At 37.8% G+C, this 52,863-nt stretch overlaps 2 protein-coding genes across 2 annotated transcripts in view; one reads left to right on the top strand and one right to left on the bottom strand.

The window, feature by feature from the left end:
* Nucleotides 1-4,059: 4,059 nt before the first annotated feature.
* On the bottom strand, nucleotides 4,060-38,888 carry LOC121942360 (hexokinase-1-like). Its single transcript, XM_042485545.1, is given in 20 exon segments — nucleotides 4,060-5,294; nucleotides 6,233-6,466; nucleotides 7,913-8,068; nucleotides 8,802-8,985; nucleotides 9,205-9,304; nucleotides 13,053-13,148; nucleotides 13,328-13,447; nucleotides 14,464-14,612; nucleotides 16,030-16,334; nucleotides 17,653-17,886; nucleotides 18,726-18,881; nucleotides 21,072-21,255; nucleotides 22,371-22,470; nucleotides 22,703-22,798; nucleotides 23,211-23,270; nucleotides 23,272-23,331; nucleotides 25,779-25,927; nucleotides 33,636-33,735; nucleotides 33,737-33,799; nucleotides 38,463-38,888. Coding segments are annotated over 20 exon segments (2,760 nt in total). The 5' UTR covers nucleotides 38,526-38,888; the 3' UTR covers nucleotides 4,060-5,143.
* A 10,605-nt stretch (nucleotides 38,889-49,493) lies between these two features.
* Nucleotides 49,494-52,863, top strand: part of myom2a (myomesin 2a) — a 41,310-nt gene continuing 37,940 nt past the window's right edge. The window contains 2 exon segments of the mRNA XM_042485544.1: nucleotides 49,494-49,560; nucleotides 51,143-51,280. Of these exon segments, the coding sequence (XP_042341478.1) occupies nucleotides 51,165-51,280 (116 nt within the window). The 5' untranslated portion in view covers nucleotides 49,494-49,560; nucleotides 51,143-51,164.

The raw sequence follows: 52,863 nt of genomic DNA, 5'->3' as shown, positions 1-52,863 counted from the left end.
TATTATGATTTAATTAATTTAAATGTAATATTGTAATTAATATATATTATATTTTATATGATTATATTCAATATTGTATATTTATTTATTTTACTTTTTTTAATTATATTTCCTTTTGATTAAAAAATGACCAATAAATCTACCCTCTACCTTCTTCTTCTATAAAATATGTCATAAAGACGTGAAAAAACATCTTGTTGAAACAACAAACTTTACATATTTTGACCTGGCACTAATAACCTTTTATTTTATTTTTTTTTTTTTCGCCTGGCAGTACTAAACTTTTATACTGGTCTGACCAACTGGAAAATTGCGATGGCCATTTTTTCACCACTTGCATACATTTTTAATTTTGCACAAATAATCAACTTAATAATTCACATTAAATGCTGCTGACAATCACTGTCTGCATTCACTGATTGTTGTCATTTTCCAGCCAAGTCCCACAGCTGCGGCTGAAGGTGACAGAGGTGACAACTAAACAGCAGCTAACGCGTCGTCAAATTAAGTCGCGTGCATCATCTGGAACACCTGTTCTGGACAAATGACAGCACGTGCCGTGCGCGAGTCCCAACAGCTCCTCGGGTCAGTTTATTATTTGGCTATTCCTGCTCAGCGGGTGGCCGGTAACGCAACACCAAACGATCATTTCGACTCTTAAATTGTGCTAAATAAGACAAACGAAGAATGGGGTAGTTAAAGGTAAAACAAATGTAAACACATATTTAGTTATTTTTTTAGCAGCAGCGTCGGTAAACAGGATACAGACGTTAGCTCAGCAACAAGCGACCACCAGGTTAACGGTGACGAGCTAACGTTAGCCAGCGTTAGCTGTTGACATTAGCCGCTCGAGCTCCCGCACGGAAATCTGCACCAAATGTCCAGATTTCGACATGCAAACCGAGCGCCGCCGTCGACTAAAACACCGACGACAATTGTTAAATATGAAACGGAAACTGGCAGCGTGCCTGGCGTAACATAAAAGCAGCTAACCTGAGCTCGCCCCCACGCTTCAAAATACAATGCTAACCTAGCTCGGTTACTAGCCAGCTAGCGCCAATTTCTCAAGACACAACTAGTTAAGTTAGCATGCTAACGGGGCTAACACCCTTTTTTCCCCCTGAACAGAGCGTGTTATCGTGACACTCGTGATAGTTGACTCGTGTCATCGCGTGCAGGTTAATCGTGACTACATACCTGCAATGTGCGGTGACAGCTCGGCGCTTTTTTAGTTTCAGGCAGATGGATGCAGCAGGAAGCCCTCAGTATAACGCACCCAACCTGGTGAGAGCTGGAAACAAACACACATGCACACAAACACACACTCACAGACTCACACATGCATACACAGATAGGCACAAAAAGGGATGTGGAGGGTTTTTTTTTTTTTCTTTTTCTTCCCACTGCTTAGCTCCAGCTAAACCGTCCACAATGTACACGCAGTGCTTTCTCAACATAAATACATGCGGGCTTACAGTCACACCCTTAAAAAAAAAAAAAAAAAAAAAGTAGGACAAATGCCTGCACATAAACACGCAACACAACCGTGAATGCACACAAATGCATGCAAACACACCTGTACACACCCACATATACACACAGAGAGAACATACTGTAACAAAAGGACCATACAAGCAAAACAAATTTAATCAATTTAATCTATTAATTTTATTTTAATATCTTTGGAGTGGAGTCTGCTCATACCTTTAACACAAAGGATTAAAAAAAAATTCAGTGCATTGATACAATATGATAAAGACAATATTCAACAATGAAACTGTTGTTGACAGATTTATTAGTGGGCAGATGTGCAAATGTTTGCACTCAAGGTGTCTAAATATGTATTTAATTAAAGGCTAAACGAGCATTAGTACAGCCTGTTGTCCTCTCTCTGCGGCAGCCTTGTTCCGGGTGGATAAACTTCAGTGACAGTGGCAGCAGGTCTGATGAACTCTGCACAGCGAGATACCAGGATCAGCTTCAAGGACAGAGATGTGAGTACAATGCAGCACTGCGAAGGAGGAGGAATGGTTGAGACTTACAGTAAATACTGAGTAAATCAGTCAGTCACGGCCCCTTTTCTGTGCAAATAAAATGTCTAACTTGATGTATAATAATTGTTTTTGCCTGACATAAAAACACAGATGGGCATTTTTTATTGTTTTTAGAAATCTAAAGAATAAATGAGCGATTTATTGATAATAAAAACACCTGCAGCTGATGGAGAGACCAAAAAAAAGATCGGCTTTTTATACTAGAAATGGTAACATTAATTTTGTCATGTAGTTGTATTTGAGGTTATTTCAATATCAAAACAAATCGCTGTCAATGTGTAGGATTTAGGGGCATCTATTTGCAGAAATGTTATATAATATTCTTAACTACTTAAACTCATGTCAGCTATACACTGCTCAAATTTATTGAAACTAATTTTAAATTCAATTTGAGATCCCAGACTTTCCAAAGATACTTTAAAGGACCTGGAAAATTGTTAATTTTCACAAAAATGTAAAATGTTTATATGATTTATTTTGAAAAGAAATGTTTTTAAGAGGTTAAAACTATGGAAAAAAATAATAATTTTAGCATTTTCTGGTGCAAACCAACTTGTTTACAATTTTGTAAAACCAAAGTACTTGTTTACAGCCAGACTTTCCTTTTTAACAAGTTATTTAGTCCAAAAATATTATGTTACAAAATATTTTGGGACTAAATAACTTTTCAAAAATGATATTTTACCTGTATATAAATAGCTGTTATTTTGACTTTGGTTCTGCAAAAATGAAAATAAGTGGGTTTGTTCTGAAAAAAAGTAAAAGAATTAAATGTTTAAATAGTTTTAATCTGTCAAACCTTTGACTTCACAATAAATCTTAGGTTTTAAAAACTTTTCTCTAACTGTTTGGTGGAAATTCTCAATTTTTCAGCTTTGGAAAATTTGGGATTTTTAGAATTTAAATGAGGTTAAATGCATTTTCGCAACATTAAGCTGAAACAGAGGAGCCAGTGGTTGGTCCAGCAGAGTTTGATAGGTTAACAATGTTTTTGTTACCTTTTTGTTAGAATGAGCCACAAAACGTCCCAAAACGGACAAACCAAACAGAACGGGGGTTCCCATTAACCTTTAATTGCTTAAACTGAAATATAAAATATGTCTAACAGAAACCAGTCAATTTCTGAAAAAAAAACAAAAAATGCAAAAAAAACTGCAATGGAAAAACTCTTTTTGGCTTTTTTAGGTCAAATGATGCTGTGACTGCGCTTGTCGGTAGAAATTGGCTCATTGGGCACGATGCAGCAGAAGCTACAAGAGGTGTTACAGCATCACAAAATTCTTCAAAAGTTTAGGAAATCATCCGGAAGTTTTGAATCCACAATTCCTCTGTGAAATCGTGGACTATCAGCTCCCAGAAATCCCTCATATGTGGCCGCTCCCACGTATAATGAGCTCGCCTTTCCATTATGGCTCCATAATAATCCATAATAATCCATAATTTCTATTTGCGCGGCGGCTGCAATAGAAATAAAGCTGCAAATGTTTTGAACATCCATCACCATGCTTCTTGAAATGTTATCGCCAGAGGAGAAGTGTCTGACGCCACAATAATTGACCAAGCAGCGGTATTTTTATAACTTTAAGGTGAGAACCAGTTGGCCAACTAGTTAAATTCTGCAACCTCACCTCTCGATGTTGCTATATCCCAAACACTGGACCTTTAACAAACAGTCACAAGGGTCAGATTATTGTAATTTATCTGATTATTAATATTTCATAAAAACAAACCGTCCATTGATGAAAAAGAACCCTTCATTGTATCTTTTAATTGTTTTTCCAGATGAGATATTGTGGAATTTTATGAGAAACAATTTGGTTGGTCTTGCATTGGTATTAATGCTGAAAACAGCATGCACACACACGCTAAGCGTCACTCAAACTAATTTGCATAGCGTTTTCTGCACTTAACATGTGTCTGCCTGTTATCGACTCCGCCATCTTGCAGTACGGGTTTAAGCACGCCTCTGCTGCTGCTTGACAGTTTAAGAAAGAGACACCAGGAATTACTCCACAACAAAATATAATTTAATGAAGTCACTTATCACTGTGGCGATCACAAATCTGTATTGATGTAAAAAAAGAAAAAAAAAAAGAAAATGATCCAGTACTCTCCTTTGTCTTAATGTAAGGCATGCAGTCTCCACAGAGCTTTTGGACATTGAAAGCTACAGGTCGTTACAGAAGGACACACTGACACTCAGCCACAAATACACACAAAAGCGCTCGTAGTATCCACTCCTTTCTTGGGGCCCAATAAACATTTATTCTTTGCACATACAATGAGTAGAAGTGGGATTCATCACAACACCAAAAGTATAATAGTTCACAAATAGCAACGGGACACGCTAACACTTCCACTTGGGCCTTTTCTACCCTCCCAGACCTGGAGGGGTAAAGGGTGCGGTGCTGCTGGAATACTTCAATATGTGAGTTTACATTGATAATTACACAAAAAGTGGTTAGTAGCCAAGCACATAGTGTGAGCATGTTGCACATAAATGAGGATGATTTGAACAGCCGTGACTCTTGCATTCAACCCTCTGCAGCGAGCCCTTTTGGAACTGGTTTTCTGAACCAGCGGAGCCTGTAAAAATGAGTTTCATCATTCAGCGAGAAGGACGTCCTTCATTTGGAAGTTACATTGAAATGCTGCTGTTGTAACTCTCATATAAAAAGTGCTGACATTTTTTTTTTGTGTGTGTCTATGGTGCAAAATCCTATGACCTCTGGGATTCAAAGTGGCCTCAGCTATATAAATACTATTATATATTTGCCTCCATATAAAAATAAAAATTAGCAATACACAAATATTGCACACCTAAAGTTTAGATTTATCAGATTACTGACAAGCTATTGAGGAAAAATGTACAAACATGGAAATAATAAACCCTCTGGTGCAGTATAAATAAATACTTAGATATTTAATTCCCTAGTCGTCACGCAGCGCGACTCTCTGGCTGTAGGGGGGCCAGGTGGGGCGGAGGTGGAGTCACGGCTGCCAAGGGGAGATGGAGTCGGGCAGTGTGGTGGGTGAAGGTCAAAGGTGGAGCAGCAGGTAGTTCTTCAGGTCAAACAGGGCGGAGCTCCTCACTGCTGCTGCGCGTCCAGCTCTCTCTGTTTGCAGCCCACGGCGGTGATGAGGGCGGCCCCCTTGCCGCTGCCGTCCTCAGATAGCAGGAAGTTGACGTCACATTTAGGGGCGAGTTCCTTCACGGTCTGCTGGAAGATCCGAGAGAAGCTGAGGGAGGAGAACGACAGGAAACTGTGGTTAGGAGGCAATTTACTGCTCAACTCAAATACATGAGAGATGCCTGCTAGTACAGATTTAGCTCTCAGTTACTGCACGTTTCGGTACCAATACTACCAAATTATTTAGTATAGCAGAAAAATTTAGTATGTCAAATGCAGTATCAGGGTCAGATTTTGCATTATGCAAGCCAGCGTGCTTTTCTGGCTATTCTGACCCACAATCCAGTTTTGGTTTTATTGTATAAAGCAGAGGTTGAAAGATTATTGGGGCCGATATTTAGCCGATTATCTTTATCTGCATTTCATTTTAACTATTGTTGATAAAATCAGTTTATTAAAAGGTGAAAAAAAGACATTTTAGTTTACTTTGTAAAACCTCCATGATGAAATTCCCTTGACTCCGTTAAAAATAGTGAAAATAACGTCTGCAAATATCTTGTTTTGTCAAACTAACTGTGCAAAACCGAGGGAAAAAAGCAGAAAATCTTCATATTTAATGCACCATCAATTTGTCACATGCTGGTGAAATATACAAGCGGCAGGTAGATTTACTTCATTCAACAGCCAAAAACCTTCCAAACAATAATAATCTTCAATGAAAATATTCACTAACCATTTTGTGAGTGGACAGAAAAGTTAATTTTGCACCATCTATGGCCGTTGAGACTGGTAATCCCGCGTAAAGCCTTCATTGTCCTGAGATTTTAGAGGATCCATTTGTGTAGGCTGTCATTGTTTTTAGTTTTTAGTATAGAAATATCTTGAAAAATGTTTTGGAAATAAGTTTCCTGTCACTGTAATACACAGAAATAAATGAAACAACCTTTGCAGCTGGATGAAATTCAATATTTACTGTAGTGTTGCTAAATGAATGAACCTCTTTTCCCCAAAAAACGCCTCCCATTATGTTCTTATCCCGCATCTTACTGTGGGTGCAGCTTGTAGAGCGTGCCGTCCACGCCCACGGTGATGTCCAGGTGGTCCAGTCCTCTGTTCTCACGGATCTTGTCCACCACGGCAGCCATCCCGGCTCCGCAGATCTGAGCCGCGCGGCGGGACACCGTGCCACACACCTCCTTGACGATAATACTGTCATCACAGGTGCTGTCGAGCCCCAGCTGCTGCAGGATCGCCCTGACCTGCAGCAGCGCCAGACGATCGCTGTGGAGCGGGAGGGGCGGAGGGAGGAGAGCAGGTCAGAGGTCAGCCAACAGCAGGAGAGTCACCGGATACCTCACAGCTGTTCCCAGAGGCTAAGGTAGGCTTAAACTGTGTATAAACTCAAATTGTCACATTGCTTCCCCCTCCTCCTCCTGTTGTACCTGGGAGTGCTATCCCCTTAAATGCTACTTTGTTTGTGAACAATGCTGCTTAAACATGTGCTTTACCTGCTTATCCTTTCCATCATGGGAAAGGTTTTTGTATGTTTTAGACCGTATATGAACAAATAGAAATCATATAAGGATTAATAAGGTTTTTCTACCTCTAGGCGAGCAACAGTTTAACCACATGAAGCAGTGCTTTTAAAATCAGCATAAACCTGTTTGACATAGATAATCCATCACAATGAACGTCTGCTACAGATACTACTTTAGTGTTTAGGTTAGTATTGTGTGGTTATACAGGTTTAAATGCACTCGGCTGCATTGCCTTATCACACGAGCACGATGTGACGTTAAAAAAATTAAAGCAGACGTGTTTTTTCCTGAAAACTATTAACTACTTTATCTGGTTGTATGGGAATTCATATGTGGGAGAAAACAGTAGGCAGGTTTCCATTAACCCTCAAACTGTGCATTATAATTACAAATACAAAATCTGTCAAATTATCTGTCGACTTTCATATACCTCATACACTTGCTATCGCATAACCTGCACTACTTTTATTCCACTTGTAATGTTAACAGCTTTTTATTTATTGCATTTTTAAAAGAATTTCTTGTCTCTTAGGTCATTGTCGTTATGTATAGTTTTTTGCCTAGCTGCCTGCGGGCCTCACAAATTGTCCCTCAGGGATGAATAAAGTTTTTTTTAATTGAATTGAAATTTAATAAAATATGGCTAATGGAAACACGTCAACTTTGAAAAAAAATGGAAACACTGCTTTTGGCTTCTCTAGGTCACATGATGCTATGGCTACAGTATGTGTTAGTCAGTAACAACTGGCTCCCTCATGATGCTGCAGGAGCTACAAGAGCTGTTATTGCATCATATAACTAAGAGAAAGTTTTGAATCCACAATTCCTCTGTGAAATCGTGGACTATCACCTCCCAGAAATCCCTCATAATATACATCCCTGCTGCTATCAGAGCAGAGTCGCATCTCTTAACCAATAATTTCTCCCTGTGTGATGCTGAAAAATAATTCAAACTGGTTTTCGGTGGCTGAGATTGCAGCATACTATTATCTGGCATTAAATTTCTGTTTAGTTAAATTAAAATCTCAAAATCATTTGCTTACCTGCTGAAATAAGAACTTTATACCACTAAATGGCCAAACAAAAAAGTATTTTATAGTGGATTTCATCTTTTAAAATAAACAGTAGTTTCTAAGAGACACAGTAGAGCTTCTGCATTTGGATTTGAGGTGTTAAGTGACTCACTCACCTCTCTATCTGCGACAGGAACTTTGTCTCGAAGATGCCCCTGGTCTTCAGCGTCTCCGAGATTTGTCCCCGGAAGAGGAAGCCGCGCTTGGTCAGATCAATCAAAATCTGCCTGACGATCTCTCCAAGGTACATACCACTGCACATCTTCTCATATCTGACACGTACAGGAAAGAGGGAAGTCTTAGTGAGCAGCAAGATGGCAAAACACCAAACTAACACAACAGCATCTTTCCAGCTCTGCGTTAAACTAGCACTGAAAATATTATGGTTTTGTTCAGAATGCAGACGGATCAGATTTGTTTGTCAAATCAGATGTTTAAGGCAGACTGTCAGCGTCGCTTTGGTAAAGACGTGCGTCAGTAAATACATAATTATGCTGAGGACACAGCTTCACAATATGGAAGACTGAGAAATGCAGGTCCATCATTTCGCCCTTCGAGTCAAGTCATGATGCAAAACTCCTCCACCGCTCCAGATAAATTTATATTAAGATCCGTTTATTTCAGCATCTGCACATGGACTGTTGTTCCTCCTGCTGTCCTCTAGCGGTCTACTAGGAGCAGTATAAAGTTTGCTGTGTGTGTCCGTCAATCCAGATTGGACATTGTTGTTATGTGTCCCGTCGCGTGTGACGCAAAAGATAAAATGAAATCTGATTCATGCAACAAAAGCATTCACAGTGAGATGAATCTGTAGAAATCAGATTACAATTGTATTTCAAACCGCCTGCATATATGACTTTGACTATTTGTTTTGCAAAAATTGCTTTTTTTTGTCTGAACTTTTTAAAATTAATCTGGAGACAAAGTGGATCTGCCTGTTAAACAGATTTGAGTAACTGTCTAAACAAGACCTTAGTTATACTTGGACACTGGAGGCGTCTTCACCTTTGTTTGCCTTCGTTAAGCGAGTTCTCGTCCACCGCCTGGTCGTAAATCGTCCTGATGTCATCCAGGCAGCCGTTGTCTCCAAACGCCCCCCACTCCATGTTGACACACATGCGGCCCTCGGTTCCCTCGACTATCTCGATGTTCTTCGCCTCTTCCATGTAACAGGCGTTACTGCCGGTCCCTGAGAGCACACACAGCCACAGCACGCCAAACTCAAAACCCCTCAACGGTACATCATTTTGCAAGACTTTCTGTTTTTAAACACACAAATCCAGACATTTATGAGTGTTTCCTATGTGTAACAAAAACGTGAGGATACATATTCATCCTCTCTTCAACTTTTCAGAACAAATTTCTAGATTAAAATTTCCTTTTAAAAAGATTTGGTGTTTTAACTCACCTGCGATCAGCCCCACCTCACAGGAGGGTTCCTCGTACGCACAGGTCATCATCGTCCCCACCGTGTCGTTCACTATGGCAACCACGTCCAACTCGAACTCCTGTGAAAACAAACAGCGAGAAACATTAAATCAGAGATAGAAGTACGATGAAACTTCATATCTGTTGCTGACAATTCATCACACAACTCTCGCACAATTCAAAATTCATGCTTTGTGTTATAATCCGATACGTCAATTAGACTTCAGATTACGTTATTTTTTTTAATTATTAGAATGGTAAAGCTAGATGTTTTTTTCAATTTTTTATCTTTGGTGCAAAATGTCTGATGCTTCCTTTAACAAAACTTACTGAAACGTTTATACATAAAATAATTTGTGTTTGTGGATTTTGAACATTAGGCCCCGCTGTGATATTACACACACTCGTATTGCTCTGCACGCAAAATGCGCTTTTCAAAATCAGGCTATGAAAAATACTTTACATTAATATTATTTTCTACTTTGATTGAGGTTTTTTTTTTAACCAACATCAGTCCTAATCATAAATATCAAACATTCATTGATCTTCAGAACTTTAACCCTTTAAATGTCAGGTTTTTGTCATGATGCCATTATGTTTTTAGATGAAAATAAAACATTATGCTTTGATGGCTGTGGGATCAAAAATGTCAGTTTGATGTGTTTCAATGGAGCATTTTTTAACTTAACAGTCTGAATGTAACTATTTACTTTCAACAGTGTATTTTAGACTTATTGTAGGAGCTGAGCTGGAAATTCACACATTAAACAAAAATACACAATCTTGCCAAAATCGATGCAATATGCATGAACACAGCCAAAATTCTGAAAAAAATAGAAGAATGAAAAGCGCGTAAACTGCGCCAAACAGTCTCTAAGGGTTAAAGAGATGTTTAATCCACGTTTTATATCAAGCGATTGTGTCTGAATGGTTGTGTCGACAGAAGGATTCGTATCAGGCCTGGTGACTTTTCAAACACCACACTGAACACAATGCAGATCACTCACACTCCTGCACAGATTACACAATAAAACACACAAGCTGCTTCAGACTGCTGCAAAATCCAGGAGCTCCGCCAAGCAAACAAAAACACAGAGCATCCTCTTTGTCATCACAGAGCTAATTCGGAGATTAAATAAGACACACGGTATCTGACGGCAGGTTTTTCCAGGTGTTACGACATGCTGTCACAGCAGTAACCACACACGGCTCCAGTCCCGCGCTGCTTTACCTGTCCGGTAATCATTTACAGTCACTTAATACTTACTGGATCCTCCATCTAAAAGGGCGAAATCGATATAAGAAACTCAAAAGTGATGATGACTCGACAAAAAATACAAAACAGATGCGATGACCAGAACTAAAAAATGTGGTAATTGATAATGAGTGATTAGCCAGCTGTGATTTATTTGTTAGGCCATGATAGATGTGGTTAACCCTTTGAAGCCTGACTCAAAATCACTTTTCTTATGCTGCATTCACACGTCTTTCACATCTATTTAAACCTTTGAATTTGAGTTGACTGGCTTGACTTTTTTTAAAAAAACATGTGGAACAAATGCAAGGAGCAATTTGGCAGGAAATTTGCTGCAAATTACAAAAAAATGAAGATTTTTGGGGCACCTGGTAGCTCAGTGAATAGAGTGGGTGCCTTCTGTACAAAGGCAATGTCCTTACCAGAGTGGCTGCTGGTTAGCGGCCAACTCGTGGCCCTCTGCTGCATGTTATCCCTCTATCTCTCCCCCTTTCATGCTAACACTCTGTCATGTCAAAGACCAGAAAAGAAATTAGTAGATTATGATTTTTTAAAAAACAATCTTTATAATCTTGGAAAAATTTTTTCTAGTGTACTACTATACACTAGACTATATTTAAAATTAGCATAATTTTTAGATTTTTTTTAATACAATTTTAATTTTTTTAGACTACTCCTTTTCCTTTTTTGTTTGATTGGATTTTTTACTTTTATTTTATTTTACTTTATTTTTCCTTTTGTTTGTTTATTTGGATTTTGGGGGTTTTATTTATATTGTTGTTTATTCTAATTTTCAGGTATTTTTTAATGTACTTTTTACTAAATTCTTGCAACTTTCTCTTTAAGTTGCGCATTGCCTTTTCCCATGCCAGTTAGCCTGGGTTTCAAAGGGTTAAGCTGTAGGTTTACACAGTAGGAGGTGGCACTCAGTGCCTGTGCGTTGAAACTGTTAAATTGCAGTTCAGTCCAAAGGTATCAGTATGCCGGGCTTGGCATTTAACCATGAGATTTAATCTTTCACTGTAGGTTATATTGTCACCATGTATCACTGTTAGATTTATGAAGTGGTTTATGAGTGGGATCCTTTATGTCCCGCAGTGTTTCAGTGCAGGAAACATTTTCATTTTCCTACTGTAGCAACAAAGAAACAGTAGTTCTGTACAGAAGGAGCATACAGAGGGGAGACAAACAAACGCATCATGCCAAAGCACTTTAGACAACAACGATCTGAGCTACACAGAGGACTAAACACGGTGCACTCGTCCAAAAAGCCCATATTATGTCTAGACATCCACACAAAAGCTGCTGTGGTGCATCAACAAAACAGCAGTCAGAAGTTAATTTTAACCAGCAGGAAAATGGACATTGAAACTATAGGATGTACATCAAATATTACCCAGACTTTTTTACTTTACCTTACTTTGAGCACGCCCTTTCTAAAATAATACTATTAAATTTCCTAATTTTCTCTCTGAGACCGATCTGTCTCATGAGGTGTTAGTACCCAGACACGGCAAGCTGGTGCTCGGCTGTCTGTCAGTGTCGGGCTGTCGGTGAGCGTCTGTCGCAGTCGTCACTGTCCCACACTTTCGGCCTGTTGTGGGCCCTTGTTGGCTTTTTTTTAACGTTGATTCAGCACAATGAATCAGCACTGGAGACGACGGCGTCTTTCGGTGAATGAAATCACTCTGATTGTCTGTTGAGCTCAGTGCACGAGAAGCGAAACAGAGGCTAAACATTAGCAAAACGGCAGTGAGGACAGTATTTATTTATTTAATAAATTTGTTAAATGTTTTAATTTCCTTTTATTTTGTGGTTTTGTTGCTGTTTTCTGTATTAATTTATATCGACATTTTGCATCCTGCGTCTTGCATTATGTGTCCTCTCGTTTTAATTTTGTCTTAGCTCGTGTTCAGTTAGACCTTTCTGTGGTAGTTTTCTGAGCATCCTGTTTCTGCTTTTGCTTTGCTTGTCAAAGCATTTTGTAAACTCATGTTTTAAAGGGGCTATATCTATTATTTTATTTTATTTTTAAATAACCGAAAGGCTTAAGTCAAGAGAAGGTGAGATCAAACAAACTTGTTATAGAGAGTAAAATCGTTTTTCTTTGGCGATTGAGCTCACCAGCAGGAACATTTCCTGATGGTTTGTGTTGTTGTTCACTGGCGCACGGTAAATTCGCTTTGTTCTTCCAAAATGGGATCGTGTTGTTAACGTGTGAACTCGCATCAAGACGGTCTTTCAGTTTCCCTTTTTGAATGGTGATGACAGACGACCGCCGTCTGCTGGTATGGAGTTATTTCCTCTCACGCAGGCGCAGAACGCACGTGCTGGTTGTCCATTCGTTTTAGTCTCTGTGGTGTTTTCATGTGCAACTTTTTAGCCAGAACAGTGACAACATTAGGAAATGCAACAGTTGGCTTCGTCCTTGCAAGGTTTTTGATGTCGATTTAGTGGTTTTTTTTTGGCTCATCTGATGTTAAAAATCAGTAAACAAAGCTGTAGTGTTTGTGTTGTTGTCTGTGTAGCTGCAGTTCTCGCAACATAATCCCTAAAAAAGATCAAAAGATTACCTCTTTCCTCTTGATGGCTTCCCGAAGAAGCTCCACCACATCCTCCCCCTCACAGTCTGTGGCCTTGAAGCCTTTGGTCCAGGTTACAAGGATACCCTGCAGAGCAGAAATGTCCCACAAATAAGAGTTTGGATGGTACATGAATCTAACAGTAACTGAAAAGGATGGAGCAGCCGCCTGACTAAAGGGAGGAAGACTAATTAGTTGTTAATGTGTCCTTGAACTTTTCGCTTCCTATTTTACAAAAAGTTTGTGCTATTTTTAAGAGAACGTACGGCGTCCAAGCTGGTCTGATGGCAGGGGAAGGAGAAGGTGAAACCCAGAGGCAGTCGAGCACTTTTCATTCCCATGTAGTCCAGGAAGTCGGAGATGCAGTGCACGATGTGGTCAAAGAGCTGGAACGAGACATGCATTTAGTGGTCTGCATACTGGGAGATATGGACAGGTTTGCTATCACAAGTTTAGATGCATCGGAGAAGAAATATGAATATGTCAAAACTGTGGAGAGTACAGGAGTAAACTCGTTCAGAAACACTTATGTTCAGAAGGAATGAGAATTATTTCTTAAATTAATCATTAACTGATATCTGCATGTGAAATCTGTAAGTACAAGATTTTGGTGTCAGAAGCCTTTGGTTTCTGTTTGCAGTCTGTTTGTAGTCAGATGAGTTTCGGCCGGGTAAACGGTCCTAGTGGAAAGCAAAAAAAGTGGGTTCATTGGTTGTAATGCTATCTCAGATCCCATCCGCTATTGTCTTATCTTTTTTTTTGTTAGCTTTTTATAATTTATCTTTATTTATTTATTCCTTTATAGAGATTAGCAGCGTTGTAAATCTTTTTTTTAAGGTTTTTCTTTTTAGATTTTTTAATATTTATTTTTCAAACAACAATACTTTTTTCATATCACAAAGTCTCCTATAAACAATTTTAATTCAATTCTGGGCCCTTCAATCAATATGAGACAATATAAAATATTAAATATCCTCACTGTCTTTTTTTTATTGGTTGCTTACCATTATCTTCCTGGCACTAGGACGCAAGCACTGTTTGAATTTTTCGTAAGGAGGTGTGCTTGGATGAAAATGACAGTATAGGCGTGTTATGCATATTTCAAAATAAAGGTGTATCCTCATCTACCAGTATCGTTAGGGTTGATCCATCCTGTTTAATCCTGCTCACCCCTAAAGACGATCAGATCTTGTCCGTCTCAAGTTGCTAATTGGACAGTAAACAATAACTGGACCATGTAAAAGAAAGTCTTTGCCCAAAAATAACTGCTGGCTGCACTGTAACCCCCAAAATATTGGCCTTTACCCACACAGGTGAAATCTGTGTCAGACGAATAGCTGATGGGTTCCAAGATGGTTTCTAAATAAGCATAAAATCTTAAACAAAGAGCCACAGTCATTACCTCTTCTCCTGTGCCCTGCATGACTTCTATGGGAATGGCGTAAATTTTGTTATGCATCTCCACTGATCGCTTCTTCCCGCTGCGAATCTTTACCAATAGCACACGGAAATTCGTCCCTCCGAGGTCCAGAGCGAGGAAATCTCCGTTCTCTGTATCACAAGAAAGACGTTGTTAGCTGCAGAACCAACAAAACCTAAACTTTCTTCTGCTGTATTGATTTCATTTTAGAAGAAATACTGCTTCATGATGCTTAAATAGTACAGTTTAAAGCAAAGAAGTCTACTTTGACTTGAATATTTGAAGTAAAGGTCTCACAGTAATGAGTTTTACTGTCATACAGAGAATTAATGATAAAAAATCAAGTTTTTCTTCTTGGCTTTAAAGTGTTCATCTACTTATTTGAACTTGTCTTTGACGTTAATCCCTTTGCTGACAGGATCAGTGAAAAGAGATGACTGTTTAACATAAGATTGTCAAGACGTGCCTGTGGATCTCTTTAAAATAATGTGGAAGAACCTGATTCACTTTGTGCACACCACTTCTGATAATAAGGCTGAGATTTTGGAGAACTGCCAAGTAGACAAACTTGAAGGTTAAACTTTTGAGGGCAAACTAGGGAGCCTCAGCTGAACTTTTAAGTCAATAACAATGCGATGTGTAACCCACCATGAGCTATGCCAAAGGAGACGACGAAGAGTTTAATTTAGGCTGTTTCACCTATTCGTTGATGTTTTATGTTCAAACCGGACCTGGTAACGTGAATTTAAATGCACGTTATGATTCACGGAAGTGATGTTGAACAAGACACACACAACCCAACAAACCTGATAAAGATTTAAAACAGCAGCAGTCTCTGAAATAACTCTAAAAACACTGTTTTTAAATAACAAATAACACTAAAAAACACTGAAAAAACTCAACTAAACACAAATAATACTAAAAGCACTGTTTTTAAGTAACAAATAACACTAAAAACATTAAACTAGACACAAATAACACTAATACGCTCAATAACTCAAAAAAACGTCACATTTTAGAGTTTTTAATGCTGTGGCTGACAGGTGTATATTCGTTAGAGCATGTCCAGCTGGTGGTTGTTAAACTAACCTCAGCCTGCTGATTGTGCGTCGACTTTTCCCTCAAACATCTGTACCTGATTGTGAACATTTGTAAATCAAAAGCTTGACTGGACGCAGCTGTTTACAACTACTTTATCGACTTTTAAAAGCTTCGATTAATTACAGCAAAGTGAACGTATGACGTGATCAGTCGGTCGTTTGTCACCTGCTGAGCTGACAGATCTTAATTATAAAAAATTATAAAAAAATTATATTTGTGTACAACATTATAATTTGATGTGACATTAGCAGGGGTGGTCTGTTTTTTTCAGCTGAGGCAGATAGATAGATATACTTACATAATAATGGAAAATGACCAGTAATTTCATCTTTAAATGAGATTATAAACTAAAGATCCATCAGTGATTATACACTTAAGACAAGAACAAATGTGGCGTCTATGCAACACCACCACAGGATCCGTCTGCACATCAGTATTTTGCGTCACCTGTTCCATCTGGTGTTCTCCGGACGAAAGTAGGCAGCATTTTGACTGAAGCCTCCTCGTGGGAGCTCTTCTTGAGGCCTCTTTCAATCTCCACCCTCATGCGTTTCTTCACTTCTAACAGCTGCGTTTTGCTCAGTCGGAACTCTGCCAAAGTCTGCTGAATCTGGCGCGCCTGCTCCGTCAAACGGTACGCCACTGCTGTCACCATGGCAGCGCCTTTCGCACTCCCACTCTCAGACAGCAGGAAGCGGACATCTGAGTCTGGGACCAAGCGACGCACCGTCTTGTGCAGACGGCGGGCGTATCTGTCGAGAGAGCAGAAGGCATCCTTTTGAGACAGGCTCGACTGAATCTGTCAAATACAAAATATTAATTTTTGCTCATCTTTCAACACTGAATCCTCTTGAAATGAGGATGTGGGTGAAGATGCTGCATTTGTAGTTTTTTCACACATGCATTTCTCTTTTCTCTGTGGACTGAGACTATTTCACAATACTATCATTAATCAATTATTTTACTTTTCTTATTATTGTAGTGTAAGCACCAATTAAGGCGAAATGAAAATACTGAAAAAATCATCACAACATTCATCTAGATGTTTTCCAATAAAAATTATTTATGTGGTGTTTAAATAAATGTATTTTTTAGAAGTATTTATAAATTAATTAATTCATTCATTATCTGCAAATGCTTATTTTTGAACTTATCAAGCCGCCAGGTTTTCACAGGTCTGACACAAAGAGACAAACAAAAAAAAAAAGTCTAGCAGCACGCACGTCCAAAATCATTTAAACACCAGGTGCTGGACAGAACAAAAATATAAAAATACAAAAGCAGAGTCCGCACACTCGATTATGCTCCCATGAGCATTTATTACCACTGTGGACATTTTGCAAAATGTCACACATGGAGGTAATAAATGTTCATGGGAGCAAAAAAAAAAAAAATTAGAAAATTAGTCTTAAAATTCATTCTGAGTGGCATAAAAAAAAATCTGAAATCTGACTTGCCTAAAACTGCAGGAGCCCTGCCCCCCATACTGTTGTTGAAAGTAACTACAGACACCAAAATAGTTTTTGTACCAGGCTGTAAACATGATGATTTCGGTTGTAAAGTTTGAGTATTGTGTCTCTGTGGGGATTTAGCCTCATGTGGCTGTTTGATGAATTGTAGTTTTTTGGCACTTTGGATTGGCTTCATTTCCAGCTTCAGCGATCACAGCTGGGCATAATATTGCAAATTTTGATTCATATTCTTTATTCTGAATCATTAATTTGGACAACAAAAAGATCCTAATATCACAATTATTCAAAGCTGAAACAAGCATTAAGGTTGAAATATTATCCTTTATTACAACCAATCCACCTTTTGAAAAAGGACCCCAATTTGAGCTTAAAAACAGCAGAAGTGTTTTGGATTTGCATGGGAGTTTTTGTTAGTTTTTGAGAGGAATGTCTGGCGTGCATCCTCTGTATTCCTCGGAGAATCCTTGATGACGCACCGTTGTTATCTAATTCTTGTTTTGATGTTTTTTTTGTGTGTGGCAACATTTAGTCAAACATTGAAGTCGATGTAGGGACACTAAATGCTCCCGTCAGTCTGTCACGTTTAAAGAATACTCACTGAGGGTGCATTTTGTAGAGCGACCCGTCGATGCCCACGGTGGTGCGAAGGCGTGCCACTCCTTTGTTTTCCTTGAGGCGAGCGAGGATTCCTCCCAGCGTCGAAGCAATTAGATTTGCTGAGCGGAAAGATACGATGGTGCACACGTGCTGCACGGCCTGACAGTCTTCTTCTGACGGCTCCACGCCGAGTCTCGTCAGGATTTCCATGCATTTCTTCAGCCCTTCTTTAGTCCTAAAATGAGAAATGTTTATTTTTAATAAAGATCGCATCCCTGCTGTTGAAGGAAAGCATTAATTTAGCAGTTTTTTAAAGTCTAGATGATCATTAAAGGCTGGTTCACACTAGAGCATAATTGGGCCAGTTTTGGGCCCGATTTGCCCCTTACACCAATCAGGCGGTGTTCCCAATTTGGGGCTGGTCAGAACCGATTATCTCTCCAAATAATTGTAAGTGTGAGGGGTTATTGAAATAATCTTAATGTTACCGACTGTGTTGGAGCCTCTGCGATCTCGAAAACATGTTTGATATTTACGATTGTCTGCTCAGATGGAATACTGAGCGGAAATCCGCAATAGCCGATGAGAGCGAGGAGACCGGGAAGCGTCACCAAACGGATATTGCACACATGTACAGCTCAAAAACACGGCGGGCAGCGACAGACAACAACAACTCACGCTGCGAAATGTTTAATCCATGCTCACTCTGTCTAATCAGCCTTGATCCATAACTTTTTGTTATCTCATGTTTTGGTTTTTCGCTGCAAAACAAGACACGTTTGATCACACGAGATTCTGTGAGATCCGAATCGCCACCGTGAAATCCTATCTAGAAATGACAAGTGTGTGGTCTCATGAGCTGACCGAATGCGTTCAAACGATAACATTAAAAATCGTTTAAATCCGTCATCATACCTGTAGTCTCCCACGTTTTAAAAAAGCGGTTAAGATTTGAAAATCCTCTAGTCTATATCAGCTTTTAAAGGTGAAAACAAGCTTTTTGTTTTCTGAAAGAAATTTAATGCAAAAATGTTTTTATTGGAAAAGACAAGATTTATTTTTTTTTTTACTTACTTTTCAATGGCGGAAACGTGTTTTGTCTCAATCTTTCCTTTTGTGAGGAGCTCGGGTGTTATCCGTCCTTCAAACAGGAGCCCCTCTTTGGCCATTTTCACCAGGATGAGTCGAACCAGCTCTCCCATGTACATCCCACTGGCCATCTTTTCAAACCTGAACGCGGAGAAAACACAGCAGCTTTTTTAGTTTAGGTACATAGATACAGTTTGCGTTAGTCATCCCATCTTCTCTTCAAAGACTGACAGTAGAGCTGACACGCTGCTGTTGCTCGGCAGGATTCAGTTTTTAGACGACCTTCGACCTCTTTCTCAGTCTGTAGTGTGAATGTTGCTCTTTCGGGATAAAAACAGAAAGACAAGGAACATGCTCCTGTTGCATGACCACTATAAAGAAAATCAGTGCTTCAGTGTAGAAAACGCAGCTACATAACTAAGAGTCTGATTACTGCGTACTGTATGTGCTGATATACATTTACATGCACAGATAAAAGGTTAGTCATAAAGCAAATGAGCTGCATAATGTCCTTTAAAGTTTGTCTTTGTATCCCTTTTTTACATTGCATGCGCTATGTTTCAGTTTGAGGAGTATTCTGCAAGAGCAGTTACAGGGACGTGAATAACCTGTTTATGATTTGGTGTGATTAAGTTTTTCCTGCCGACACTTGAAAAGTCCTCAAGAAGTCAATGAATTCATTGATCTAAAAATAACGTCTTAACCTTTCAAAACTTGGATCGACATCAGTTTTCTCGTGCTGCATTCAGACACCTTTTACAGGCTGTTTAACCCTTTGAAAACTGAGCAAATTGGTTTGGTTTCTTTTGAAAACGAAGAAAAAGCAAAGACCACCGTGGCAAAGAAATGTCCCACAAATTGCAAGAAATTTTACCTAAAATTTGTTTTTAAAAAAAAGGGTGAGATTTTTAGAAAATAATCGAAAAAAGGGGAAAATGTCCAGAAAAACTGTATTTATATTTAAAATAATTGTATACTTAAAATTATGTTTATAATATACAGAATTATACATATATTTATTTATTTATTATTATTAATCATTAATTAATTAATTAATTAACTTATTTTTTTCAGCACTTTTCCTAGGTTATTTTCTTCTTTGATTGTTGGCTTATTTGTGGTTATTTTCAGGTATTTTTCGTTTAACTTTTTTCTAATTGTTTGCTTATTTTTGGACCATGTCTAAATATGTAGGTTATTGTCTTCCCCATAAGTTTATGAAAGAAATCAGTTAACTTAGGTTTCAAAGGGTGAAAAATGCTAAGACAAGGGAGGCAGGATTTTATGAATAATTTTTTTCTCTACATTGTAGAATCACACAATAACTGCTGTCATCTATTTAAAAAAATCCCAAATGCCTCCAACTAACAACACTCATATTTTGTTTCTGGTCGGGATGCTTAGAGCAGACCCTGGACAACATGGGGAAGTGCAAATTCTACAAAAAATGGCCATTAAACCAAGATTTTGCAGCATGTCTGCAGCCGAAACACGACAGTGCATACATAACTTGTTGTATTTTGTGCAACCAGTTTATCCAAACTCAACACGCCGGGGATTAGGGCAGTGGAATCCAACATTCAGAGTGAGACACGCACCATTGTCATGACAAACTAGCCAAAAATGCTGGGTATTTCCCCAAAAAACATTTTTTTTTATGTTATGTTGCATTAAACATTTATGCAGAATTGTTTCCAACCCAACTGTTGTAAATCCATGTTTTTTTTCTTCAGTTTTGGTTATTGTAAATTTGGTCCTAAATTTAATTCAAAGCAGCATATTTTAACCCTTTAACACCTGGGTCGAAATTGTGCTGCATTCAGAAGCCTTTCACAAACATTTAAACCTCTGAAACTTGAGAAAACTGGTTTGATTTCTTTCAAAAACGCTGACAAAACTGTAAAATAATATGTAAAAGGTGATGAGGAAGTTATTTGAAAATTCGTTGCAGGGATTTTTAGAAATTCTCAAAAAAAAACCCCAACAAAACAGGAAAAATTGTCTAGAAACTATATTCATAATTCTTTTTATAATATGCTTAGTATTTTATTACATAAAAAAAGAAAAAAATATAGAATTTTTAGCTCTCTCTTGAGGTATTTTTCCCCCTTTTTTTGTTTTTATTTTATTTTATTTCTTTATTTCTTATTTTTGTTTCTTTTTTTATGAAATCAAGTCAATATGCTCAGGTATCAAAGGGTTTAAAAAAAAAAAAAATATCTAGTGTGGCTTTTTTGAAAAGTCAGTCTGAAGTATCTCCATGTTTTCTCAAGCAGGACATAAAGACAAAAACTTGAATAAATAAAATAAAGCAGTGAAGGACCGTCTTACAGCTGTTTCCCGGGGTTGATGGAGCCCCTGTCGATCTCACGGTCAAACTCTGTGCGAATGTCCTCCAGGGACCCGTCATCCCCGAAGGCACCCCACTCGGTGTTGATGCACATGCGGCCTTCGTCTCCTTCCACCTGGTCAATGTGACGCAGTTCCTCCATGTAGCAGGCGTTTGTTCCCGTCCCTGAAAGGACGCAGAGCTACATGACTTTTGCTCTGTGGAGCTCCGCAGGGACACTGATGCTCATGATGCTAAATATCTTTGGCGCCCCCACATGTAGAACTGCGATTACAGAGCTGAAAGGTGCTTTGGATATATGCGTTTACTTGGTCTTTTTTAAAACTTTGAAACCTTGATCGACATCACTTTTCTTGTGCTGCATTCAGACGCCTTAACAAGCATTTCGACTCTCAAACCTGAGCAAATTGGTTTGCTTTTTTTTTTTAAACTTTGGGAAAATAGCAATGAGAAACTTAGCAAGAGCTGCCCTGCAAATTGCAAAATGCAAGAAAAAGGAAAATATTTGTAGCATTATTTTTTAAAAAAGCTAGAGAAAAACGTTTACAATTATAAGTATATATATAAAATTATTTTACAGAATTATTATTTTTAAGCACTTTTTTTTTTCATGTAATTTCCTTTCTTCTTTTACTTTATTTTTGTTAGTTTTGCTTCCCCTCTAATTTTAAGGTAATTTTCTTTAACTTTTTACAGTTTTTTTTTTTGGTCATCTCTTCTAGTTGCTCATTGTCTTTTTCCTAATGTTTCTGAAAGACATCAAGCCAATTTTCTCAGGTCTCAAAGAGTTAAAAAAAAAAAATTTCAAAACTGATTTTATGAGAGCGTCATTTCTTTCCCACAGAATGCAGCACCGGCCCACAGTGAAGTTTATTTTCTTACATCATTTTGCATAATCGACTTAATTTGCTCATTGAAGGAGCTTTACTAGTCAGTGTATTTTTTCCACAATCTGTAAATTGATTTTTTTCAAATAGTTAAAAAGACAGACAGTAATAGTAATAGCAGGTTAATTCAGTGGAGATTAAACAAAAGCGTCAGTAATAAGTGAAATAGAAGCCATGACAGGATGAAGACAAATACTATAAAAATCAAATCAGCACTCAGACCAAGACAAAAAAAACAAAATTAGTATTAAAATGAAAACAGAAAAATGTGTAACTTTACATGTGTAATTATGAAAATAACATAAAACATTAAGACATAATGTGATGTTTTTTTAGGTCAGACAACTGCCTGTCACTTCACAGCTTAATGTCTCTACTAGTCTGTGTTTTTACCTATAATGATGCCGACTTCACAGCGCTGATCGTCAAATCCGCAGGTCATCATGGTGCCAACTGTGTCATTCACCACCGCCATGATGTCGGCATCATAGTCCTGAAAAAACAAAATGATGTTCAACTCAAAACCAAATCAAAAAAAAATACACATATATCATTGTTGGAACAAGCAACATCATTTTCTCTTTAAAATATATTTTGACTATTGAAATAATCACAACAGTTAGTGTATTTTAAAATGAATCAAACAATGAAACCATGTAGAAAATTCCTTTTTTTGTTTTGTATGCAAATGTTTTTTAGGTAAAAAAAAAAAAAATCACACTTACGCCTCGCTTCTTGATGGCCTTGTTGAGAAGACTCACAACATCCATTCCTTCTACACCGCTGACTTTAAACTTCTTTGTCCACGTTATTAAGACCGCCTATAAAACAAGCGCAAGGACAAACTTTACTGTTAGACCGGCTTGGCGTGTCCAAAACGAACATCCATTGCTATTCAAATCACGGTATCTCTTTCCTACAGCGCTTCCTCCTAAAGACACTAAGAGCACAGTTACATTAACATTTATATTTTCTGAAAAAGCAAACATTTGCAAAGGTAATTTTCTAAAATAAGCCACAATTTGCTTACTTATATTTTACACATTTTGACTCCACAAGATCAAAATCGTACGCATCAATGTCACATTTGATCTTGCAGCATCAAATTTTGACAAAAGAAACAAACAACTCACTAAAATATTTAAAAAATGACAATAGTCTTAAGGTTGATGGCAGTTATCCCTCTAACATTGAACTACAGTATACATCACATTTGTGTTGGTGTTTGTTTACCTCGTCGAGTTTGGACTGGGCACAGGGGAAGGAGAACGTAAATCCCACAGGGAGTTTTTTTATCCTTGATTTTTTGCTTCTCCATGAAGTCGCCCAGGCAATCTGCAACATGGCCAAAGAGCTGCAGACAGAAACGAGACTTTTACACTGAAGAACGAAAGAATAGAAAGAGTGACAAACAAAAAACCTTTGTCCAACGTTATATTAAACATTTGATGCATTTCTTTGAGAGCTGGTCTCATAATCCATCATTTTAACCCCTTATGACCTAGTTTGACGTCAGTTTTCTTGTGCTGCATTTGGACGCCTCCCATAAGGTAGTTACCTCATTGAAACCCGAGGAATTTTTCTTTCAATGAATTGCGGAAAAAAGGCAATGATTTACTTGGCATGGTATGTCTCACAAATTGCAAGAAATTAGTAAAAGTTTATGAACAAAATAACCTTAAAATTAGTCATAAAAAATGAGGGAGAATTATTTTAAAAATATCAAAAAAATTATGGTCTTTCCTGGGTCCAAGACAACACAACATTACATGACAAGAGAAGCAAACAGTAATAAAAATTATATGTAATTATATATATATATATATATATATATATATATATATAAATATAAATAAAAATAAAATAAATGAATAAGAAAACACATTTAAAAAAGAGATAATACAAAAATGCAACTTTATTAACACTAATAATAAAAAGATAATCAAAAAGAAATTTTAATCAAAATTCAAAACCTTCAAATAAAAAAAAAAATAAAATAAGAAAAAAAAAAACCCCAACAACAATCAAATCTTTTTCTTAACTATCTTGTTCAAAAATTAATATAAAACAACCAATTGAAAAATAATTGTCAAACAAACCAAAAACCTAATAACCAACCAACCCACCACAGCTGCTCAAAGAGTCTCCACAGTGACCATAAAATTAACCCCAAACCTCTTTTAAAGCTTTAATAATTTTCTGAAAATAGGATTTTTTGGTGCGTTAGGCGGTGTCAGTTTTAGTTAACTTTACTAGCTGGTAACTAAATCTCAGCTCCACATTAAAGACTTTCTGATTAAATGTATAAAGCAGCTACATTTTTATGTGTTTCACTGTGTTGAAGGCTGTTTTGCTTCATATTTATAAAATGTACCGAAACACTCTCCTTTAAAAACAAACCTCTTTGTTAACAAAAACGTGTCCACAGAGCTCGTTACGTTTCTGGACAGCTGTCCCTCGGACATTTCATTAGACAGCATCTGTCTGTGCGCGTCTGTGCTCTGGACCAATCACACGGCCTCAGACAGTCTCTCATGTTTTGGTTATCGAGTTACAATACGGCCGCCAGCTGTTCCCTACAAGTTCAGTGAAGGTCAGCGTCCGCTCTGACTTCGCCATCTTTACTCGCCGTCAGTCAGGGGGTCGTTTTACACGTATTGATCCTCCGCCTGACCTCGAGTACAACCGAACTGTGTGCGGAGGTCAGACACAGACATGGAGTGTTTTGGGTGGAAACAGTCGAGCGTGTGACCTCGGTCGTGGTGTGTGTTTGTGACGATGTGGATTAAAAAAACACGGTGTGGACGGACGGACAGATTATCTGAACACGTCTGGTTTCTGTAAAATATGAGCTGAGCTGTTTAGGAAAAAAAAAAACCGTCAAAAACCGACGTTACACTCACACGTTTTCTCAAGACAAAAGACAAAATTTAAGGGGGGAGAAAGAGAGGGGGAGAAAAAGAAATAGGGAGAGAGAGATGGGGAGAGAGAAAAAAGAGTGAGAGAAGGACGGGGGCCGGAGAGGGGGGAGACGGGGGGAGAAAGAGGTGGGGAAGTAGGGAGAGAAGGGGGGAGAAAGAGGGAGAGAAAAAGAAAGAGAGAAAAAAAGATTAAAGAAAGAGAGAAAAATGGGATCAGGAGGGGGGACAGAGAGAGAAAAAAAAGAGAAAAGAGGTTGGGGGGTTGGGGAGAGATAGAAATGGAGGAGAAAGAGGGAGAGGGAGATATGGGGAAGAGAGGGGGAGAGCGAGAGAATGAAAAGGAGAGAGGGGGAGAAAGGTGGAGAGGGGAGAGAGGTAAGGAGAGAAATCGAGGGGGAAGAAAGGGAGAGAAAAAAAGAAAGGGGGAGAGAGTAGACAGAATGAGAGAAAGAAGGGGGGAGAGAGTGAGAGTGAGAGAGAGAAAGATGGGTTTGGAAAAGGGGGAGACAGAGAGAATGAAGTGGGTAGGGGGAGAGAGGGGGGAGAAAGTTAGGAAGAGAAATAGACGGGGGAGAAAGAGGGAGAGAAAAAGAAAAGGGAGAGGAAGGGAAAGAAAGGGGGAGAGGGATCTAGATAGCGAAAGATGGGATGTTAGAGGGGGGAGAGAGAGAGAGAGAGAGCGAAAGGGGGGGGCAGGGGGGAGAGCGAGATAAATAAGGGGCAAAAAGAGAGAGAAAGATGGGGTGAGGAGAGGGACGGAAAGAAAAAGGGGGAGACAGAGAGAGAGATGTACAGAGAGTGGTGGGAAAGAAAGGGGGGAGATAAAGGAAAGGAGACAGACAGAGAGGGAGGGAGTTTGGGGGGGAGTGTTTGTGTTTACCCGTGTCCCGTTGCCATGGATGATGTCATCGGGGGTCTCGTAGACCTGACTCTCCATCTGAACCGGCTGCTTTTTGTCCTGCGTCACTTTGACCCGCAGGATCCGAAAGTTTGAGCCGCCGAGATCCAGAGCGATGAAGTCCCCCTTTTCTGTCACAGTGGAAGAAAAAACATATTTGATCATCTTTATTATTTATATATTTTTTTTATATTTTATATTATATTTTTTTATATTATTTTATATTTTATATTTATATTATTTATATTTTTGCACTCTATGTAGTTGCAGTCTTTCTTGGTATTGCAACGGCTTCACAGGTTTCCCTTGGTATAAATAAAGTTTTATTTAATCTTACCTATTAAAAAAAAATAAATACAGAAAACAAACTGCTTTATATTTGCTCACCTTGAAATTATCATTAATGTGTATAAAATATGAATTTAAATTTAAGAGAGATGAAATTGGGGCCAACAAGCACCATCAAATCAAAATGTACTGCTGGTAGGTGAGCGTGTCCAAAATGTAAACTTCTGACGACTCAAGATGATGCACAACTCTGTTTTGGACATAATTGTCTAAAGAGTTTAAAGAGCAGTTAATGACATTTTGAAAATTTGAATATTAAAAAAAAAAATACACGTATTGTTCAGTTAATAACAATGAAGTTCTTGGACCACAAAAAACTTCTGTCACTTTTTTTCCATTAAAGCCCACTGGCGGCATTTTTTATGCTCCCAGAGTCCATCGTAATTTCCAAACCCGACATTCCATTAAAATGTAAAAAAAAACATTGTGCACAGCATGCACCACGGAGCTCATGCTGTGAGTAACTGTAAGAATGATGTCTAATAGTAAGAAAATGTAAACCGCAAATGTTTACAGTTGTGACTGCACTCCCATAAAAGGATATTTATCAGCACAGCATGCTTCACTCAGTGCTTCCGCAAGAGTCGAAAATACTTTGATGCAAGAAAAAAAATCACTGCAGGGCACAAAGTTTCAGTTGCCTGGGGAAGATCTCTTTGGATTGAAATTTTGCCGTAAAATTAGAAGGACCTACAGTATGCAGATGTTATTTGTGTGCTCTCTTTATGCTTTTGAGCAAGTTTTTCATATGTAATTTTTAATCTGTGCTAAAAAAATGGTCAAATACAGAAACCTGGCACTCTGAGTCTGATGCATTTTATTGTTCTTTTTACATTGAAATCTGCAAAACTTGACAAAATGTAAAGACACCTTTGCTTATTTCCACTCTCTTCCTCCCTCTGCCTCTCACTCTGTCTTTGAACAGTCTTTATCTTCTGTGCTCCCGTCATCGTCATCCTCCTGAATTTTACCGTCTGACTTGTTGAAAGTCAGCTGTCTGAGTTATGAAATGATGCTCTGCAGCCTGTTCCTTTCTCTAGTTGCAGATTTATGTGTCTTACAGGTAACATCACATTTTCTTCACTGCTTCTCCGTCAAACAGATTTTAACGGACACGAAAAAACGCAGAAAATCAAACCTGTTCTTAAAACTTTAATGACAGACGAAAGTTTTGTGGGTAATGAGATTGACAAAAATTACAGACTTGGCTTGCAGAGGGGCCCGTACTCTTGTCAAAACATTGCTGCGATGTAATTATGGCGGTTTGTCTACAGAATCTAGATCTGTGACATGAGTATATAAAAAACACACTCACTACAACTAACTTACAGATAACCTACATTTGAAATAGTTTTAATAGCTAATAGCTTTGAATAGGTTTGATTTAGTTGAAAAACATGACGCGAAGGCAGTGAGCAGCTAGATTAGATATTGCCCACAAATTTGCAAGAAATTAATAAAAATAATTACAAGAAAATTCTCAGAAAATAAGCAACAAAAAAAATAAAGTTAAAAAACAAAGACAAACAGGAAAATGACCTGTAAATGTGCTGAAAACCCCCCCAAAAAAACATGCATACATTTTTTCTCTGCCTTTAGCCTTTTTTAAACACTAATTTTCACGTCATTTTCTTGTCACTTTTCACTGATTTCTTGCAATTTGTGGGGTATTTCTTTTCAAGTTGGTTTTTTAGCCTTTTTTCCATGTTTTCAAAAGATATCAAACCAGCTTGCGAAAGGTCTGAACTGAACGCCTGCTGCAAAGAAAGAAAACTGCTGATTTTATGAACAACAGACTAAGATCAAGAGACACACCTTTCTGGCTGCAGTGCAATGCATTCTGGTAGTTGTAGGTTTTCTAGCTCTTGAGCAAAAGCAAATGCCAGAGCCCGTTTTCTCTATTTTCTCTGGTCATGTGGCACCAATTTCAAAAGTATTTTCGTCTTTCTACCACATAGACGGCCTAGTTTTATGTGAGAACCCTCTTTATATCTGTGAAATGCTTCTTTAAGACGCACTGTGGCTGGTTTTCCAACAACCTCTTTTCTGTGAACAGAGCCACCAGTCAGGTGCTGAGGTAGAGTCTCACTCCAGGCGAGAAGCCAAAATGTAATTTGACGCTCAGTGGTGAGAAGCTTTCACGTAACATCCTATTCAGTTGGGTTACAGACGTTATTATTTATGCATGAGGCTAAAAGCAGAGTACTACCACAAAAAGCTGTTTGTTTTTTTTATAGAGGATGAGGAACACAGACGAAAAATTTAATTTTAAGCAAAAGAATTAAACTTTTGAATACTTCACTGAATGATTTAAAGTGCTGTAAAAGTATTTTTCAGTTAATAGATTAGTTAGAAATAAAGACAAAATAATATGAAGCTACAGAGTAAAATCTGTTCCCTTGTTGAAGCTGACTTATAGTGTATGGCTCTTGATTTATTTTTTTTTGTTTTCTGTGTGTGTGTGTGTATTTTTTTTTTTCTCCCTGAGTTTACTGTATGTGTTTTTTGTTAAGTAACAGCAGTTGACAAACCATCTTTTTCTTTTGTTTATGTGTTTTTGAGAAAGGGGCAGGTATAATAAGATTTTTTTCCCTCCAGCTCCTTTTTTGTCATGGAATGTGTAAAATATAATATAATATAATATAAAAAAAAAAATCAAAACAATTTTTTTTTAAAATTGCATTTACATGACTGGAGCAAATACAAATTAATTGAAACAAATCAAATTAAATTAAAGAGTTCCATCATTATTCCAAAATGAACACACAAATTGTTACTTGTAATACATTTCCCATTATCTTAAAACTACAGGACATTACATGCTCTAAAATATTAACTAATTTGTAAGTGCACGTTAGAAGATGGGAATCATTTCTGATATTTAGTGCTGCAGCTCTCTTTACAAACAGTCTGATTCTGGATTAAAATGATTGATTTAGCTTTCAGGCATTTATCTGACTCTGATCCAAACATGATACTGAGCCAGTGTGCATTTACTGTTGCAGAGATCAAACCTGTGACCTTTCGGTTACAAAAAAATAGCCAGGGCATCCTGCCTCCCGACATAACAATGCTGTTCATGTCTGTCGTGTTTGCTGCATTGAGCTATTTATCTCTCTGACCTGACTGGTATGAGATGTGAGCCGCTTGACATATAGAAGTGTTACTGATTGGCTGCAGAGCGTGTGTCCATTTCACAGTATCTGTCCTTCTGTGACCTCACTGCTGGTATTTCAGAGCTTCTTGGTTTACATACATGTTGGGCTTTCAGTATTTATTGCAGTAGTTTTATAATTAAGGCCGCCGCATTCCTTTCTGGCTGAAATACAAGCAACCTCTTGCTGCTTTTGAAGGGATGAATGCACCAATTAGTGAGTTTTGGCTTTGTGTTTTGGAGCTGGCGGATGTGACTCATATGACAAAGGTCAAGCGTGACCTTGAATACAACAGTTTAACCCTGTTTGGGACTGTTTGGTGCAATTTGAGCGTTTTTCTTTTTTTTTTTTTTTTGTTGATAATTTTGGCTGTGTTCATGCATATGGCATAAAGTTTTTGCGAGATTGTGTATTTTTGTTTAGTTACATTCCACCATAGTTAACTTAAATACATACATGTGATGGTCTGTTTGAGAGATCTTGGCCTTTTGTGGCATAAATGTTGTTCTCTTCTGTCTTTATTTTCGCTTTATTTTAATTATCGACAATTTAATTTATATATTTATTCATTATATTATATTAATTTTATTTTATTTTTTTTTTTCATCTGAGATGTCTTTGAGAATATGGAGAGCCCCGTACTATAAATAAAAAAAATATAAAAAAAAAAAAAAAAAAAAACAGCAACAAAAATACATACATTTAACAATTTTCTTATCTGTAGTTAATAGATTTTTAATAACAGCATTTTTAAAGTATACTAAATACTTATCACTAACAACTACTAATATTTTCCTCATCACAATTCATATCTGGAAAGTAACAAAAATAGTTTTTAAAAAAACTTTTTTAAGGTTGTTAATAAGGTGCCAGAGTGCAATAAAAGAGAGCATCAAAATAGAGCTTGTTTATGAAAAAATATCTCGGGAACCCGTTCCAATGTCCTCATATCCTAAAAACACACCCTGCGTGCAACTTTTTAATTACTTTTATATTCTGTTATGACTTTCAGTGGATGCTCAGAGACTGAAATGTCACAGTGAAAACTGAACTCAAAATTTAGGCAGACAGAGAAATTGGTCTTTTTTTCATTATTAGCTTTTCTTGTCATGGTAATCTTAATGTGTAATTAGATTAGACTGTGAAATAATATCATAAGGGCTTTGCCTTGATTTCATTTACTTGTTCTCTTCTGAGACACAAAGAAAGTCTGCCCTGAGGGATCGGATTAACGGTTATTGAACTACATGTTACAGTCGAGGTAAAGTTTTCGTTTATCCCGCAGTCATCCTCCCCTGCCATGCCTGCCGCTGCTGATTAGGCTTTCAAACGTTTATCAGTTTTCTCCTCTGCCCTTTGCATGATCCCTCTGACCTCATGTAGTTGTCTTAACCTGAGGCTATTTATAACGTGGGAGCAGGCGGGAGAGGAGGCAGCGTATAGCCCGTCGCTCTCCGCTCGCCTTGTTCGGTCCACAGTATGTCTGACAGCCACTTGATGTTATTTTTGTGTCCAGCCGCTGTTTACTAACAGGGACAAACCACACGCAGCAAACAGCAGCAGCTTGACAAATCAAACTCTTGATTTTGTGAATCTAAGAGCTGTAATGAGGGGTGGTTTGGTTTCTCTGAGGATATTTAGCAAATTAAAATAATCCAACTTGTAGTGGCATTCCCTCTGAGTGTCAAAAAAGCCGCTGGTGAGCTGTAGGCACAGTGACTTCAGTCTGACACAAATAACAGCAGGTGTATTCCAGTTTAACACCTTTACCGAAAAATGTCTAAATTACATTCAGTCAGGGCTGGGCGATATGAAAATAAGTCTTATCGCAATATTTTTTTTTTTTAACATCAGTTGATATCCATATATATCATTTATTTCTGTCGAGCTTAAAGGTTCCCTTTTACTCCTAAGTAAGATATGAAGATATATATGAATATTTATTTTCTGTCAGACATTGAACATGACATTAAATCAATATCACAATTAATTGAACATTTTACTTCAATTACAATTAAATGATTATTTTGCTTTTTGCTCTTTTTTTGTGGTTTGTTTTTTTTTCGCTCATAGTTAACTGACACAGTTTCATGTGACCATGGTGTGTTGGAGTGTAATAAACATATGATTTATTATTATTTATCAAACTTTACAGCGTTATATAAAAAATTAAAAGCTCCATCTGAAACAAACTTCAGGTAAATTTAAGCACATTGTGCTGATAATAGGCCGACCTCTCCTGACTGCAGGACTCTGACTTCAGCTTCTGTCAAACTTCTGTGCTATTAATCATTTTATTCAAGAAAAAAAAAACAACTTTGAGTCGGCCTACTTCTCCTATAGCTGCCAACAGCCTGCCAATATTCCCAGTTAGAGAAAGGCTGAAAATTAGGTCATGTGCTTGTGGCCCCGGGCCCCCAAAACATTACATCTGCCCCTGGTAATAATAATGAGCGCTCAGCGCGAGCGGCTGGATGAGACACGGAGCGATGCGTCCTGGTGTTTCTAAATTCATCCCAAATTATTTTTTTAGAGTTAAATTAAACAGCAAATTTAGTCTACTGTGAGCCTGAAGAATATCACCCCACAGGAAAAGTTAAATGTTTTTAACCCTCTCTGACGCTGAAATTGCCATTTCAACAAAATCAGCTCTGCACAGTCATGATCATAATGTAATACTCTGTTTGTTACTACTGTCTGAAAAAAAAGCCTTAGCTGATGACAGGCCAACCCTCAGACTCGCAATCATGATTATTTAATGTGCAAAAGGTTTTTAATGGATGATATAAGTAATTAAATAATCTCCCATTAAATCCAAATTAAGAAAAGTGTCACTATGAGGGGTTCGGGCTCATGTTATGAGTTGAATACAGAGTTTGACGAGGCTGTTTGAACTGACAGGCCCCGGGGCCCAAAGCAGTACTGATCTACTGAGTTCAAATCCAGAGCACAACACAAAGAGGCTGTCCTCACGCAGCAGACCTGACGGTTTCACCACATCAGCACATTGTTTACAGGCAGAAACAGGATGCACGAGGTGCTGCTTTACCAGCGTACAGTATAGAGAGAACTGTATATACAACATAACAAAGACGCTGGACTCTTTGTTAAACTGTTGTTATTTATGTCTGAATCGCTTTGCACTTAATGAGATTGCGCCATCCTCATGATATTGCTTCCAATGGTAACGCTCCCTGTGTTTGTATTGCCGTGGAAATTCCTGCATGTTCATAAAACAATGTCTATTATTTTGTATTTTTTATATAGTTTATTTGACAGGGATGATGGGAGCACACATAGTACAACTTCCGCCTGTTAGAAACAAGCTGTAGTGACTGATGTTTCACATATGGTGATTAAAGCGATTGCTAGTTTCCAACTCCTGTCCCTAGTTTGGCTTTTAATGGAGAAAAAGAAGAAAAAAGGAGAATATATATCAAGGTTACATACAATAGCGTGCATCCTATAACAGCTATCGTAAAAAAAAATAAGACAAAAAGGTGAATATTTACATCAAGATACACAGAAATACAACATACAATTACAGTAAAAAAATAATAATAATAATGAAAAATAAAAGACAGAAATATCAATGTTACACACAGTTACATTTAATGCTTATGCTAATGTTGTCTACATTTTTGATACTGTCGTACATTATTTTTATTTCATTATGCCAGTGTATTCAACTGAAGCCCTGTTTGCTGCTTTGAATATAAGTGAATAATAATAAGAATTATTCTAATCTAATCAAATTATTCATATGTTTTTTTTGTACTTTTCTAGCTATTGTTTGCTGAACCAGTGGACAAATGTTGGCATGGGACACATCAGAGTTTCCCTCAGTCATAGGACACCAGGAAACGATGTTGAGGAGTGGCAGGTAAGTCAATATTTAACTAATATTTAACTTCCAGCTGAATATTTCTTAAACTACTAACATGATGACCTCTGAAAGATTAAATAAGGAAGCCACTGACCAAGTGTCCAAAGTTTTCCTGTAAGATGCTACTCTCCCTGAGTTTGATAAAGTGCTTTATAGCGTCCCCAAATCCCTGTTTTTCTCTGCACAAACTGTTTGCAATGTTTTTAAAACTCTGAATGAAATCAAAAGTGAGCTTGGCCCAGTTAGAATAATAATATTCTAGTTTCTGCTGTGCAAAGAATTATTTTCATAGTCACTGAAAATTAATAATGGAGTCTTGAAAAAACATGAAAAAGTTTTAAAATTGTGTCTATGAAATGTAGATTATTAAATGTAGATGTAGTAGATGATGTTGAAGTGGACTGTCTGTAGACACGCACGTTTACTTGTTACAGTGATGTGTTTTTGTACCTGATCCGTCAGGAATGGACCTGACGAAGGTGGGCAGCATCTTGACGGTGGCGGTGGGACTGGTGTCCCGGCCGAGCCCGTTCTCCATCTCCCTGCGGAAACCGGTTCATGATGTCCTTCAGCGTCTCGTCAGAGAACCGCATGGAGTACAGGTACTTATCGATCTGAAGGCACAGACACAAACACAAGCCGTCAGGGAGTATTCAAATGCGCTTAAAGTTTTTTTTAAATTGTTAAATGTTTTTTTAAAAAAACATTTAACAATTTAAAAAAACTTTTTTTTTTTTTACAGTAAAGACATAAAAACAGATAACAGGAAATAAAACAAGAAAAACAGGTTACAGTTCAGGGATTTTCAGGTGCTGTTGTGGCGCGAATTTCACTTAAAAAAGTAGTAGTAGTAGTAGTAGTAGTAGTACCCGAGATAAACAGCGTGCAAGGTTTAATTTTTTTTTACTTTATTTATGTTTTCAAAATATAACAATTTGGCATGTGAAAACATGTACATTCTTGTTTGTCATTGACACAGATGCCTACTCACACCCTCCCATCCAGGTTTACACAAATAACCAAAATAGGGGAAATATTTTTTAAATCTTCTAATCTAAAAAATAATTGAATAAATAAATAATTTATTATAATTATTATTATTAATAATAATAATAATAATGAAATAAATAAATAAACAATAAAATAAATACATACAAAAAAATATTTTGTATAAAACATTCTCCATTTCCTTTTTTGCATGTTCAAAAGAAATCAAATCAGAATGAGTTAAACAATTCATGTATGACATCTACATATTCTTCATATGACAGAGTTTCAAAATAGCTAAGGAAAAGGTGACCAGGTTTCATTAAACCTTTGGCGTGATCCACGTACGCTTCATCTGATCCTCTCTAATATTATATCGACATTACCTCCTGAGTCTGTTGTTTAAAAGACGGTGGCTTTATCGTTGTCCAATTAAGCAAGATAAGTCCACAGGTAAGAAGACAGGTAAATTAAATTGCCCTTCTTCTGTGAACAGAAAGTCCCTTTTCTTGTTGGTAACAATAGAAACTCACGTGATTTTTCATGCTGTGTTAAAGGTTTACTCCCTGGTAAACAGACCTAATCATGTGTGAAACTGACCACAAACTGACTTAACTTAAACGTAACTAAACGTTAACTGCAGACCACCATATAAACACTGGCTGTGTTTTACTCCTTTGATGTGTCATCATCATAGTATGAACACGGCAAAGCACTGTGAGACATCCTAAAGAAGAAAAAACTCCTTTTTATGTCATTCGTTGTTTTAATTTGTAAGGACACTCAAATATGTGAAATGCTTAGTTAACTAATTGCATGACAGACATGACGGGAGAAAGGTCATTGAGTGGAAGTTAAAAAGCCAATAAATTGATCCACTTAACACAAAATAACACATAGTGTGTGAGGGAGCTTGAACCAGGACAGCTCGACCCCCCTGAACCACAGCTCTGCAGCAGAAACATGTTAGCACGAGACAAAATTTCAAAAAGTGGAGATAAGTTGACAGAGTTAAGAGCGCTTCATATAATACAATAAAAATCAGTGCAGCAATATAATAACCGGCTTGTTTAAAATAGCATCATTGTGCAGTTTTAATTGCAGTTAAAGCATGTGATTAATGAAATGTTTGTTCGGGGGGATTTGGCCTGCACATTCACTGTTATTGTTATGTAATCGCACACTGCATGCCATTGGGCACACACAGCTCAGGGATCCACTCTGTGCCACGAAACACAGTCCGCACATTTGTTTCTCATCAGGCTCCTCTGCGGGGAATTGTTAATATTAGCTTCACCAAAAGATTAGTACAATAACTTAAAATAAGGTCTGCGTTTCGCTGTCACCATGTGAGGCTGTACGCCAAAGCAGATCATCATTTACTCATAAATCAACTTTTTTTACTCTTGATTTTCTTCCTTTAAAGTTGAAGTTGGTATTTATTATAAAACATAACTATTATTTAATTGCCGGCACTGTTTCTATATTTACACAGCATGAAATGAGACAGATAATCTGTAAAATAAAGTCATACTCTGTTGTCTTGTAGCGTCTGTAATGGCCTTACTGTATGTGATCAAAAACAGCCAGTCAGAGTGGAGGTTTCTCTAACACAGTTGTCAAAAATGTCAATCACTGCTCGTGAACTGCAGTCAAACTGTCAAACAAACAGTTTTCTCTTTTCTATTTTTTATGTTAAAAAAAAAAGAAAAAACGGTCACAAAGTTTCTCATTTCATGGCTGAACTTAACACTAAAATACATTTCTGAAAACATTTGAGGTTAAAACTAGAAAATGCAGGAACAAACTCTTGATTCATATTTGATCACAGCTGCCTAGTTTCACCGTTTGACTGCAGTTCATTGATCAATTGACGTGATTGATGATCCTCTGCTCAGATTGGTTGTTGCTGACTGCGCTGCAGCCTGATTCTAGCAAACACCATTAGAGGCATTAGGACGAGGAGGAGGGACATGATTTTTTTTTTCAGACTATCGTGTTTCAGAATATACTGACTATTTCAGCAAATATGACTCGATAAGTTATTTTTTTAAAAAGCTACCAACTGCAGCTTTAAACTAATAAATAATACTGTCAAATAAATTCTGTATCTGCCTATTGCAACCTTTATTTAGAGCTATATGTTTGCTATACTGGCTTAAATATTCAAACTCAAGGCGCCTTGTTTTTTATGGCTGCACCATTACATCAAACGGAAATTTTATATTCCTCCTAAATTTAGCCTGCCATATTTATTTCCTCTGGATACTTAGGAATCTCCACTGCGAGTCAACAAAGTGCTGTGTGTTTGAACAGTGCAACACGAGGCTGTAAAGAGGAACATCAGGGGTTAAAAGGTCGATGTTGCTAATTCTCTATTTATTTATTGATTTCTTTATATTTCTATAACAGACAGAAAGTCATTTTAGATGCTGGTGGAATATGTACATTAACTCAAGTACTGTAGTTATTTAATTAACCAACTATTAGTTTTGAGGTTCTTGCACTTTTATTGAGTATTTCCATTGAACTGTTTACTACTTTATACTTCTAATCCACAACATCTCAGAGGTGGATATTGGAAGTTTTACTCCATTATATTTATTTCATAACTTTAGGCGCTAGTTACTTTGCAGATTTAGATTATTAATCCCTCCATCAATTTATTCAATTCATTTTCTATAACTGCTTAACCTTTACAGGGTCGCAGCTTTAGAGCCTGTCTACAAAATATACATCAGCTAATACATTATGATGTATTATTACAGATTCGGCCTCCCGGCAGTATATAAAGCAATTAAGTCATGAAATCAGCCCCACCTTTAGCAGCTGCAGTGTTTAAAGTGATGAACACATTAATGCATCAATAATTACTCTAATCGGAAATGGTCCATTCGGCTTAAAAGGTATTCATTTTTAATTTTTTTTAAAATTTGTGTTTAATTCCTATACTTGCAGACATGCAAAAGCATGTCTTGATGGAGTAGGATTTTGAATACAGGACTTTTACAGTAGTTTCACATTGTAGTATTGCTACTTTTACTTAAGTTAAAGATCTCAATAATTCTTCCACTACTGTTGCTAAATCTGACTTCATATAATTATAATATTAAACTTAATTTATATGGCACTTTTCATGCAAGGAATGCAGCTCAAAGTGTGTCAAAATAAAAATAAAACACAAAAACAAAAAAAGACAACAAGATTAGACAATAAAAAGACAGTCGATGATAAACTATATATGTATATAAAGTTAAAAAGAAAATAACATTTAGAAGAAATAATAAGTAAAAAGCCAGACTAGATAAACAGGTGTTCAGCTGTAATTTAAAAATGCTAACAGAGCCTGTGTCTCTAATTTTGGATAGGTATTCCATAATTTTGGAGCTTCGTTAACAAAAGCTGTCTATGTTCTTGTGCAAATAAATGTGTGTATTTAAAAACGCGCAGTAGAAGTAAAATAGTACGCAGTGTACCAGATACACACATTTGGAAAACTTCCGTCCTTTTAAGGATCCTGAGTCACCTCAGTGAAGACAGTCGTAAATTCCACTAACCTACTTCAGCGGAGGCACGTGCGTGCACTGCACTGTGACATCATGCATGTCATCATAAATCTACCACTCCCCCTTCATCTCCTCCGACCACCTCCCCCCCTCCCCCCTGCTGGGAACACCGGTCTTTTCATCCCATGCAGCGGCTAATTTCGACCAAAGCAAAGGTCATTTGTGCAGATGACCCGAGGCTTCAGTCCGGCTCAGGTTTCATCTGCTAATGAGTTTATGTTGTCTTTGCCAGAGGCCATTCAAAAATAAGAGAGTTTACGGGAAAAAAGATGGAAGAAGAAACAAAAGGAGTGAAAGAATTGGTGAGTGGAGCAAGCAGTGAGGGAGGAGATCACGGAGCTCACGACTTTTCCCAGCACCCCCCCTCCTACAGACACCTGTCTGCTTCAGCCGCCCTGGCAACCGACGCTCCGGAAACACTCTCTGTAACGAGGGTCTGCCTGCTGCACATCACCACCATCACTGTCAAGGACATCCATGTCAAACCCTATTAAAGCCCTCAGCAGAGCCAAGCGAGAAAACACAATTTAGAGCTCATCACGGCCTCCCCTTCCTCTTCCTCTACTTCCCAAATGCTGCATCCTCCTCTCCAGACCTGATACGCCCCACAGCCCTCAGTGCTGACATGCAGCAACCGGCGTCCATGGCTGTCCACAAGCCTGCTGTCACATTACACAACTCTCCAGCACAAAGGGACCTCTGTGCGAGCTCACTCTCTACGCACCTTCTTGAGCTGATCATCCTTCAACTCGGTGAAGTAGTAGGCCAGAAGCTGAGCCGCTATCATCCTGCCTGCACGTCCGCCAGGAGCTGTCAGCAGCGACTACGAGGTGGTTGGAGAGTAAAGAAGGAGGGGAAGGAAGGCTGGTTTGTTCCCCACTCGCTGATCCCTCTTTATCCTGAAGCAGAGGAAGAAGCAGGCCCGAGCTGAGCACCGTGGCAAGGTTAGAGGGGGAAAGAAAAGTCTGGTGAAACAAGAGTGCAGCGGCAGCCGTGCCTGCTAGTCTGCGACAGGCACACACTTGACGCCTCACACACACACACTTAAACACACACACACACACACTCTCAGAGGCTGGGTTTGACCGTGTCTCCTCCCTCTGAGCTGCTCGCTCCCTGTTGGCTCTGGGGAGATGCAGCAGCTCCGCACTGGAATGGTGGTTCTGGTACGCCCTGCCCCCACCGAGTGGTCTGATTGGCTGAGCTGGGGGGACATAAAGGAGAGGAAGAAGGGGAGGGAGGAGGAGGAGGAGGAGGGGGCTTCTCCTACAGCAGCAGGGGAGTGAGGACGTGATGAGGAGGAGGAGGAGGAGGAGGGGGGGATTGTGAGCTGAACAGGAAGCTGCATCTGCATGATAACCTGCCACTCTCCTCCCAGCAGCTCAGAGCCGGAGACTTCCCCCGGCCGGCACGTCTCGCACGTTGCCACGCCGGCCATAGGTGTACGTGCAGAGGGGCGAGGCGAGCACACGATGATGTCATCATCCCTCTGCCTGCTGCATCACACTCAGCATCAGCTACAGGCTGAAGGGCATCAGATACAAGCTGCAACATCCAACCATCTCTGAGCAGCTCCACACGCACTACAGCCAGAGACACGCGCTGACGGTTTCTTATCTCCTGAAACACTCGCCCCTCACACAGCGACGCACGCCGTATCCCTGCCAGCAAGGCGCCCAAAAACACGCTGGCCAACTTGCACGCTGGCACGTAATTGTGTGAAACTTTACCTGATAACCACAGTATTCAAACCTTTAACTTCAGGCGAGTACGCGTCCATTCTCGACCTTGCAAACCTTGAAAAAATGACATTGGATTGATTTAGGTACCCTGAGTGATCAACAAGCCCCATGATACCAAACAGACGCACAGTCCTCAGGTTTCCACTCTGATGGTCCGCATCTTTAATGCATTAAAAACTACCACTAAGCTCCCAGTCTGCAATGGTTATCAAGCCAAACTGTGAACTAACAAGTAAAAAAAGACAATTGCCCACCTGTTCGATCGTCATAGGTCAATTTTAAATGGTGGGAAAGATGTGAAATATTTTAAATGCAATGTTTAATCACTCCAGGAGTTTTAAGCTTTATCCCTAAATCCTCTTTTAAATGATTTTGGTACACACAGTACACAAAACTTTTCACTGAAAAAAGAGAATTATCAACCAACTTAAAATAATTACTTCAATCTGTAACACAGTCAATGGTTTGTAAATCGAACTTGATGATTTGATTTGAAAAAACTTAATTTATTCATGCGTTGCAAATGATTCAGATTCAGGAAACTTTATCGTCTGTCGTGACAGAAAATCATCCTAGATGTGGCTCAAAATGCAAAAACAAACTCGGACAATAATATATTTATGGCAGCGGCAATAAAGGATTTTTTTACAAGTGTTTTTATCGGCCAAGGGGACATTTTTGTGACGTTTTGTAGTACCTGAAAAGACTTATTCAGAGGATGAGTGGGATCTTTTGTAATGTGATTGGCTTTCCTTTCAGCAGCTTTGGGTATGAAGTACTGACAGTGGATTTTGGGTTTTACCAGGTCCTTTACTCGCTTGGTTTTTTCTTAACAGAGATGAGGTTGAATCAGGATGTGATTTTAAAAGTGAGCACAGATTCAACAAGGGATTTGTACACAGCTGTAATTATTTTAAGTAGGTTAACGAATTCTCTTTTTTCAGTGTTAGTGTTCAGACTGAATAAGTGAAAGAGGAATATCTGAGATTAAAAATATCTGCTTCTTCTCTTCATAAACTTATATTTAGGAGTATTATTATGACTCTGGGGTCACTAGTTCAAACCAGATGTCAGACATTATTTTGTCAGACAAAATATTAACATGAGATATAATCTCAGAATACAAATGTAAAACGACATGGAATAAAAAAAGACACAAATCATAAAACAAAACTGAAAACAACAAAACAAAACAAAAACACACAACCTTGCAAAAATGTATGCCACATGCATAAACACAGTGACAATTATCAAAAAAATGAAGAATGAAAAGCGTGTAAAAAGTGCCAACAGTCGCTAATTACAATCAAAAATAGACAAATTCTCAATATATATATGTTGTTCAATGTATCATCTACTGTATATTTTAAATTTAAAAAGTAATAAATACATTGTCAAAAAATTAGTCCCACAAAACAAAAATATTGCACATACTTAACAAAAACGTGTTAAGTATGTGCACAAGTGCACGAAAGCTGTGTTGCAAGTAAACAAAACAAAGACACGAATGGAAAGTTATCTGAATTTTTCTTTTTTTTATCTTTTTGAGATTTTGACATTAATTTTTGTTTAAATGCCAAAACAGTGCCTTTGCACACTGAGTGTACTATTCTTATTATATTGGAAAATACTGTCCTTCTGAGTCATAGCTGAAGTTTTCCATTCTGTCAGTCGATTACGTAAAGTTGCAACTTTAGTTGTAAATAGATGACCAATTAAAAGACTGAAATCTACTAAAGCAGGGTTAGGCAGCCTGTGGCTCTTTAACTGCTCTCTACTGGCTTCCAGTGACTTTAAAACAAAAAAAAAGACGAAAAAAAAGAAAAAATGGAAGTGATTTTTTTTTTCACATTTTAATTTGTTTATTTATTTTCTGTTCTAGGTCTAAATAAATGCTTAAATTATCCTCTTTTACAAAAACCACTGAATAATTAAATTAAACTTAACTAAAGTTATGTCATACATCTATGGCCTGGCGCCTTTTTTTCTAAATTTTGCTAAACCTCAATGACGGTGGCTTGTCTCAAAATGCCCTCGCTAGGCTAGTTATTTACTACAAATAGTGAAGTCTCGGAGGAAAATAGAGAATTTAACAGTGTGTAAAAAGATTTGTTTGCTTTAACTGCCAAATAATCATGAATAGCCCACTGAAGAGAAGCCACATTGTTGTAAAACATATTAATAAATACTTGTTTAGACAATAACTACAAGTCTCAAATATGTTTTGCGGCCCCAGACATGTTTTTTTTTTTTTTTTAATTATTTTTGGTCAAAAATGGCTCTGTTGATTGTAAAGGTTGCTGACCCCTGTGCTAAAGCCAAGAACCGCACTGAAAAAAAGAGACATTATGTTTAACTCTTAAGTTTTGATATTTTTACTATAGTGTAAGTGGCAGTTTTCATATCCATACCCTTTATTTTTTTATTATTATCAGTGATTTTGATTGCTACCCTCTTTTTGTGTGAGTAACTTTTTTACTAGACTTTGGCGTTATCAGTGTCAAAGTCGATCGTAGATATTTATGGTAACCAAACTCAGGATTTGATCTTTTGTTTTTCCCCTTTTGTACATTACATTAGCAGAACAAGCAGTTAGTGTGTCCTTTTATCTACCTAAGGGTTCCTAAAATCATAGAAAACCCAGAAAAGTCCTGGTATTAGTAGAAATAATTGAAAGTTTTGGAAAAGTTATGGAATTTTATAGAGTGATAAAGTAGTTAGAGCAGTCATCTAGCGGTAACTTTCTGCGTAATGTAACATTACTGCAGATTAATTTTGCATTGTTGTGTAACGACGCTTTGTTTACCATCACGTAAGGTTCCTCACTTGTCCCTGCTTTTCTTGTTATGTTTGAAAGCTAACTGAAATTATATGTGAAAAGAATCTGAAACTGATATGTTGAAGAGATGCTGGGAAAATGGGGCAAAAAAATAAAAGTTTCGTCGTTCAAAAGTTTTAAGATTTTAAAATTTTGTCCTTGAAATTTTTTTTTATTAAAAGCACTGAGGAGGGACTTTTTGATTTTGTCTTAGGTGAGGGACATACAACTTTAAAAAAGGTAGTATTTTAGATTCAGCGCTGTTTGATTAGATGTAAGTGATGCAGTGGTTTTCTACCTCGAAGTTATCAGTAAAAAAAAAACAGTTGTGATTGTGATGTGGTCTATATTATAGACTGTATCAGTAATACAGGTCTATTGCAACCAGCCGAAAGAGGCCATATCTCCAGCTGCTGTGGAGGAGTCGGACATACTTTTGTCAATAAATCGATGCTCCTGATCGATTCTCTGCTTGTATACAAGAACCATGACGGGTCAAATTAAACGTCCTAATTGAGCTTTTTAACCGCAGCTTCACTAAACTGCGCATGTGAACGTACTGAGTGAGACACTAAGCTTCCCTCTGTCCTCTCACATGCTGATGTGTTTTGTCTGCAGTAATAATAATTGAATGCATTGTGGAAAAAACCTTCTTTTTTCTAAACTGTGACACAATTTTAAAAATTGTCAGCTTTTATTTATCACGTGGTTTGAAGACCCTCGTTGAGTTGCTGAGGCCTGATGCAACAAATCCCAGCATTGCTATACTTAGTCTGCGACCCCTCCCCTTTCTTCCCCCCCTGCAGCTCCGTTTCGTCACCACGCTCTGCGTCAAATGACATGTGTCTGCTGACTCGATGACGTGCAGAGCCTCTGACGTCCCTTTTTTTCCACCCTGAATCGCTGCGATTTAGGACTTCCCTCCTGTGTTCCCCTCTATCCTGCCCACTGTCTCCCCCCTCCTCCTCCTGCTGCCTGTCCCATCTTCTGCCGGCTGTAATCACGAGTCAGTGAGTGCATGAATGAAAAGCTTCCCTGTGCTGTTTTCCCTCCTCTGTGCCTCTGGAGAGCTGCTCAAAAAGGAGCCGGAGAGGAGGGAGGGCTAAGCATTCATTCACTCCCCACACCGGGCAGAAAGTCCTGCCTGCTGTCATGGCTGCGTCAGGGTGACCTTCTCTTCTGACCTTCACATTTGTAGTTACTTCAGTGTCCCTGATGACAGACACTGCTGACACACAGACCCACAGTAACCCCTCTTCTATGCAACCTCGTTATATAAGCAGGTGCCCCCATAAGGATGCTACAGAGGTAAACTCAGTAGTTATAACCACAATAATACAAAATAGAAAAAAGAAAATTAATAATAATAATATAAAAATATGAGTGACTGTAATTTTAATTTTTGCACTTGAAAAAGTAACTTCTCAGATAAGATAATTCTTAGTTAGTCCCACAACAGGAAAATTTGCATTATTACAGCAGCAAAGGGCTTGTGCAAGATAAATAAAGCAAAAAGAACAATATAAACAGCATATAAAAAACTCAACAGTTAAAAAAATACTTACACCAACTGCACATTAATAATTGCACATTGTGATAAATTGCACATTATTATAATAAAGTTGCAGATGTTAGGATTTGCCACTTTTCTCTCTTTTACAACATTAAGTTTGTTTTCTTGTTAAGATCCCTGTTAACTCTGGAGCTGCTGCAGCGATTTCATTTATTCTTCCTGGGATCTGCTCAGATTACATGGTGTCAACAAAGATCCACATTCATACTACTCATCACTAAACAACGTTTACTGTAAATAAAACTATAACCCCTGACACAGTTTTCATAACACAAAGAACAGATGGGCTGCATCTGAATTTACCATAACCTGACACATAAATATAATCATTTAACATTTAATACTGAAGTGAAGTTATCAACTTTATTGTCAATCATCTACAGAGTATGCAGCTGATTGAAATGCCGTTTCTCTCAGACGAGGTGCTAGAGAAATAACACAAATAAGGTAGAAAACATAAAATAGAAGACACTGTATACACACTGCAACATTATACAAACAAGATTAAAAAAAAAAAAGCACAAAGAGAATCTGAATGTGCTCAGTAAATTTCACAGCAGTCCACTCAGTAGATTTTGATATTTTTGATGTACAAGTAGAAAAATGATCTGCTACAGAGAAATGTCAGGGAGTCATTAAAAACATTAGGAAGCTTTCAGTTTTGGAAATAGTACCAATATTTTGCCAAATGCATTGACCTGACAAAGAGAAGGTCAGTGGGTAATTAATACATTTTAATTAATTACTTTGTATTAAAATGTTTCAAATTAATCTCCCCAAATGCTAAGACATGGCAAAAAATGTATAATTTTAAGAATTGTATTTTTTTCTGATGTTGCATTGCAAATCTAACTTTATTGTTTTTGAGTATATTTTATAAAATGTAATTTTTCTATTTAACCAAGATTTTGTTGCATGGTTGAAACAGGTAAAAGGCAATGCGCATGAAGCTCAGTTTATTTTACGCAAAAAGTTTTTGAAAATGCAGCATGATGGGAGTCAGTGTGGTGGAATTGTACTTGCAAAGAAAAAAACACAAAATCGCCTAAAAAAACCCACCAACAAATGTCAGATATTTACTCAAAAAATCCTATTTTATGTTACAATAAGCATTTGACTAAATTGCCCCCAAACTAAGTAACTGATGCTGATTATTGTTTTTTTTATACAACTGGTCTTGAAATTGTGATATTTACAAATCAGGTCTGCAGAAGTGAAGATATGTTGCTCATAATCAAATGTTAAGCCGATGAACAGATAAAATATAGCTAACCAACTGATAAACATCCCCATCCTAACGTCCAAATGCAACTGGGAAGGAAAGAAAACGATCTAGCGGCCTATTAATTATCAGATAACAATATGTTGGAATTTCTCCTCATTAACTTGAGTCACAGACCAAAAGTAAACAAAAGCTGCCGTGCATGCTGAAATAGATGCAGCTGTTTATACTCAAACAGTCTAAAAGTCTGAAAGAATGTGGCTTTTTCTTTTTCTTTTCTTTTTGGAAGTGATGAGGCCCCTCAAACTTGTGAACTTCCCTGCTCATCATATTATCATGCTCCAATAATTTCTTTTCATTCCCACTGCAAACATGCTGTGTACTGGGGCCGAAAAGAGGGAGGAGACTGGAATCCAGCGGGAGATCATGCACACACGCACACACACACACACACACACACACAGACACACACACACACACACACACACACAGACACACGCTTATACTTTTTGTCAACTGGCGTAAACACAAGAGGTGAATAAAGTATCACAAGAACTTTCTAACAATAAAACAACACTGCAAAAAAACAGCAATTAGTTGAATCTCATATAAAGTTTGTTTTTTAGAGGACAGACTGGACTTCAAATTTTTCTGGAAGCCATAAATCCAGTTGAGTGTGTTTCGGTCAGTGTTGGTGGTGCGTGCAGTGAACTCAGTCTGCAGTAGAAGGAAAACGCCTGACAGAGCTCGGGTCAAAGGGTAAAGCAACATTAACTACTGCACATCACTGGCTTCTGCCTCCCAGTACAATGGAGATAAATGATGGTTTCATGTTCAAACCTTAAATCAGCTGAGGGCAACCCTCATTTTTATCGATGCTGAGCATGCACAAAGACAAAACAAAATGATCATGAAGCAAACCTGAAATTAGTTAAAATAAACAGATAACACCAATATGCAAAAAAAAGATAAAATAGAAATAAAATCATTCATAACAACAACAACAACAGCTATGATTAGTATCATTATTATTAATAATAATAATGTTTTTCATATCTTTATTTATTTGTTATGTTATTTATTTATGTAGCACCTTCAAAAACATGTTAACAAAGTGCTTTTACAGACAAAGCAAAGGCAAGAATACGTACGCAAAAGGTCAGCAAGAATAAAACAAAAGTACTAAAAGTGATAAGACAGAGATCTCGAATGAAGTTTTAGAAAATATAAGAAAAAAGCAATAAGAGATGATAAGAATAATGTAAGAAATAATATAAGAGGACTGTGCACATCAGTGGGGATAAAACAAAGCAACAACAGATAAATAAGAGATGAAGTAAATACATTTAAAAAATGTTAAGAAAAGGACGTCAGAAGAATAAGGACTGGATAAATAGAGTATAAGAGCAGCAACATAAATAAATGTGACATCACATTAATTTATTTTTATTCTATAATACACGTGTGAGAAATTCTGTACATGCATGATGGAAGTTAGAGAAAGACCCATGGAAAAGGGAGAGGTTAAGATTAAAAAGCTACTTCTAAACTTCTCCATTTTACGGTCCATGAAAATGAAAAAAAACACACTGTAACCTCGCTTTAAGAAGAGCACTTTAAAGAAACTTTGTCATTATTATTATTTTCACCAAAATCTGATGCTGTTGTAAGTGTCAGTTTGAGCTCTGGACGATATCACTGTTCTCTGCTGTCTTCATGAGAGAAATAACAAAACATATGGAGGGATAAAAAGATTTAATTTCCAGCTCAGCTGATGATCTGCAGCAGCTTCAGATAAATAGACAGCAGGTGGCAGCATTTGACTGAGAATAACAGACCAAAGGGAATTATACTGAATTATTTCTGGATTATTGTTATTATTGATGCTTTAATGTGTTCATTTCTTTAATGCTGCAGCTGATGAGGATGGAGATCATTTTAACTACTTTATGTACTATTAGGTGATTTTATCCATAATAGTGCATAAAAAATGAATTATTTATATTTTGTAGTAATAATCAGTTAGTGACTTATTTTGTCAAAATAAATGTGGCAACGAGGTATGAGGTAGCATAAAATGAAAATACTCAAATTAAGTGCATGCACCTAAAAATTGTACTTAAGTACAGTACTTGAGTTAATGTATTTAATTACATTCAATCACTGCAAGTAGAGACTAAAAGTCAGTGTATCTCAGCTTCTGATGTGATCTAACATTTGTTTTTAATATTAAATGATGATATGTCATTTTACTATTTTAATACACGCAGTATAGTTATATTTGTGAAGTACTGTGCACATTTTCCTGTGTACATCTGACAGCAAGAGTCCTTCAATATTAGCTGTACACTGACTGTAGACACGCACATAAATATCTTTATATATTTATTTATTAGAAAAATACAAAGGTTCCAGTTAATGTCGAGTAAGGGGGATGTATTTTAAACTTATTATAAAGTAACTGTAGTTTGTCTTTGCAGGAGTGGCCTCTTGTGTGCGACGTGAATGATCCTCTGGAGTCAGTTCATCACAAGACTTGCAGTAAGTGTCCAACACTCACTGAAATAACTCGGGTCTCTTTTCCTTATGTGCGCATCAGTTTTCAAGGCTGTTTCTTATTTCACCTCTTTTATTTTTAAAACTTTTTTTGTTTTCTTTTTCCTCATAATTTCACCTCAATATTCTCAAACTGCATCTCCTCTGCAACAGTGAAAATAAAAAAAAAATGATGTTGACACTGGCTAAATTGACCCTCCTGCGTCCTCCCAAAGCTGCTTTGCCTGTTTGTACTGTGACATCTACCACTGTGTCTTTCTTTTTTTTTAATCCAAATGTGCTTTATTGAGTTTTCCATTTTCAAAAAAAAGGCAGAAAAAGATGACAACATTTTACAACATTAAGATTATAGCATTCTTAAAATATTATTATTGCCACACAGACATTTTGGGCCAGACGCCCTTCTTCAGTGTGCACACTGACAGTAACATGGTGTTGTCTGTGTGGCAATAATTATATAAGTAAAAAAAATTTTAAAAACGCTTGAATCAGAGTGCTGTCCTGTTTTGACTGCTTTGAGATCCATTTTGAGGATTCAGCACCCAGCCTAAATAAGTTATATTGTGAGTGAGCGTGATGTGTTTGATTTTCACCAACATTTTAAAACACTTTTGAGCTCCACGTGGACATAAAAAAAGAATCATGTTCTCTATGGGCACATCTGTCAGACACTGCACATCATCTCGAGTCAGTTATCACACTATCACAGCAAAAATCACTGTATAAACTTCATATAAAACCTCCACTTAAAATAAAATAAATAAGTCAGGGTTTCCACATTTCGTCAGCTGTATCAGAAAACTCGAAGCGCTTGTGGAATTTGCCTACAGTGTCTTTCTCCATACCACCACTAGAGGTCGCCAAAAATGAGATTTAAAATGTTTAAAAGTGTATGACATGTCCACTTTTCAGCCACGCTGTAAGTAGGACATGTTAATAATGTAATGCACATTTTTAGGGTTTAATGAGTTAATGTGTTTTATTAGAGATTATACTGTAACGGTGAGCAAAGCTGCAGGCCAGTGTCCTTTACAGAGAGGAGGGGAGGTGACCTTTTTGGAGAAGCCACATGGCGACAACTGCAGGTCGTCTGGGCAATAAACTAAAGGCCCGCTGCTTCTTTAGAGTTCACCGTGATGTGTTTTATCATATCTGAGTTTCATTAATTCTGCTTCATATTTTTTTCTCTGTGTCTTCAGTCATTTTATTTTTAAATTAACTTGTGTGAATGAAAATAGCTGCGAAGGCTCTTGTACAGTAAGAATCGGGGGTATCACTGTAACGAGCAGGACAGGCTGTTAAAAATAGTCTGACTGCTGCCCACAAGTGTTGAGCCAAGGAGGACAGGCTGTCTCCAGGAACCTAAAAAGGTCTCATAAGGCTTTCAGTGTCGGGATTTGCCAAGAAATTATCTCAAAATGTCTTTCTGGCTCTCGGCTGAATGAATATTTGTGAAATCTAAAAGGTGAGGCGCCTCGTGATAATCTTGTCACTGCCAGTAAATGTAAAACTGGCAAAGTGCGTTAATTTAAGGACTTAAAAAAAGAGTTATTGCTGTCTGGAAAAAGTATTTCAATCTAGAAACCCAGCCTCCACAAGCATTTAAAATGTTCTTTAACCTTTTCCCCCCCAAAATTAATTAAATTTAATAAGTAGAGCAAATGAAACATACCTCTAAATAAATCAATAAAATTGCAGGTACTGATGCACACTCTTCATCTCCAAAGTGCAGAATGAGAGCAAAATTTGGGTGTAAATGCTATATATAGTCTTAAGTGCGTCCATACATGGGGTGGAAGGGGAACAGCATTCCTCCAGTGACAGGGTAATATTTTTGTTGCCATCAGCAAGAGCTTCCCAAGCGGCATCAGGCTGGTCTTCCACCGCTTTGCGCTGTTTTAATCTCTTGGGGTAAGTCAATTTTCCTAATATTTTCTCGCTCCTGGGCTTATTTTATTGGAGAAAAAACTTGTGCAAAATGAAGTTCAGGGTAGGAGGAGCAGTTACCGAGGTTGGGATGAGTGAAATGTGTTGCTATAATGAAAGGCTTTAGATAATCTGTCCCCTGTGTGGGAATCAGCCGCAGTCTGTTGTAATCACCCTGAGCGGTACTTCCTTACATACCAGGGCATTAAGAGGGCTGCTGACCCTCTCTGTCCAATGTGTATCAGCTTAAAAAAACTCAGGTAACAATGTTCTTGTGCTGAAATAATTGTTTTGACAGAAGTGAAACATAATTAGCCTGAAGTTTGGATTTGACAGCTGGTTTAGGAGTTCGTCTTGTTCATTTTCGAGGAGCCTGTACACTCTGATCAGTCTCATTTCCTGCATGCTTGTTTTAATTAAATAGTGAGAGGGCTGTGCACTGCTGGTAATGACTCTATTTCCTTCATTTCTCCAATCATGGAGCAGGCAGCAAGCTATTCATAGCTGCTCTGTGAGGCTGTAAGGTGAAACATTTCAAGTGCTGAGCCCTGGTGTGTGTTGGAGCAGTCCTGATGCCTCCTAAATGTTGGATTTTGACATCATTTCCTTTGAGATAAATATGTTTTTATGATATTTATATGTTCTTTAAATAATTTGGTTTTTTTTTAGCAATTTGTTGGTAATTTATTATGTATGATATGAATATAATCACAGATATTATTCTTGAATTTAGTATTGTACTGAAGTATGATGGCAGCAGAGAAACACTGTTGATGCTCTCAGTACCAGTTAAAGACATAGTTATGATTATTTGAGGTACTTATCCATAGACGGTATATTACATACAGTAGATGTCAGCTGGCATGCCGTTTGGAGAAGCAGACGGGAGACATGGAAGCTGAGCAATGTACTGCTGTGGATGGGGTCTGCAACAAAATGAATTTTTCACACACAAAAAAATCATTTAAAAAAAAATCACTTGTCATTTTAAGTCTAATCTATTTTGAGAGTAGAGACTCCAAAACTGTGATCTAACATCATTGAATAAAGGAGCTGCTTGTCTATACCGCTGCTCCGATCAGTTATTTTGTTTGTGTGACTTTTGTATTTAAAAAGGTTCATTCTGATTCACGAAAGACATAACACACAACAACGAAAAAAGCGAACTGATTGAAGCAGCAGCAGAACAGCAGCTCCTGTGTTCAGCGAGCTAAAATTACTGTTTTTGTCAATGGGGTTTGGTGGTTTTCATAAGAGCATAGATGAGAAGCCGAAAGTGTCTGTGGCAAGATAAAGAGGTGAAAATACTCAAAGCGTACACTTTAACAGACTTTTTTTTTTTTAGGTTGGGTTGCTCAGCTTTTATGTGGGACTCCAGCCTGCTTCTCCAAACTGGAGGCTGCAGACTGACATCTACTGAATTTAGTACACTGAACATCCCTTTATATTGCATCCTGTAACATATGACAGCTGCAGTAACAACAGTGGTAAAGGACAGACTTGTTTGCTGTCATGGCTAACACATGTTTGGTCTCCCCCCTCCCCCCCTCCTGGTGCTCGCGGCCAGATCTCCTTGAAGTGTTCCAGTCATGGCGTCCAAAGTCACACCTTGGTATAAGAAGAAGCGTGCGAGCCAAGTCAAAACTGATTTTGCTTATCATCACACTCATTGTGTGCATACCAAGCAGCAGCAGACAGCAGTGAGGTATGACGGTGGGATTCAGCGGCTGTTTTTGAAAAAGCACAGCTCATGCTGCTTGGCCAGGTAGAGCAACAGATACGCGTAGAGCTGCTGCTGACAGGCGGGCCTCATCTTCCTGCTGCATACGCGTCTGCTTCCTACTGCTGGCTTTCCATTTGTCTCCGGACGCCAGATTTAAAGCTGTGCCGGGCCAGATCTCAATAAGCAAATAAGCACTTTAAACAAAATGATGAAGAATCTACGGTTATTGATATCATAGATATTCACACTCAGTTTGAATTTGAGGTTTGACGAACAGCGAATCATAACTCAGGTCTTAAATGTCTCCTAATTCACAGAGCAGTTGGACTCATCAGTGTTTTTTGCCTTTATTATTTTCAGGGTGTTGACATCGTCACATACTAGATCATCAGTAAATGTGTGTCCGTTTGCTATTATTTTGACAGGCACTGAGGCTTTGTTTAGATGGGAATGGCACTACTAAAAACAGAGAAGTCTTACAAAAAGTTCATTCATATGATAACATTGTGAAAATGATTCTCGTGCACACAGATCAGCATTTGTGTATTTAGATTTGTGCAGAGTATAATAACAAATAATAACAAATAGTATAATAACAAACCATATACATAACTGTATTTTATCCATATGTGCCCATTAACACTCCAAAAGAAAATTTAAACTTTTTTTTTCTAACCTTCCCCTCCCCTCCCCTTTACAAAAAAAATATATATCTAACATATACAGTGTGAGCAATATATTCTGTAGGTAATTTTAATTTGTCTTGTGGATTTGACTGCTTTTAATTTGTAGCAAGAATTTGTCGTACTGTTTAGGGCAGTTTACTCGGCAGCAGTTTTTGCATGCATGACCTTTCGTCCACATGAAAGTGGCGTTTTGGGGGCCTGATAACACAAACTTTTGAAACCTGATTTTAGAGTGTAATCTTTGGGAAACACCACATTTCTGTCACCGAGTAAACTGGCAATGCGTGGATCCTGTAAGAACGGTGACGTCAAGGCCGCACTTGGGACACGCACGGTGTTCTTCTATGGTGTGTCTTTACAAAGTTACACCGCCAAGTACTGGCCTGGCATGCATACTACAGCGTTTTTGGTTGTTTTTGCGGATCCGTGTACACGAGGATAGTTTTCACAATGTTATCATATGAATGCAGATTCTTTTAAAAAATGCAAAGATAAGTCGGGCAGTTCTCATCTAAACGCGGCCCACGTTTGTCTCTAGTTGCATTCTAGAAATAAAGTTGCCAGAAAATCGCCAAGTGAGGAACACCGATTTGGTGCATGTTACCTGAACCTTTTGTTACAGAATTTAATGGTAGTTAGTGGGCTAAAGTATTGATCCTTCTGTGCGATGCTAATTATTCCTCTGCCAAATGTTGATTTAGTTTTCGATGAAAGATAACACGTTCAGAAAGTCTGCATGTCCGGTGTGGATAGAGCACAGCTTGGAGGAGACGCAGACCTGCCAAAACCAAAAAACTGAAAATGCTGCAGCGTTCAAAAATGTGTGCTGTGTGTTGGCAGTGTTTTTTTTTAATGGTCACCAGTGAGTCTTTTCACTGT

This window comes from Plectropomus leopardus, chromosome 4 (assembly GCF_008729295.1).
Source record: "Plectropomus leopardus isolate mb chromosome 4, YSFRI_Pleo_2.0, whole genome shotgun sequence".
NCBI classification, from domain to species: Eukaryota; Metazoa; Chordata; class Actinopteri; order Perciformes; family Serranidae; genus Plectropomus; species Plectropomus leopardus.
Note: the sequence above shows the minus strand (reverse complement) of the source record. Positions and strands in the feature narration are given on the sequence as shown.